Source organism: Rhamphochromis longiceps, linkage group LG6 (genome assembly GCF_057381845.1).
Source record: "Rhamphochromis longiceps isolate RC_006_pf linkage group LG6, R_longiceps_female_GT1.1, whole genome shotgun sequence".
NCBI classification, from domain to species: Eukaryota; Metazoa; Chordata; class Actinopteri; order Cichliformes; family Cichlidae; genus Rhamphochromis; species Rhamphochromis longiceps.
The window spans coordinates 27,188,174-27,260,262 of NC_140562.1; the positions used below are offsets into that span (position 1 = coordinate 27,188,174).

The 72,089-nt window shown below is 40.7% G+C and overlaps 1 protein-coding gene across 1 annotated transcript; it reads right to left on the minus strand.

Annotated features, from left to right (window-relative positions):
* Positions 1-10,336: 10,336 nt before the first annotated feature.
* Positions 10,337-50,764, minus strand: pcdh7a (protocadherin 7a). Its single transcript, XM_085410004.1, has 6 exons — positions 50,404-50,764; positions 48,302-50,247; positions 44,908-46,084; positions 39,096-39,875; positions 15,979-16,180; positions 10,337-14,445 (listed from the first exon to the last, which is right to left on the minus strand). Exons 2-6 carry the CDS (start codon positions 49,723-49,725, stop codon positions 13,907-13,909), a joined length of 4,122 nt encoding a protein of 1,373 aa, XP_085266130.1. The 5' UTR covers positions 49,726-50,247; positions 50,404-50,764; the 3' UTR covers positions 10,337-13,906.
* Between the last annotated feature and the right edge of the window lie 21,325 nt (positions 50,765-72,089).

Sequence of the window (72,089 nt, forward strand, 5' to 3'; positions counted from 1 at the left end):
ATAATTTATTATTACAATTTATAAATCACAGTAGAAAAAGTTGCTAAACTGAAAAGAAATGAGTACAGGAATGAGAACACTACATTTTTTATAGATCAAGACTGAATGAAAACCAATCTGATGCAGGACTAACATGGAGAGACAAACAACCATTTACATTCACATGGAAATTTAGATCCACCGATTAACCCAACCCCACTAACTGCATGTGTTTGGATTGTGCAAAGAAGTACCTGGAGAGAACCCACGCAGACACGGGGAGAACATGCAAACTCCACACAGAAAGACCCCGGCCAGTTGGCAGAGTCGAACTCAGGGCCCTCTTGCTGTGAACCAACAGTGCTAACCTTTTTAGCATATTGTGAAATTTGGCACATTACAAAAACGTTTGGTATAACAGGATGTAGTAGAAAGAATCTAAAAAAGTCTGATTTAGGTTTCTTTTTTCAAAATTTAGAGAAGCTGTATTTTAACATTGGATTTCTTCTGTATCTGTGTGCAATATGGAAAAGGTCAGCAGAGGGCGTTCTGGATGTTTTTTTGTCAGTACACATGGCTCTTGCTGCTTTACAGCCTATCCAGCTTACAGTCAATAGTGACAGCAGGCACACAGTGGGGTTCCATGTCTGACGAAAAAGCCTTTCATGTCTATGATGGCAGAATGTTGGGTTGTGCTGGAAAGCTGTGCTACTTCAGAGTAGTCTGAGTAAAAGTGTATTTCTAAAAGATGTCCTTTCACTTTATGATGGAGTAGATCAGTACCAATGAGGTTTTTTAGCAGTATTTTTATGCACATCTGAGGCATCATTTCCCAGAGTTAATTTAAGTGTATCCTTAACTGTCATCCCACTAACTGGGCTCTATGAAGCCCCAGGAGTTATATTTTTGTTATATCTCTTTTTTCAATCTTTCAGGTATTTTATGATTTTGTCAGTTAATGTGTTTCTAATGATGCCACATCATTGCTTTCTATTTCTGCTTTGATTAGTGTTTTTTTTTTTTTAAATACAGATGTTTTAAAAAGAACCCAATTCTGCCGTTGCAGTTTTAGCAAACTGATTTATTCAGTTATTGTTTGTCCTAAGTTAAAGTATCACATAATATCAAGGGAGGCAGGGGTACCTGTCATGTGTCAACTTAGATGCTATTACTGCATTCATCATCTTGATGGGGAACTTCCCAGACTGGAAGTCATCAGAACATTGGAGACATTGCCAGATCTACTTGAGACAGATAGATGCCCTGGTTATGCCACACATGAAAAGGACAGCTGATGCTGTTATATTGCAAGCCACAATCCCTCCTGGGAGTGAAGAAAATTCCATCTGCCGATGTGACTGTCCAATATTTGGCTGGACAATCTACTTGACAAAGGTGTCACCTTTATCTGACGGAAGAGTGGAGTGCCCAGAATGAGGTGCTGTCCCGAGTGGAGGAGTTTAAGTACCTCGGTGTTTGTTCACGGGTGAAAGCAGAGTGAAGCAGGAGATTGACAGACAGACTGGTACAGTCTTGGCAGTGATGTGGATGCTACACCAGTCTGCTGTGGTGAAAAGAGAGCTGAGAGAATCAGTCAATTTGACGGCTAATGTGACCATACCGTCCCATATGGTCAGGAGCTCTGTGTAGTGACTGAAAGAATAATGAGTTTCCTATGAAGGGGGTCTGTGTGCAGCCTTAGAGATATTCATTTGGATGCCGCTACTCCTTCACATAGAAAGGCACCAATTGAGGTAGTTTGGGTGACTGACTGGGATGCCCTGTCTGTGCCTTCAAGGTGAGGTGTTTTGGACATGTAAAGAAGGCCCCAGGGCAGACAGAGGACATGGTGGAGAGGTTATGTCTCTGGGCTGGCTGGTTTTTGTGTTATTTCAAGTATTTTATATCAGTTTCATCACAAAAATACAACACAAATAATGTTTACTTTATATCAAAATCAAAATATTGTTAAATAAGCTGTTAAATAACAATTTGCATTGTATTTGGAATAAAGTTACAAGTTGAATCAAAGAAAGCTATTGATTTTAATTTTTTACAAAATATGTAAATTAATTGTAAGTTTGAAAAAATAATAATAATGAAAATCATTTTTTTCTTAAGATTATATTAATTATGTAACTAATAATGCATTAAGTAGAAATAAGGTTTGTTTCTGCCACCAAGGAGGTTACATTTTTTGGTAGTGTCTGTAAACATGATATTTCAAGCATGGGGTCAACAATCCATTAAAATTTACCTCACATACGCCGAGGTCAGCTTATAAAAAAGCCTTATAACATAGAAACTATAATTTTTACAAGTGTGGTCTAACATATAGTATAAAGGTGATTGAGATTGAGAACCTTCACAGAGATATGGCATAGAGATTCAACATATCATGTAAAATTTGACCTCTAACCTCTCCTTCAAACTCGATTGATCTGAAGGACAAAGTGATAATAATGCTAAATATCTACTAAAAACTATGTTACTTAAGATATAGAGACTGATCTACAACGCTAAATATCTTGTTTCTTTGGACCTCTGATCTCATCTTATAAGGTTAAACTTTCACAAAGTGTCTTTTATCTTTAAAGCTGTGCTTAAAAGTCTACTGCCTTTGTTTGTATTGGCAACATTTAGAAAACAGTACTGGTATATGGGGATTTTGAATATCATGTTATAGTTTGTATCCAAATATCATGTCACATTTGACCTCTCATCATATTTCTCCATATTTCTCCATATTTCTCCATTTTACATTTACAAATTACCTGTTATCGATTAGCTACTCCCATATAATGGTTGTATAATCAAAGTAAACATCCTTCATATATAGTCATTGATTAATTGTTGTTTAATAAAGATGATTTATTATTATTACCTTCAAGTAAAAGGTGCATGTGATTAAACAGTATGATGATCCTATTTCTAACAAGATGGAGCACTGTTTAAAAAACAAACAAAAACAGAACTCTGACTCTGAATAACTTTACATTTAATTAAAAGTAGAACAAAGGTAACATATCAAATATGCAAACTATCAGTGTTTGTTGTTTGTAAAACAAATATCTAGTACTGTTTAAAAGTCTCAAGCTGCTGCTCATTTCTTTATGTTTTGCTGGGTAAATGGGAAATAGGTGCAAGGATTAAGTGAAATAGATAGACGGACATATAGTGTATATGGTAAAAACATAGCTTGTAAAATTTTAATGAGCCTGAAAGTTAATATTTGGTATGACTGCCTTTATTCTTCAACAAAGAATAAACTCTGTTAGGCAAGCTGCCTTGTAATTTTTTTTATATAGTCTTCAGGAATAGTTCTCCAGGCTATCTGAAGAAGATCCAAGGCTCTTCTTTGGATGTTGTTCTGTTCTCTGTCAAGACGAACCCACATAGCTTCAATAATGCTGAGGTCCGGGCTCTGGGGAAACCAATCCATGACTGATAGTGTTCTGCTGGCATACCTCACTCTTTTCTTCCTTCTTCCCTTCCTTAAGAACTGCTTCTTGACAGCCATCACTTCCAGTGAACAATTTCGGATGAGCTTTTGGTGAATAGAATACGGGTCAGATGCATGTCTCAGATCCTGTCTCAGGTCTTTCAGGAACTGTCCCCCGGTTTCTTAAGGACATAACTTTCAGATATGTTAGATGTTATTTAGGTCTGCACGCTTCCTCTTTTACCTTCAACTTGAATATTTTCCTAAAACTTTTTAAGCACACACTGCATTTCAAATGAAAGAAGGGATGGCTAAAGAACATATAAATGCTATATTTAAAACTTCACCACAGCATCACATTTCAAAAAGTTGTGACAGGCGGCATTTTTATCATTGTATTGCATCCCCTATTACCTCTTCTTTTAAAAGTGCCCACTTAGTATTGGGGAACATAGAGCAATTAGCTTTGAAAGAGCGATCTTTTCAAATGCCTGTTTAGGATTTCAGCTGCTCAACAGTTTGGGGGCCTCATTTGTTGTTTTTCATTTCATAATGTGCCAAATGTTTTCAAAGGGTGACATGTCTGGACTTCAGGCAGGGTGGATTTTCATCTGGACTCCTTTAATATTGTGCCATGCATGCTGGTGTTATTCATTCTGAATGTGGTTTAGCATTGTTTTGCCAGATCACAATAAGCGAGGCCTTTCCCTGGAAAGGACTTCATCTGGATGGCAGCGTGTGCTCCTTCACAACTTTTATATTATAGCTGGCAGGCTCTTAACAGTGACAAATACTCATGAAAGAGAGGCTATAGATGGGCCACAATTGAAAAGAAAAGCCCGCATAAAGTCCCTTAGTTTGTTGTTGGGTGACCACGCAATGCCAGAACAGCCTGAACGTGCCCTGGCAATAACATCCATCCACCCATTTTCTTAACAGCTTACCCATTTCAGGGTGGTGGAGACAGCTTTCATCAGGAGACAAGTGCAGTACACCCCAGACAGTTTCCCAGCCTATGTGAGGGCCCCTGGCAATAAAAATGTCTGAAACTCCATTGGAGGGATAGAGCACCGTTTTACCAGAAGATATTTCCTCATTTAGTGTTTTGATGATAGCGATGGAGAGTGCTGTCTAACAAGGCGGTCCAAAATCTCTAACAGGGGTTTGAGCGGAGAGTGACTGGTGACTGCGAAGGAGATAGCATATCACTGACAATATATTTTTTACACATTGGGGACCATGGATTGGAGCAGTGTGATCCTGGAAAAGAGCACTAACACTGAGATAGATATGTCAGGATAAAGGTTATCACTCAGAACAACTTTGCATTGACTGGCAGTGATCCACTGTGAGTCTGTTTTAAACATCACTTATCCCGATGCATGAGTGTAGTGAACTACACAGTAAGCAGCCATTATGTAGTTTTCTCCTGCTCCATTAACATGGAACAGCATGGACCGCAGACTGTCTCATATTAGTTTCACACAGCATTAGTCAGCGAACTTTCACAGATGTCACATGATATCTTAAAGTAAGCAATAAATGCTACGCAAAACATATCAACTAGCACGACAAAAAGCCATGTACATCCAAACGCTACATACGATTAATTATGCTGCATCTGTATAATATCTACACCCATCTGTGTTTCCTTGGAGGCTCATTTCCCTTTATTGTGGTCCTCAACAATAACAGCTACTTCTACTTCACTTAATTTCCACGTTTCATCTGGAGACTGATATCACTTGTTCTCAAGTGTTTTCTCAAAGGAAGCGCTGTTTAGTGAGTTTGCTTTATTGGGGTTGCTTTTGCACTCTCTGTGCATCAGTTGCATTCGTTATAGTGTCCCAGAGTTTATTTGTGTTTGCCTTCTAAAGTCCTAAAACACCATGTTGTGTTTTAGGGAGACCAGGTGTGAAAGTGATAATTATGAAAATGAATAAACAGTTTTTAAATGCTGCAGGGAGAGCAGTGCTGGGGCTTGCTTTAGAAACAGTGGAGCCACTTACCCTTTCTATGATCATAAAAAATGTAAAGGTCAGAAAGATGTTCATCATATGCAATCTGAAATGTCAAAGATTTTAATTTTATGTCGCATGTAACAGATAGGGGTATTTTGTAAAAGCAATAAAGCAGACTAGTAATAGCACATAGTTTGACATTTATTTGATCTTCGCACTAAAACTTTATTTGCTTGGAGATTTTTAATTTACATCATGCAGACTATATATATATATATTTGAAAAGAACATTTGCTAGCTTCTAGTACAGATGAACTGAATCCAGACAACATCACCTTCACAGAGACCAACAGAGACCTGCATGCTGCTGCTGCCATCTGCTCTGGGAGTAAACCAAAGGGATGTAATATTGAGCTTCTGAGGCTGAAATTATGCATGTCTTCCGATTTTCTGCTGCAGGCGATGAAATCACAGAAATGTAAAACAGTGGCTGTGTGTACGTGGAGTTTACACAAGTCTGAACAGGTGCCATAACAATGCAATGACTTCCCATCCCTTGAAAGAGTACAGACCGCTTCTTGGGCATAACAGAGGATTGACTGCATCCAGGCAAATTACTGAGCCAGCTGTGCTTTCGTCCTACTACTGATAGTCCCATAGGCCCCTGCAGTGCATATTTGAGCTGCATCCAGCATCCGTGCAATAAACAAAAAAGTCTGCTAGTTCTCTTTAGAACGTGACGATATTTTGAGTGACATCCAAAAACAAAAGATAATACGCGGTAATGAATGGTCCATTATTTGTAGCTCTAAAACAGACATGTTTGCAGAGATAGTATGGATCATAACTATAGTCCTAATTTCAACAACAAAATTATCAAGACCACAAAAATGATGATTGCCTTCTGAGGAGGAAGTAGAGGGATGCAGTTTGATTATTAATGGCATTACCACTTGACATTATTACACATCCCCATGTTAAATGTGTCATCATCAAATGCTTTTAACAGCAGTAAATCACATCTGCCTGAGAAAGACAAAAGTTTCTTTAAATAAGATGCTGTCCATGCTGAACTTTGGGGAAAATGGTCTAGACTCTCGAGGCATTCAGAATCTGAAATGGATGTAGATTGATTTAAACTTGAGCAACAATGTTTGGTGTCCTCTTTACTTGAGTAACAGACGAGACTGCATTTGCTATATGGATGAACTTTTTAAATAAAGCTTTAGGGCAGCAGTTTTTACAGTACTTTTTTATCCCCCAAATGAAAACAGTCAAAGCGAATTACTGGAAATAGAAATGAAGTGTATAACGTATCTATCTGTCACTCCTTTGGCACTGCTTATCCCACTTAGGCTTTCACAGGGTGGCTCTGGAGCCTATCTCACGGTGCAAGAGACCAGAGAGTGGGGGTGTTATTTACTAACATGCAAACTTAACCACATGTAGTAAAATTTCGACACTGGGCAGCTGTCACAACTTTGATTCTGAATTAGCTACACAAGTGAACCCCCCCCCCCCCCCCCCAGGGTTTTTATTACTTCGTACGGATTATGAGCTCAGACTTATCTGTGAGGAAATGGCACAAACAAAGTAAACACATTTGAGGAGACCCATGGGGTAAATTAAAAACACTGAAAAGTGGTCTCGCCTTGAGACCATTACACCAATCTAAGCAGTGCGGTCCTGCAAGTATGGAAATAACGTTACTCTGTGAGTGTCAAAGTGAGTTCTCTGAAAATCACATGATTGTTACATAAAAGCAGAGCAGAGGCTGTGAAAGGTTCTGTTAGATTTCATCAGTATGCAGTGAGGAAATCCGAAGTTCACTTTTAAACGTGTGTATAAATGAATCCTTAATTTAAAAGTCCTTTAAAAAGAATGGACAGAATATAAATGTGTTCATTCAGGATGTATAACTGCAAAACCTTAACAACATGTACCAATGAATTTAAATGCTGTTTTAGCTGTTTCTCTTTTATCTTTATGAAAAACTGTTCCACCTGTTCCGCTTTGCCACAAATACTGCATTGCGTATTTTTCATCCCTGCTGAAACCTATTCATCATAACAAGTCCTGGTATAGTGACCATTGTGACATCGCACATTTGGTACGGCATGGCTCTGCAATGTGATCGCTTCATTTTCTGCATATATTTTTATTTTTCGTTCAAGACCGTTCTTGCAGCCTTCCATCGGCATGGAAACCCCTTCATCTAAAACATGAAGAAGCCGTTAATGCATTTTACAGTAATGACTATTCTCACTTGTTTGGATTTACTTTGACAGCAGAAACCAAACTGACATTGATACTGTGCAAATTAGCCTTAAAACATACCATGCAGTCTTCATACATTACAGCAAGTGCAAAGCTAAGCACAGCAGAGGACTGTCAAATATATTACATATTTCATAGAAATATATAATTGGCATATTTATCCTGCTTCATAAACATTTAGGAACATTTGAATAACCCACTTTTCATCTGAAAAGTAACTTTTATCGTGCAGGTATAGGCAGATGCCATCATGCTAAAAGATGCGCTTTTATATAAAATGTGCTGTATATGTGTTATTTCCTGCTTCCTTGTTCCTACCAAGAATGCTGATGGCACAGCTTTGATGAGCTGAGGCTGGTGTGACCATGAAAAGATGAAAAGACATAAATGACAGCCTATCGAGGAAGACAGGGAGGATCAAATCTCACATCATCTGTCTGGCATATTGGCGAGAAATAGTGTTTACAGCTCTGCTGCAAGGCTCCCCTTAACATAGGAACATTGCACTGACAGAATTTATCGCATCCTTAATGCTTTATCTTCACTTCTACCAATCCTGAATGTTGTGTATGTGTGTGTGTGGATAAGTTGCAGAACTCTTTACATCTTCTACTCTTACACCTTCTGATAGGATCTGAAAATAAACCCCTCTCATTGGAAAGCACAAACGAATAAGACAGGCGAATTTCAACATATTACACGAATATGTCTTTTCACTTTGAAGCAATGAGCCCAAGGTTCTCTGTGCATGTAAAGCCAATTCAAAGGCAATTCAATCTAGCTTTCTGTCACTCAGAAGAAGAGTGAGCTTAAGCTCTTGAAAACACCTGACAACTCCAAAGACCACTTGATATACTGCTGGGCAGTGTGTGAGGAGGTTAACATGCTGGGATTTACTTCACCGGGCGCAATCGCAACACTTTCTTCTATCTTTATAAAATCAATAAAATGAACATCCATCAGATGTATCCCTTGAATTTAATGAAGAGTTTAACTTTAACACTTTTTCTGGATGACAGACAATTTCTTATTCAATTATCATTTACAAAACCTTTTATGGCTAGTGCTTATTATATGAGTAAAAGTTGATTGATATGATGGTTCTGATGTTTCAAAGAAGGTTTTTAATATTTTTAAATGATTTAATCAATGTGTGCTTTTATTACTTTATTACCAGCTACATAAGAATTTGTCCTCTGTGGAATGCAAATACATCTAGGTGGCTATTTCCTGAAAACTTAAAACTGAGGTCAGCACTTCATAATGTTTTTCCAGGTGAAAACAGCCTTTTATTGAATGGGTGACACACTTGCATAGTAATACAAGCGATTATTCTAATTGATGATAATAAGGACACACAATTATATGACTTTAGAGTCCATCAATTGACATTTTTTTCACTGAACCTTAAATCAAATGTGAGATTATTATAAGCCATCACCCGAGGAAAAAATAAAACAAGATGCATTTGAATTGAATTTTGTCAAACAGCAAAAGTAATTTAGTAATTAGTTGGAATTGTTTGAAAATCTAATTGTGAAACAGGAACGCATTAAATTCTGAGTGCTGTAACCAGCTCAAAGTTCAGGAGAAAACATGCTGTTCTGTGACAATGGAAAACAGAGTAGAGTGCAGGATTCAACTTTTAATTGCTGCGATGCCCCTGATAATGGGTACTCAAATATTAAAATGTGCTTGTTTTCTGAAATTATCAATTCCTTTCAAGAACAATAAAGTAATGTTTAAATAGTTATCGTAGCTATCATGTAAAATATATTGTGTATCACATAAATTTGAAGAACCTTCTTTTCTTAAAGGATCATTTCCAAGATTCAGGGACATCATATTTTGATATTTTATTACATCTAAATCTTTAGCAAATATTTTTGGTTCAGTGAAAAGAGTCATTTGAATTAAAATGACATGTTTTTTAATGTAAAGTTAATGCCTTTAATTGCTTAAAAATATTACTGTACTTCACTTCTGCATGTTTAAAGGGGTTATGACACAGAGAAAAAGCTCTACCAGGAAACTGACGTACCACGCATGACCATCTGGTGTCAGCGTTGCATACTCAAACCAAACACAGATTCTCATTTTTCTTTTCCTTTCTTTTTCGTTTTGACATTTTAAAGTCCTTCACGCTAATCTTTGTAGCAGTTAACACCTGTGAAGCATTTTCAGATAAGTCCAAATCCAAATTGCTTCTACATTTTAAACTTTTCTAGTAACAAGGTCCAGTGCAGAATATTTCAAAGTTGATAGATTGTTCCACCTTTTAGTGATAAACTTATTTTTTTGTGATAATCTAATTTTCAGATATCAGCCAGCTGCAAAAATGACATATAATTGCATGACAGTGGTGCTGTTGGTTCAACAGGAAGGCAGACAAAAGCTAAACTTCACTGGGCGTTCTTGACTTTGGAAGATGTAAATGGGAGAATGACCTCCACACTTCAGCCTGCTTAGAAAATTGTTCTGAAGTTTTTAACTGCAGCTTGCTGTTATGAAACTGAGATTTTGGACCAAGCTGACCTTGAATAAAGATGGCCTTGTCTCCAGTTTTGTACCACTTTCAAGTAAGGCTTCCATTTGCTGTAAGTAATGACTTTATTGATGAATAAATTTGCCAACATTTGGCTCAGTTCTTGATAAAAAAAAAATATTGCAAGTTATTTTGCTTGGTGTCATTACAAGTGTCACACCTGCTGTTGCTCTCATTGTTACTGTGCGAAATAATCTGAGAACAGAGTGGACAGTGCTAACAGCCAATGGGTATGTCTGAAGTTTTTAATGTCAAAGTCAAACTTTTACATGATTAATCTTCATACCAAACCATTCGTCAAGAGCTCTTCTTCTTCTTCCACATCATAGCAAATGCAATTAGTTCATTATGTAATTACAGGGGGGAATTGGCAAAGAAACAGAGCCAATTCCTAAAGGTAAAGAAAACAAAGAAGAGGAAAACAAAAATAACATTTTTTTTCCTTTTTTTATCAAGTGCAGATTTGAACCTTAAGCATGCCATCGTTTGTTATGGTTTCCGGTTGTCTGTTCTACAGTGTACTTTATTTGTACATGGCTAGGGTAACAGCACAAGGGGGATGACAGGTACATGGCGTCCACTGAAGTGTCTCTTCTCAAAAGTGTCTTGATTAGTAGGTGGCAGATCTCAGACATGATGCCTTTCTCTGTCTCTCTCCCCTCTTCATTTTCGCAGTAGACTGAAACATCTTCATGTTTAAACGTGCAGTATAAAAAAAAGAGACACACCCACACAGATTCATTTACATAAAGTTCCCTTAAATCCACTCTTAAGTGTTTGAAAGGTGCCATCATGGAACTGCCATAAAACAGCAGTTTGAAGAAATATTTGCCACTTTTAAAAGGCAGGGCTGTCTCAAGAGTCTCTTTGCAAAACTCACAAACTGGTTTCTCCACGGGTTCTTGATGCCCTTTAAGGGTCTGAAAACCATTTATCTCAACTCATTCTCCCAGAGAATGAGCATGTGTCCTTTTGTCTCTCAGAACATACCATGCAGGATATTATGATTGTTTTCAATCCCCATGAAGTCTCCAAGAAGCGAAAAATCCCAAATGTTAGGCTTTGAATTTTGTTACATCCTCAGCACAGTCCATCAAAAACAGAGCTCAGTAAACAGCCATATTGGGGTATATGGGAGTAATGAAGGCTTTGGGAGTAAATACATCAGTGGACCTGAAGCTAAAGAGTGTTTTTTACAGAGTTGGAAAGTTAAAGATATATACAGGTATACAAAGTGTATCCACACACACGGAGCTGTTCTTATCCTTGTAAAATCTAAGGAGGTGTCACAATGATTCCTGCTTCATTTCCAGTCCAGTTACCTTTCAGTGAGGTGACAGTCAAGCCGCGACTCTGTGAGTAAGCTGAACCTTACTACACATTTTTTTTTAAATGTCTTAGTTCACTCTTATGTTCCGAAAACAACCAGAAAAATTAAGAGACACACTAGCAATTTTCCAGCAGTGCTACATTCCTCTATCCAGACATTAATGAGATCAGAACAGATCAAGGGAGGAGAAGAGAGGAGAAAAGAAACTCATTAAGACCACAGGGACGACCTAACCCTATTATCCCTATCACACCACTGAGCCACACACTGATGATGGGAATTAAGATGTGTTGGCCTCAATCCACACCCACTCTTTAGCCCAATGCAGCAGAGTGTGTCGAAGTCGTGCAGTAGCTGATGGGAAGGACAAAATGTGAAGGAGTCTGTTATCTGTGCAGTTCAGCACAGCAGTATGGGCGTGTTCAGGTCAGCACTGCGCGGTGAAACGGGTCGCAGCACAAGTCTTACGTTCCCAATTCACTATGTTCTTTTTTTAATATATATATATATATATATATATATATATATATAGCCTCTGGCATCCTTTGTGCCAAAGTGAGCGAAAGGGCCCAAGGTTACTTCAAACTCTCTCCACGATAAAGAAGAAACGATCTCATCCACTGAAGCTAACTCCCTTGCTGCAATCATTATCTCCATTTCCCCGCGAGCACACACATTTAGTACAGATGTATCCAAATAGGCGTGGTATTCAAAAAAGCATGTGGTTTAAAAAAGAGAGGAAAAAAAAGTTAGCATAATCTTTCTTTCATGCAGTTTTTTTCTTTCCTTTTTTTCTTACAGAAGCTATAGAAGTTTGGTCTTTTCTATGAGTCCTACGTACAGCAGAATAGCTCCGGTTTTCACATTGTCTATCGTCACTTACAGTAGATGTCACTGAAATTCCCTTTAATGTAGTCTCACACATCAGTCAGAGATGAATAATTATTAAATACATTTCATGTTTAAATACTGGATGGAGGGGAGCAGGCAAAATGCTACAGCTAGTTCAATGATAATGTTAAAAAATTATGATAAAAAAGCACATACATACATAGTGCACATGAACTATGCACTGCGTTTATATGACTTATGTTTAAATATGCTGTGTGTATGTGTGTGTTGTGTTTGCCTGTTCTTAATTTTTTCTGTATGAAAGTTAATGCAGGTTATTACATACTTTATGTTACACAGCCACTGACTCGTGTCATAAACGGTGGCCTTATGCACGTCCACATTCTGTAAATGCACTGTATGTTTGTGTTTACATGCTATGCTCAGTGTATGAGCGCTTGCATGCGTATGAGTGCATATGTGTCCGCGTGTGCGTGAGAGAGCACTTATCATACATGAACACCGTTAGGATACCGTAGATGTGCAATGAACTAAGCACCCCAGTCTACTCAACGAAAGACAGCAGCGGAGAGATAACGCTGCTGTTTTATCAAATACTGACATACACTATATACATACAGACTGGGTGTAAAGGTAAAATAATAAACATATATTCTCACACACGCCCGAATACTGTGGCACTACTGACATACTATGAGGACACTGTATTCTGAAAAATTACATTTGATTGTAAGAAAAGTCTGTTTTCACATTGTTGCTGTTTGTTCTGAATCGTATGTGTTTTAAACAACTGACGTTTTTTTCTAGTGTGTAACATTACGGCGATCACACTCAGGTGGTACTTTATGCTCTATTTATGACAGAAAATCCTCAAGACATGAGCAGTTTGATTGGTTAATATCCCCCTCTTGTGTTATGATACAGTTGATTAGACATTAGAAAAATTGATTGGTTTGAATTAGATTCAAATAACTCAATCAAAGACCCGTCACTTCTTTTTTAATCTGTTTTGACTGGATGAAACCTCTGTGGTTTTTCAGCAGATGGCTCACCAGTTGAGTCCAAATCTGGTCTGCTGTAGACTCAGTTTTTATACGCACTCAGGAATTTATAGCATCAGAATTTACACCATCTCCGCTTCTTTCTTCTTCATACAGTTCCCTCTGTGGGATAGGGTCAGGCATGCATCAGATTCAGGTAAAAAGAAGAGAAGATTGTCCTCCTCCACATTGTCATAAGAGGAGCTTTGCCTGTAGGTAACTTTCACCAGTATTTAGAAAAATGCTTTAGAAAGTGTTCTTTCTGTTCAGGGTTCTCCTAGGAGTTTATCCAATTTTTTTCCTACATTTAAGGGCCTATAAATATTAGTCAGAATCAAAAAGTATTTTTGGAAAACATCTTTTCTGACAGTTTCACATCTTCCCAGGTTCCAAGTCCTTTCACGCTGATGACTTGCCAGTGAAGTTTTAATCCTCCCTCTTGTTACGGAAAAGGAAGTAGTGGTGAGGACTGCAAGGATGTCACAGGTAGACCTCACGGCGTGACAAGGTCAGGCAGGATGTGGTCTTGTAGTCCCCTCCTGTCCGCGTCAGTGGTATGACCTCAGGTGGGTTTTGGCCTTCTCCCCCTCCCTCCTCTTGTTGGCGTCTCCCAAAACCAGCACTGCTAAATGTGTCGTAGGATGCAGAAGTCATCTTGCGGTTAAGAAGGTTACGGTTGTGATCACCCATATTCCTGTTGTGGTTTCCCCTACCCAGGGTGCCAAGCGGATCCCCATTGGCTAAAGGTAATCTCTGACCTTCTCCACTGACGACCACTCCGGGTTCGGAGCTCCCCGCGCTTCCCGCACTCTCACTGTCACTCTCATGGTCGTTACCGCGAAGGTTATTGTTGTCATCTCCGGGGGCAAAGGTCGAGAGTCGTGGTGGGTCGCTGCCGTGGCGCTGACGCGGCCGTGCCGAAGAGCGGACAGGCATCCAACAAGTGTCAGAATGGCCAAACTCATCACACTCCCTGGTACACTTCCCTGTCAAAGCTACATCTGGCAGCTGTCTAGCATCTGGATACAGAAAAAAGAAACAAAAGAAGTTAAATGACATCTCTGCCTTAATTTAACAAGTAATATATCACAATGAAAACACTGGCGAAAAGAGAGTGAAAGGGGAATGTCACAATGAACTGACTCACGGTGCCACACACTAGACCACCAAATGATGAGGAGACAAGGAAATAAAAAGTACCAGAGAGAAAGGAGAGTTGAACAATGAGACAGGAAGACAGAAAATAGCTTTAAAAAGATGGTTTTAGACAAAGGTTGCAAAGGAGGGGGTTGAATTAAAGGAAAAATGCTGCTGGAGCAAAAAGAAAAACTGCTGACATCCAAAGAATGCATAAAAAAATCAGGTGCGGTTCAGCATTACATTAAAGGTAAAAGTTGAGGTCAAAGCAACAAAAAAAAAAAAGAAAAAGAAAAAAATACTGAAAAGAAAAGGAAATTCATCAGCAGGAATTTGAATGGCAAGACTAAATTTCTTTATGTGGAAGGAATTGATTGGATGTGTATTTGTAACATTCCTCCAGTGCTTTTTTCCAAAGGTTAGCAAGACTACCAGAGATTTAATGCTGATGTATTGTAGCCTTATGTATGCAAAACCAGTCGTTTGTCTTTTCATGTCTTGTCATGTCATGTAATGTGTTCATTTCCTGTTAAAGCTTCTAACTTTGGCTTCACTTGAATTTACCGCAAGAAATTAGATATCTCTGCTGTAATCTGCCAGCAAAGTTTTACTGAATATGTAGAGCGGCAGCAGTAACTTCATGCGAAACCAAACAAGAACATACTTGTGCAGTATAATTAAAGCCAACACAATGAATTCTCTGTTCAATTCGTCTCTCCATCTGACCGTGACAAAAACTTATTAAACTCAACAAAATTTCGCACACTGGCAAGAAGCAGCATTGAACTGGAAACTCACTGATAGCCACAGAACTAGTTATTCACCAAGGTCACAGTGACCCTGGCTTGTTGCCGATGTTGCTGCAGCCCTGGCATGACCATATACAGAGGAAAGACGAGTGAAAAGATCAAAAGAATAACTTTTTTTGTCGCTTTCCATCCTTGACAAAGACTTTGCACAAAAAGGTGAAAACACAATTTCATTGGTGAAGCAGATGCTTGGACAAGGCCAGGGATGGTTCTCTGGCATAACATACTAACACACATTAGCTTTTATTAAAAAAAACCTTCACATATTACTCAGAAACACTCTGTATATGTGGGACAAGTGCATGCACACACAGAGACAAACAGACACACACACAGAACAAATGCTTTTTTGTATAAAACAGATTTCCATCATGTGAAAGACTGAAAAGATTCCCGAGGCCTTGACAGCAAGCCGAGGTTTTAATGAAAGTGTTATTGTGTGTTTTTATGGCATAGAAAGAGGAGGTGAGGGGGTGCGAGAGAGAGATAGGGAAAGAGAAAATGAGAGACATAGATAGTGTCTATCAACATGTCCAAGCAAAGTAAAACATATACAAGTAAATGCATCGCTCGGCCTTTTTGAGCTCTAATGCGCCATGTGTGTACCATTCTCCACATGCTCCTCCTCCCCTACGCTGCCCTCAGGTGTGGTTCGCTCGTAGCCTTCCTCTGGAAGTGGCAGGGCTCCCAACCGAGGCCCTGATGAACTCTTGCTACTCGGAGTCTCCGAGTCTTCCAGGCCACTGTCATAGCAACCACCGTCCTGTGGTTGGCTCACTACCGAGAAGGTCACCCGGCGAAGGGTCCCCTGCAGAAAACAAACGCACAATATGAGATTAATCATCCAGTATTCCTAATCTGAGGTTCTAAATCTGAGGATTAGGCTGTTGGGCAGGGGTCTGCAAAGACATATTGGGATTATCGGAGGATGTTCGCCTTGATTATGGGCTTAGCTGCTACAATGCAGGGTAATAGTTATCAACCAATCATGGCACTCCCTCAAAGTTTTCAGTTGGCCTTTAATCCCAGTTTAGATTAAGGTTTCTGGACATGGTTGATGTTTACAAACCTCTGGACGGGCCAGAGAGAGTTTCTTTTCAATCTGGAATGGTGCCTAGTAGTAGCAGCTGGGTAATATAAAGTTCAAGCTCACAAACAACATTCAGCACTGTATTGAAATAAGAGAAGGATGTTAAATGATGAGTCTGGTGACATTTTACATCTTTCTCATTGACAGCAAGAAAAAACGGACATGCACAGATTTTATGCTTTTGACTAAAGCAAAAGCCGGGGTGAAGGCCTTCCGTTTTCCTGTCTGTCTCTCAGGTACAAATACTGGCAGGTCAGATTTTTCGGAAATGTGCTGGAATGGTGGAACATGTACAAAGGAAGAGGCCATTAAATTTCAGTCTGAGCGTGGTTAACTCTTTTGAAACTGCAAAAAAGGCCTCGGTGGTGCATGTGCTTTCCAGTTAAAAAGGCTTGTCTGTGTCTCCAAAGGCTCATACAGCCTCTCTGGCGCAAAGGGTGACATGTTCCTTCAAAATGAATGACAGGCAGCGTATTCAGCTCAAGCCAGTCTCTACTAGATCATCCTGCTGTGTATGTGGAATTCGCACTAGCTTACTTACTAAAATCCACTGCATTTATTTAACCCCTTTAAAGCCTGAGTTTTAATTTATGTCACATTTGCTACACCTGGCATTTTTTTTTACCTCTGTTTTTGTTATTTATTGCTTAAAATGTATTGTGAGATTTATTTAGGTTTTTCGGGGGAGTGGGGAGGGTTGACAGATGATGTAGAAGTCTAAAAAATGCATTTTAATATAATACACTGGGCATTAAAGGGTTAATAAAAAAAATAAGAATGTAAAACTACACATTTGTGATCCACAACAATTTACTCTTTGGGCTCCAGTTCCAGAGATATGAGATATCAAAAGATCTGACAAGCGTTTTCCTTCATTTTATCTTAGTTTAGAAGTAAGCCAACTCATCATAATGTAGAAATTTATTAATATCTGAATAGCAAAAAATAAATAAGAACTGCAACTTTCAAAAATAGGTTGCAAGCATCCTTGCGACACAAACCACTGAACCATCTCCCATCAATAACAAATAATCTAGTTTTACAGTGTAAGTGGTTTCAGGAGTGAATTACATCATTCATGCAAACTAAGCATCGCACCTGCTCCAGTTTTAACGCTCTAATCACCCCCAGTCTAGTTAGTGGAGCGGTTTTCACTTTGAGGCGAGACAGAGAGGATAAAAATTGTTATAAGTTCACGCTGAGAGGCTATCAGTGAAAGTTAAACGACGCTGTCTGGCCTGAAGGGATCACTCTGCACCAGGAAGCCCATTTCTATATAACCCCCCTTCCCCCACAAACCCCTTTCATACTCATTTATCTGGTCACAAAATTACATCCCTTTCAACCTAAATCTGCTTTGAAACATGCAGCGTATGGGGAGGAAGTGACTGAGCAGAGGACGGAAGCAGATTAGGGTGGACAAAACGTCAGCTCAGAAAGTCACCTCAGGATAATCGGGGAGGAAAACTGATGGAGGGCTGCAATAAAAGTCCGGACTGTACCAAATCTTCCTTTTCTTTCAAACAGGCACACAAGCACGCGCAGAAAGAAAAGAAACATTTGAGCGAGTTCACCTAATGAACGCACAAGACAAGATGAGAGGCGAACACAGCAAAATTAATTAAGGAGAAACGGGAAATTAATGGAGCACGTGTTTCTTCTGCCACTTCTTAACATCGTTGAGATAAAATGGGGATGAGAAAAAGTGACTCAGACAACAGGGATGGGAGGCATGTGCAAGGGTGAGGAAAGAGCCGAGACATTGGAATCTAATGGAAAACCAGTAGTTCTTGCAACCTCGGTGGCTTCATTTTAACTCTCCACAGACAGCATTGTATTTTTTAGAGCGTTCACTTAGTTGAAGCAGCTCAACCTCTTTTCCACTTATTCAAACAGGGGGCAACAGCTCAGAGAGGGAACAGTGGATAAATGAGTAGAAGCTGGGTGTAAAGAGTCAGCGAGAACATGAGTAAGAAATAGTTTGGCTGCCAAGAAAATGTGGGAACTTGTAATAATAAGTGTTTTCCGACATCACAGGTGTTGACAAAAAGAAATCCTCTATTCACTTAACAGGCTGTCAAAACTTTTCTACTTCTGATCATAAAATAATATTAACTCAACATTACGGCAGGATGTGTTTTCATGATCACAGATTTATTTCATGAAAATAATGATGAAAAATTATAATAATTTCTGATCACAAGGCCACAAGAGGGGCATGCCCGTGTTCAAGGGATATAAAACAGGAAAAAGAAAGAAAGATATTCTCATGTATGGCTTTGACAAAACAAACTTGCCCCCTAATAAATGACTGGGCAACTTTAAAAACACAGTCCGCTGTTCAGAAGCTCTTTCCTGAATCCGCTAATTTCTTTTCTTGCCCAGCTGAGAAAAACGCTCTCTATCTTACACAATAGAAGATATTTCAACCAGTATAATTGCACAGTTGACATTTCTCCCTTTTCAATCTGAAAAATGTCCAGAATAAAATAAAAATCACTTCTATTTTGATTGTATTCAATAACATCAAGGATGTGCCGTTACATCTACCTGAGTGAGGAAATACACAACTTAAGAAAAGAGGTAATAATCGTACTTTTGTGCAACTAGGTAATTTGTTTCAGGTGGGCAAAGCTGTCAGTAAACAGAGGTATATTGAGATGACAAGTAACAATAACACTGTCAATATGTTTTATATTAGCTACTATGCTAAGAAAGTTAGCGTGTGAGCAACCTTTGCTAATTGAGCAGTAAGTATAAAGTATAAAGCTGAGGCTGCTGTGTCGAAAGATCTGATTCAGCACACAAACTCTTCATGTTCTCTTCATGTGGTTATTGAGCAATTACTTAGTGTGCTCAATAAAGACGAAAAGCACAGCTGTTTGCGTGTTGCTAGTCTAGTCAGTCTGCGGTTGTCTATAATTGTCACATGAAGATCAGATAACATTTTATGGGCAATCAATGTAGAGATCATGGTCTTTCCAAAGGCTTAGCAAACTTTTTCTTAGAGCTGTACTTCTGAATATGAGATTCTTAGCTCTGTGGCTTAAATGTAACATGTCAGCTACATGAGAGGGGGTAGGATTACTGTGTAAGTGTAGAAATCCAGCTTGCAACACAGAGCACGCCTTGATTTACAGCAGCTTATTGCAAAACTGGTGCGGGTTGCTCCTCTGTGTGTGTTTTATTACAGATCTGATCTGTTCAGCCATGATTCCGTCTAATTCAATTTCCCTCTAACCTTGTTTCTGGCCAGACTTGCCCCCTTTCATTCCTTCATCCTTGTTATTTTTTATTTTCTACTTCTCTCCCGCTTCTCCCCCTTCTTCGCTTCGGCCAATTCTACAGTCACCCCCTCTCCACAGCTGTAGCATAGCTCTCCCTCTGTCCTCCGTGACTCCTGTTCACTTCCTCCATCTCCTCCTCAATCCTTTCTTCTCCTTGCCAGTCAGCGTTATGATGTGGCGATCGATGATGTGTCCTTGACCTCGTTATGAGTCCCTCTCTGCTTCCCCACAGCGGGCTTTATTGACCCATAACTTCTCTGCACTCCCCAAACCCCCTTTTCCAGCGTCTTCTCACATCCACTGCCTTAGCCTCATTGACAAACCTCGCTTCTTTTCTTTTGCCAAATCCCATATTTTGGCATCTTCTAGTCATTACATTCTATGACTCCACACTCTACACATTCTGCCTCAGCTCCTCTTGCTACTTCACATTGTCGTCTCACTTTTTCCTTTTCGCTCTCACTCACCCTCTGCTACCCAGTAACCATTTGAACATCTTTCTTTTGTGAATATGGATTTCTTAAAAAGCTTTTCACATCTCCGCCTTCTTTGCTTATACCTGCGAAGTGTCTCCTACTCTCTCCTTGCTTCTTTGCCAGCTTCTACCTTTGCACTGAAAAACCTCCTTGATGTTTTCCAACCTGACTGACAAAAGCACTTTTGTGTGTGCATGTGCACTTTCTCTAATTTGGAGGAGGAACTTCAAAAAAGTCTCATTATTATAATAGGTAACATAGTGCTATACTCAAATATCAACTGAATGTGAAAACACATTTATTAGTTTCAAAACACACGCATGGATGAACTGGCTAAGGTCCAGTGTGGCCTATGAATTCATGCCTGATGGAGTATTAATTGAGTCTGACGGAGGACATAAAAAAACCCCTTCCCCCTAATCTGACATGGGCCATTACAGTCCAATACTGACATGGGAGCTTCGCTCATCTGCGCAGCAAAGTGAGCGAGTGTGAGTGTCCGCGTTTGATCGATTATGTTTTCATATGTGTGTGTGGATGTAATGCAACTATATTGTACAAACATATGACCATCCTGGAAGTTGGTCTGAAGTTATTTCTGGCAGATCGAAAGAGTGAATCAAAAGGAAGCATGATGGGTCTGAACTAAGAATAAACTTAACCATCTGTATCTTGCAGCTCTGAAGAGAAAAAAAAAGAGTTCCTAATATAGCTTTCATTTCAGGGCAAAACCGTGTTGCAGACTGTGTGTGTGAGTGTGTGTATATGCATATGAGTGAGGCTTCTCACATTTATGTTTGTGTTTGATAGCCGTGTACGAGTGTGAGACTTTCAAAACCTGCAAGATGTGTTATGTCAGCCCGTGAGACTAGTCGCACCTGCGTGTGCGTCTGTGTTTGTAGAATGTGTGTGTGTGTGCGCGTGCACAGGTTGGCTCAGTCATCAAGGTAATTAGTGTGTAAACCTCCATGCTGTCGGTTCAAAGAGAATTAACGAGCTCTAGTTAATTAACAGTCTCCCTCTCTTCTTGTTACATGTGTCTGCATATTCAACACATGTGTGTATCTGCACATCTGATTCTTGGTCTCTCTCTCTGTGTGTGTGTGTCTGTGTGTGAGAGAGAGAGAGCATTTGGATGTGAGACCGTGTTTGTGTTTGTTTATGCCCTGGTACACTCTGGTCTGCATAATGAACTGACAGGATGCGGCTTATGCATAAACCAAAACTACAAATATGGTTGTAGGACTGGAGCCACAGTTCCCTTTCGCTCTCTGCTCGTTCTCCTTGATGTTTGACATCATCTTTGTATAGGTGAAGAGCCACTGCGGCTAATTTTTAGAAACCAAGTGTACTGGGTTGTAACAGTGCATAGACAGGGGGACAAATTCCCATCATGAACACAGATTTATTCAAATCATGTTGCATGGAGGCAGAGTGAGACACATTCAGTAAATACAGACCAAAAAATGTAAAATAATTCATTTGACGGATTGACTGATATGACTTTTTAAATGCTGATACATAATATAAAATCATTATCCATTAAAAGAGTTGATGATAGCTTTTAACTTCTGAACTGACAATTGATAAAAGTCAGTGTAATTAGGTTTCGGCTAAACATACTTAATGACCAAAATAATTGTTTTTTTTCTTTGTGGCTTCTTTCTTTTATTCAAGAAAACAAAACTATGAAAAGAAGTGTAAAATGTAACAGGCTGTGACAGAACAAATATTAAATTTATCGACTGAGAGCTGGAAATGCTAGTGTTGATGATGATTAATTTTTATCTTTATAATTCATAATGACGTTAGCCGGTCCTACTGCCCGGCATCAAAAGTGTTGTGATGGATTATACTTTCATCTGTCTTTGCCCAACATATTGCTGCATGTTTGTATTTATTGCTGTTTGCTAAAAATAAAAAACTGGATGTTAAAAGAAAAAGTGTTTTTCCCGTGTTGTTAATATAGTTCTTTTGAAACAGGCCAAAGTCGGTTTATTCACTGAGTCCAACGTCAATCAAGCAGACAACAAACATCCTGTTTGTAATCGCTCCCTCCAGACACCTGAAATTTTCCTTACGTTGACTGAGGGGTGCCGCGGTGTAATTTCCCTGGCAGCGATCCTTGAATCGTGATTTAATCCTGAGAACACGTTACGTTTGATGGCATACATCAATATTTGTAAAATAAGATATTTTTAGGCCAAAAATTGGATTGTGTGACTGATGTGGGATACTGAAAGTCTTAATTACAGACCAGATTTATGGAATTCTTTAAGAGGCTTAGCAGCTCTAGTGGGCAGGATGACCTCTTGAATGATTAGAATAACCCTGGCATTTAAGCATAATATGAGTAATGACTTAATAATCAATTAAAAAAAAATAAATTAGTGATTAAACGAGTACATTGCTCTAAAAAGCCTTTAATATACAAATGAATAAAGTAAATAGCGATCTATTCTTTGGTTCTGTACAAAGCTGTCAAAAAATAAATAAATCAGAGGGTTGTCAGTTCAGTCCCTGGTCCCTCCACCTTGGGCAGGACGGTCAACCCTTAGTTGCTCCTGATGGCCGGTGAGCTTCATACGCCAGCTCTACTGTGACTAGTGTTGCACGAGAAAGGATTAAAAATGCCTTAAAAGTGCAGATTATTCAACATAGCTATTTTTTATTAACAGATAATATCACTTTATCCCGATTCTTATAATCTGGAAGTTTATTTACTATCTAAAAAAATACCAGACCTGATAAAATGTCAGCCTAATGCTTATTACAGCTATAACTGTGTGGAATACGTAAGGTGATATTGCACTATACTACCAGAGCACACACTGAAAACTAATATGCTCCTGTTGACACCACATGGGTATAGTCCAGACTTCATATCCAGAATGCTGATCAGTCAAAATGACCTTTGTTTCTGCTCTGTTGTTTTGCTGCCGTTTAGAAATCATGTTGTGCTAATGCAGACAGCCAGCGTGCATGTGGTCATACTTTAAGAGTAGAGTGAATACTGGAATGAATAAGTGAACTCAATAACAGCGACCAGATTACAATGCAAATATTATTGAAAAATAATGAGCTTGCATTGACTGCTTTAAAGCAGGCATCCTTACACCTTGCATGATTAAACTGCCATGAAAAAGGCGTTTATGCAGAGACACTTCTTCACTGTGGATTCACACAAAGTGGCTCTACGGATGACATGTTGCATGACTTGCATTTAACTTCAAAGCTTGCTTTTCCTTGCCTTTCTTTACTATTGTTTTCTACCATTTAAATTGCCATTTAAATTCTCTGGCTCCAGATGTCTTGTTTCATAACTGTAAGGGATTTTTTTCTTTTTACAAGCACCTTAAGTGTGAAATTTGTTGGTGAAAAAAACAACAACACATGAATATCTTTGTTGTTGTTTTTTTTTTAATCTAATTGCACAAACAAAGTTCATTTCTACTCCAACACTTTTTGCTATTTCTTTTCTTCTGTCTTTTCTCATCATGTCAAAGAGTCCAATAAAATAAATGAAACTAAAGTTTAACTGGAAAATGAGTTAATTGGTAAAATTCGTGTGATCCTAATAAAATCTCCAAGAGTTTATGAGAAAACCTCCTGAAATCTTTTGCTGTCAACTGTTAAGTTATGCATCAAAGCCAGTGAGGAGGGGAAACAGTGAAGCACACTGACAGAAAGCATCTTTCAGTTACTGCGCAAACAGGACAGACGGGTTAACAATTTATTTGATGATGATATATTTAAACTGGTTATTTAAATATAGAAATGATCTGCAACTTTGTTCAAGCCCTTAGTGGTGTAACAGAGTGACGTTTCCAGTGCCATAATGCAGTTTCTTAAGGCTATGTTGAAAAGAGCAGACATCCTGCTTATGCAGTGTCACCGCTGGGTCAAGCAGACAGGTACAGACATGTGTCAAGAGACTACGTGGAAGGGAGTGACGGATGATGGATGGAACAACTGATCAAAGGTGGGATGAGGAAAAAAAATGTCTGTTAATCAGCATTTGTAGCGAGGTAAATATAAAATAATAAAAGGAAAAGACTCGGCATGACCACAGACTGTCTGAAGTAGAAGTGAAGAAGAGATGAAGAATGTTGTTCAGAGGGAGAGACGCGGACTGTTGTGGCATTTGCAGAATGCACAAAATGGTTTGGAGCAGGTTGAAACTCAGCTCAGGGAGGGATGAAGCAATATGAGTGGCATTTCTTCAGCTGTCTGGCCCAGTGATGTTGATGAGTCAAGGCGCCTTATTATCACAGCACACACTCACGCACTCGCACAGACATTCATAGCTTCCACGCTGATGCCGTAAATGCGCACTTCAGCCACGCTTGCTCACACTCACACTTGCAAGTGTGCACTTTAACACACACTGACAACACATCTATAACTATGCAGCATGTATGTTGCAGTGGGACCACCTCTGCAGTAACAGCAATCCTCCCTTATCCATGCTTCTGCTTTTTCCCTCCCTTCCCATGTTTCTCTGCTCTCCTTCACCCTTTGTTCCCTCACCCCCCACTTTCTCCCCTTTCATTTCCTCTTTCTTCTTTCATTCCCCTCATTCTGCAGTTCACCGATCTTCTCTCCCTCTTTCCCTCCCCTCTTCCTTTCTCTTCTTTCCTCTGTCTCAGTCTCTCGCTCTCCATTGCTCCCTCTAGAAGCAGGTGATGTAGAAGGGTGCTCAGCAGTATCTGACTATCAGGCCTGACTCTGTGAGAGGAATGATAATCACTGTGCTGCACTGCAGAGAGAAAAAGAAGAGAGGGAGAGAGAGAGAGAGAAAGGGAGAAGAGGGAGGGAGAGGGGGTATGAGGTAGAGAAAAAGGGGGGCAAGTGCGGCAGTAGAAATGAGGGGGCAAATTAAAGTGCGTGGGGGGGTGGAGACGCAGAGGGCAAGAGAGCGGGACAAAGAGAAAGGAGGCAAAGAAAAAGGAGAAATATGGGGAGAAGGGTATAGAAGAAAGAAAGACCGGATTACAGAAATTGAGCAGTGCTTTAGAAACATGTTACCTTCTTGGTGTCACGCTCCCTCATTCCCCTCACAGGAGCACCTTCTCTTGTTCCACTCCCCTAATCTTTTCCCCTCCTGCATACACACTTACACACAACCACACTCGCACTCCTCAAACAACACCACCCCTACCACCACAACAGCTTGTTGTACAACAGCCCCGCGGTATGAGGGAGAGCCTTAGCCTTGTGTCTGAGCGCCAGAGAACATTAACTGCAGCAGCGAGGTCATCTGATCGGCACTATGCGGACCCATTCGCTCCCTCTCTCCACACTCCTCTTCAGAATGCTGCAGTCTGCTGCAAGCCCTCCGGTGGCAAACACTGGAACTACGAGCCTCGCTGACTTCTGACACGCCTGTCCCGCTTAACAGTTTTTGCTTTGTGCGAGGCACGTTTGTGATTTGTTGAAGCTTTGTGAACTTCAATCACTTTCTCTTATTGGCTCCATTTAGAAATAAAACCGTGAGTCAGTTGTGCACCATTTTAGCCCTAACTAGTTATTTAAAGTGTGTGGATGTTTGCAGGTATTTTGCGGATGACTGTTTGTGCAGAGGCAGACAGGCAGAGAGACTGTTTCGCTGCATGTGGATCGACTGCTTCGCCATCCACCACAGCTTTATTACCATCAATCTGTCCACTCTGGCATTGTGCTTTCTCCCTTCTCCCTGTCTCCATCTGGGCTCTCCACCCTGCAGATACACATTGAAAATCATTGACTCTATTCACAGCATCGGCCCTTTGAAATGTTTATCCTTTTGTGCAGCCGTGGCTGTCTATAGGGGAAAAAACAAAACAGAAACAAAGGCTCATAGTGTGAGATGTGAAACGAGGCTTACCGGACAAATGCCCATGATTCAGATTAGCTCCTCTGTTGGTGTGTGTGTGCTGGTGGTGTTCATCACTTTCCAGTGCTAGTCCTTAAAACAGTCATCTCTTATAATATCCATGACAGCAGTCATTGTTAAGAAAGATGCAAACAGGATGGCCGCGTACAACTGGCCTTCTGTGTGCCTGCGTGAGTAAGAGAGACCATACATATGTATGCCTGCTATTTAGATGGTATTTACTGCCCATTCTGTCTTCGTGTGTGTGTGTGTGTGTGTGTGTGTGTGTGTGTGTGTGTGTGTGTGTGTGTGTGTGTGTGTGTGTGAGAATTTGTACCATTAGACTAATAGTATGCGTGTTAGGAACAGGCTTTTCCCACCCACTGCTATTGTCCATTAAGGTTGACCAGATGAAGAGTGAACAATAGCTTCTCTGTGGGGGCCAGTGTATGAAAGAGTAAAAGTGAGGATGAGGCTAAAGATACGTACTTTTTGTAAAAGGCTGGCAAACAAGATCACGCAAACAAGATCACACATCCACGCGCGGGCACACACAAACACAACCTCCCTGTTGAGAGTGATTAGGAGTGCTGCTGTGAACAATAGATAGAGTCAATAAAGGACCTCAGAGACGTCCGACTACAAGAGCAAGGTCTCTTTCCCCCTGCTCCCTCCACCACCTCTACCTCGGTTCACACTCCCATTTTTTTTCTCCTTCACACTCTTTTGCCTCGTTTACACTTTCAGCTCTTTTGGTGTGGCATCCTTTCTCTGTCAAACAAGACCGCTCTTCCTCCCCGACTTTCCAAACTATTTCATTTCTCATATCTTTCCCAGCTTTCTCCATAAACCTCTCATTTTCTTCTTGTTTCTCGTTGTTTCTCTACCTCCCCCTCACATATACTTTGTCTCCTTTGTGACTCTCCTGTCTTTTGTGAAATGGGCGGACGGGCTGAGCTGACAGAGGCTGACACGATGGAGCGCCATGGCAAACTGAAATCCATCCTGTCAGTTTAGAATCAGTGTCACTCATTTTACAAGGTTAAAGATAGCTTTGCCTAATGTGCTGTCAGATACAAACAAGCACGTACACCACATAGGCCTTGCCACACATAATCACAACCCACATATGCGTATGCTATAACTCTGGCACGCACAAGTACAAACACACACTCACACATGCCTGCTCTGCACTCCAGGCGACTGCCACATTAATTCACCTGCCTACATATAAAATGGCATATTTGTACATTAGTTGTGGATCTTATAGATTGTGTGTTTATACTTTGTGGGGACATAAATGTATTTACACCATCATATTGTGGGGACCAACTTCCCATTTGGGAACCATAAACAAGTCCCAATAATAACTAGGGCACAATTCGGAGGTGAAGACATGGTTTGCGAGCAGGTTTAGTTTAAGTTTAGGGAAGGGAAGCAGTTAAGCAAATAGCAGCTATGGTTAGTTTCAGGAGAAGCCTTCAGATAAAAAAATTAAGTCAATTTAATGTCCTCTAAAATGATTTAAACACAACTGTGTGGGTGTATGTGCATGTGCAAACCCCTTTACAGCCCTATCACCCCCGTGACAGACACAGTGCCACAGAAATGTCTTGGGGTGCCTCGCCCAATGTCTTGACAATAGTCTCAGTGTGTGTGAGTGACAGAGAGTGGCTCGGGGACACAGAGGGGGCGTTATACTGGGTAGACGACACGCACGAAGATGTACAGGCACACACACACGTGCACACACGCACATTAAAGAGAGAAGACAGTGAACTCTTTCTCTCCCTCTGCACTATTTCTCATTCCCTCTCTCCCTGACGCAGAGAGACTCAATCATTCTCGCACTCTGTCTCCTTTGACGCATAGGAGAAACAAAATAACTGCTCCCTCACTCTCTCCTCTTTTTTTCTTTGTGTGTGTGCGTGCGTGTACAAACGCAGACTGTATAATTAATACGGCTTTCATTTTCTTTCAGCTATGAAGTATGCTTTTGGTATGCAAACAGACTTCTTGCATGCGAGTGTGTGATAACGTGTGTGAGTCTGCGCGTGCATGTGCGCGCGTGTGTGTGTTCGATACACCAGAGACCAAGTGCAAAGTTGGGCCATTGAGCGGTCGGAGAAGGAAGAAGGAGAGTTAATTAGAAAGCAGGGGAGACTCCAAAGCGTCCCTATCGATAACCTCACACCACACTTCAAGCGTATATATGTACATTGGCTTTTGCAATCCCCTTTGAAAATTATAGTTCGGCATTAGGGTTAAGAAATGGCTCCCGTGAAGTCATATTCAGCAGAGCCTTTTACTCAGAAGTCTGCCTGATTATTATGCGACTCGTGGCATTAAAAAATGTTGAAAAGTGCAAATTATTCTGCAGCTAATGCAGTAAAAATAGTTTAGATGCTGTTTGTCTGCAGCATAAAACGACAGGTATAGATTGCACTTTTAAGGTGTCAGTAAGGAACCTCATTAGGGTTCATTTTGGGTGTATGAGGATTTGTGTATGGTATATTAAAATATAACCATCTATATAACATCTGTCACATTTTCTTTATGTTCTGATTCAGTGCTTCTGTTTTCAGGCTTCAGGGCTTAACTGTGGATTATTTTCACAACTCATTAATAATTTAGTCTCATTAGCCCAATAGGCTGACAGAAATTGCCATTTGTAACCAACCAAGAGTCCAGACTACATATTCAGTATGCTGGCATAGAAGATTCTGAAATCCAACCTGTTTTCATCCCTAAAAGTTACATAAATTTTTAAATACTGAAACTGTTGCAGTCTACGGCTCTTGTACGGTGTCCATCTGCAGAGGAAGCTATGTGTTTTTAGAAAGCATTGATCTTTCAAGCTTTCTTTTAAGCCACGAGACAACAATCCAATTACTCTTTAAAGCTTATTCAAGGAAGAAATGTATTTTTCAGCCCATTAGGGGGATTTAATCCCCTTAGTTTATCTGAAAACTAATTTTCACAAGACAGCAACGAGACCTCTAATGTACACAATATTTCAGCAACTTAAGCACTATATATATTGAAAACTTTGAGCTTAAGTGGAGCACTTTGTAGATGCAAATACATTCACTGATCTCTACATGGGTTCAGACATGATATGCGCATTTGGATTCCTCACAGTCCAGATCTCATATTCTACACAAATCCCCATACGGGAATAAGAAATGAATTATTTAACCATTCATAATGATCATGCCATGTAAGAGTAACACCACTTTGTAAAAGTCACACAGAGACACTTTCTTGCAGGAGCGACTTATTAATCAGATTTAAAAAAAACATTTTTTTTTGATATTCAGTTAGTTAACAATTCAATGTTTGATCATCCACAGCTACACTGTTACTGCTGCTGCTGTTGCCTTTTGGTTGAGATCTACTAAAGATCTACTGCAAACATGGTGAGCACGTTTAACATCTGTCTTTTAGAGAATTCAGAGAAAAAAAAGGGGGGAAAAGAAAAAGAGTAACAACAAAAAAACCCCTTCAGAGCATGTTAAGGTGAAATCGTTGATTCAACATATTTTTGACAGAAGACTCCCTGCAAAGGCTCTGCAGGATTTAAAAGGGCCGCTGTCAGCAAAGGCCGGCATTAGAAAACACTCTCACACATCAAATTCTAATCAAAGCCTGGTCTTTTTAACAGCGTGAAAGCTTTTATGTTAACACGACACCACGACCAAAGCTTTATTCACGCTTTTAAAAAGAGACTGACCCAAGCATGTGTGTGTGCCTGCACCTGACAATACACCATATCTGTGTCAACACACTCTACCCTTGCTTCTCATCTTACCGGTGATACCGTGTGTGACTCCCCTAACCATGAATAAATTGTCTGTGATCCGCGCTTACAAAGTGTACACCTGTGTGTGTCTTTGTATGGATGCAGGTAGGGATGTGTATATTTTCCAAGCTGTCTCAAGTTGTCGGCTCGGATGTGAGCATTCTTTTATCCAGCCAATTAGAGGTTGCCATTTCATCCCATGGAAACCTGTTTGGGGCCTAATTGGAAGACGTATTTGCATGACTTTGATTTCAGTTTCTTAGTGCGCTTGTTTTAAAGCTTCTGTGTGCATATGCGGATGTGAGTAATTTTCAGTAAAAGTGAGGGTTTTTTTTTTGCTTTTACCCCCTTTTTCCTCAAGTGCTGTTAGTTGCCATCTTCATATTAGTGCTGCATTTGTGAAACAAGAGGAGAACCTCTTAAATAATCTATGTCTGATTTGTACCTGTGCACTGTTGACCCATTAAGAACGAGCTTTATGGTAATGCCTTGCTATTACTGTGCTATATCAGGAGAAAGTCTTTGACTTTAAGTGTAGTTTGATTCATCATGTTCACTGTGTTTTGGCTCTAAGTGTCTGTATGTGAACATAAATCATGTTAGTTTATGCGTATGGAGGTAGTTCTTCCTTTCCAAAGTCCAAGGGAACAAGAGTGTGTGATTATACAGCCTGTGTGAAAATGTGTGTCTGTCAAGCAGGTCAACCTGTTTTAACATCTCTGTTTGAAGACACTGGCTATTTCTTAGGGCTTGGGTCAGCTAGATCTTTTGGTCTGTGTGTAAGTGTAAGTGTGTCTGCACATTTACGTGGGTGTCTCTCTTCTGGTTTATTTCTGACATGAACAGGCGAGTGGGACTCTACAAGGATCGAACACGCACACATAGCGTGTACGCTCACACATGCACTGGGAGAGGTTTGGGTCAGTGGTATAATATGGAGAAATGCTGCAGGCAGAGGCATGCCCACTCAGATTTATGTAACTTTTTCATTAGGGCAGGTAGAAAGCTCTCATCTCTTTCCCTCTCCCTGTCTCTCCCTCTCTCCCTGACACACACACACACACACACACACACACACACACACACACACACACACACACACACACACACACACACACACACACACACACACACACACACACACACACACACACCAAAATAGCCTGGAGAGTCTGAGCTGGCTTTCCTCTCAAAGTGAACCTCCTTCCCTCCTCTCTTCTTCTACTTCTAACCCTAGACCCATACACCTCATTTCTATCTTTTTCAGTCCATCTCCTCCTTCCCTGTACTCCCCCCATCAGCTTTCCACCCCTAGGCAATACCTAAGAATGCATTTTCATTTTGTAGCTTCACATCTCCCTCCACCACTCACTGAAGCATTGCCTGTTCTCCCACTCACCTTATTTCTCTTCATCCACCTACCCAAATCTCCTACAACCACCCCACACCGCCACCACTATACCCCCCCCCCCCCCCCCCCCAAAGTTAGTGGTACTAACCAGGAATTTCTTTTCTACTCTTTCATTTATTCTCCTCCTCTTCTACAGTCTTCATCTCGATCTTCCGATTTATCTATCTTCCACCAACAATTCTAAACAGATGGCTACACGTAGCCTGGAGCAAAAACATTGGCTTTGGACTACAGCGCTACCAGGGCCAGTCTTTTGCACTCACGCAAGATCTAATAAGCTGATATCCGGCGAGAAATGTGCTCTGATTCGCCAGTGGCAAAAATGCATAAACCATATTGCACAGTGCAGATATTCACACCTTAGGCTTGTTCCTTGGTAGCATGCTTAATTTTATCCAACCCCCCCAAAATGAAAAGCAAAGATTAAAGCTGATTTTAACTACGGTCTAAAAACAGACGAAAAAGAGGGAGCAGGAAATGGAGAGGGTTGTTAAGAGTCATTTGTAAAATTTGTAAAGTTTGGAACCATTAAAAACACGTTTTAAAAAAGATGGATCCAGATGGAGAGTGATGAAAAGAGATGAAACCACTTAGGGAGAACAAAGAGATCAATCAAGAGAAAGACAGACGGAGGAAGATGTAATTGTGCGTGTGTGAGTGTGTGGAGGGGGCGGGGGGTAAAGTCAGACATTGGGGATGGAAGATTGGAAAGAGACACTTTTTTTAATTGGACGACTTACACAGCGCTGAGTTCTAAAGCAAATATCTCAGGCGCCTGCTCTGTACAATAAAATAATAAGTGTTTATAAGCACATTCCAGTGAGTAGATTTTTGCCACCTTGGTTTTGTAAGTTTGTACATTGAAGCTTAGATCTGTTACCATCACTTTTGAGAGTATGTACTGTCTTTTTTTAAGACTCATAATTAGACATATATCTTTATATTCCAATACTTTAACTCTGCGAGCATTCACCTCCTTTGCTTTAAGCCTGATTGTGATTTAAGAATAAAAGCGCTTTTTCTTTATGTGTGTTTGCAGACCTGTCATTGGATAGGTGTTTGATGATTCGTAAGTTGTTTCCTCTGTAGATGTCATGAGTTCAAAACTCAGTTTCAGCATCTTTTAACGAAAGCATGCTGATATTGTGTCAGTCCATTCTACATAATAAAATCAGTCCGTCCACCGAGCTGTCACCTGGAACATCGACTGGCAACGCTAAACCAATTTTAATCAAGTTGACTCACCCTAGATTGATTCAGTTTGAGTTTATCCAATCTGACTTGATTCCACACAATCTGAATTATTCAATTTAGCTGCGCTGTGCGCAGTCCAGTTCAGGTCAATTCAAAATCCATTCAAGCCAATTTAATTCGGCTCAACTCAATACCACTTAATGCACTGAAGATTCTTTTGTGTAGGTGGATAAAACCAGTCATAGGGCTACTAAGCTGTCTCGAATCCCTGTCTAGTGTGAGAAAGAGTGCTTTTGTTTAGCAATATTGGGTAAAATTGCTCAACCCACAGACAACCATTAAGGTAATGCTGGAAGGCAGATGAGCTGAATGCCGAGCTGTACAATGCGGAGCAGAGTCTTCAAGACGCAAATAAAAGGAAGCATCGCAGTGAGGGGCTTGCTATGTAGGTCTTTGTGTGTGCTCAAATGTGTGTCTGTGTCAGGGAGTTAAGAGAGAGTGTTTGTGAGCCTCCGCAGATGTGTGTGATTCTTGGAGGCAGAGTGTGCCCGGGCTTGTGAATGTGATTCCGATCCAGAGGGAATGGAAGAAGAAACTGATGTAAGAGATGGAAAACTTTCCTATCCACTTGTGTGTCATCATATTCTTATCAGACTTCATTTGCTTGCAGTGAAAAAGTGTGTATGCATAAGGATCTGGGAGGGTGTGTAATTATGTGCTATTATGTACACACAAAAGTGTTTCGGTGGGCACGTCTGTGTGTGTTAAAATCATAATTTTGACAGTGCCTGCCACATGTATCCCTGCTTCAGCTTGCCTGCGTGAGTGCATGTATCTGCTGGAAAGACATTCCCACATTCTTGCCATTTCCACAGAGAAGTTGAAACAAAAGCTGAAGGGAGGAGTTGTTAACACGGTAACATTATCAGCTGAACACCCTGTCTGTATTATCTTGTGTGGTAAACAGCTGAGACAGACAAGGGACTTCTAATCACATTCCAGCTCTGGTTGACCTTGATGTGTAAGGAAACAGACAATTTGTCTCCTTTTGCCTCCTGCAACCTCCCTCCCTCTGATTCTCTCCTTCCTTTGTCTTTCTCTGGCTGCACTTAGGCTGCCACACATGGAAGTGCACATGCTGTCTTTGTGGCTTTAATTCAATGAATCCTAAAAATAATCTCAACCTTTAGCATCGCCTGTTGCCCTTTACTTTTTACATTCACATTCTTATCTTGAGTCAAAGCGTTTTAAAGAGTATGGGCGACCAAAACATCACTTTAAAAACCTCATCTTCATCCCACTGAGGACATTTGGACTGCACCTTGTCTACGCTGGCTACATTGTGAAAGCAGCATGCCAGCCCAGCAGCAGTAGCAGCTGCAGTTCTCAATCATTTTGTGTTCAGTTGGAGCGCCGCTGTGCAATCTGAAAAGTTTCGGCAGCAGTCACGGCCCAATACACTCTACATAGTCCCGGAGAAAATAGCAGAAAAACAGGTGTGAAATGGCAGCTTCGAAATGAGACCAAAACAGTTCTTGTGCAGATGCAGCCTGCAGTGCTTTCACATTTACCATTTTTCAGGAATTTGAAACCAAATCTGGTCCTCAAGCTAAGGCTTTTCCCCTGTATTACAGAGTTATATCTGTGGAAGTGAGTGCAATGCAGCTGAAGATTTGTTTGGTCAGATTCAGTCTATGAGCTTAGTTTCTTTCAGTTAAATTTATATCAATGTAGCTGTTCTAACAACAGAGGAGTTCAAACAGATGGATAGCTCAAAACCTGTGATTGTAGATATGTCTATACTATGTACAGTACTACACTGTAAACATGGAAATAAATAAATAAAAACATGAATAAAAAAGTAAAGGATTATTTTGTCCAGTGACCTTAAAAAACATGACAAAAACATTTATGAGTCATTTATAAATCTGATCGTTGCCTATATTTAAAATATAAATGTTGAATGAAATGATTTAACTAACAAACTATTATTCTTTCAATTTCAGCTGATGCTTCTAAATCTTAAATTGAAGGTGCGATGAAGATGCTTTTGTACTTCCATTCAACTGTGGCTCTTCATGCCAAGAGCCCACAAAGTACTGCTGAATGGCAGGTCGACAAAACTGTCAATAAAAGGGAAATTCGTGTTTCTCGATGTTTACAAATGTCAGTTTGTTTGTGAGTTTTAATAATGGACCTTCAGTGCACTTTCAGACGCAGACTATTTATGTTCGTACAATCTCGATCAAGCGGAAAATCAATGTTTACAGGGTAAGCAAGTGTTCTAAATCTACAGCCAAGCACCTAAGAAGGGATAGTGCGATGGTCAACCCTTTCTTAGTCTCCTTCCATCATTTAAACCTCTCTCACTCTGTCTCATTTCATTCAGTCTGGCTCATGTTTCCTCTCTCAAGTCCACTGCCTCTAACCCCAGCACCTCCCCTCCCCTCGTGCTTTGCTGCCAGGTCAGCAGATCAGTTTCAGTCTGGCTCAATGGGTGATCCCCACTTTGGTTACCTTGTCCTTCTCACCTCCCACTTACCTCCACCTCCTCATCTCCCATCTACTCGCCCCTTGAGCATATGGCTGGCTGAGTGGCCTGAACTCGTCGTGACTTTAATAAATACCTCAGTGTGCTGGTATCATCATGACAAGGGTCACGGGATGGTTACAGTGTGCGCATTCGTGTGTGTAACAAAGCAACAGGGAGGGGACAGTGTGTGGTTGTGTGTTTCTGTTTGTTTCTGGATGACAGTACCTTCACCTCTACGACCCAAATGCACGCTGCATGTTATCACAGGGGGCGTATGTGCGGATGCATTCATGTGGCATGCATGAATCTGAGTCTGTGACAGAGGCTCATCATATTTAATCCTGGAGGGATTTTGCTGAAATGAAAAGCTGCTTTTCAATTTTATAATCCAGTAGACCTAATCTCTCCACCCGCACCTGTCCATACAGTCCAATTAGATGGACAAGACTGGCCGGATGAGTCCTGTTCACCACAAACTCCCCTTCACCTGACCTTGCTGTGCCAATACAAGTGCCCCGTGTTGTGAGAGTCCAGCAGTGACCTTCACCAAGTGTTGCAGAAATGTGCAGTGCGCAAAAAACTGCACCGTCGACCCACCTGTTTCCACTGCAGTCTTGGCCTTGTTAACAGGACATTGATTGGACTTGGACTGAATGTGTGTGCATGGGTTTAAGATGATGTGTGACTGGTTCGATTCAGCCTTTGTGGCACCGAGCGCTCACCCGCCCCCGCACACCCGCTGGGTTCAGCAAGAGAGAAAGTGCACACTACAGTAAAAGAAGTCGCACTAGTGAAAATGCTGAGTCGATTTATTCTCGGAGGTCAGTGTGGCGCATGGAAGATGCAAGGGTACCAGCGACGGGGTGTTTAGATTTATAGCCTGGCATATGGCAAAGAAAGTTGGAGACTGATGGAAAGGAAGAGGGAGTGAGAGTTAAAAGGGGAGAAAAGTGAACAAGTGAAAAGTTCAAAGCGCTCTTTCAGATTAAGTTACACTCTGCAAAAAGGATGAAAACCAAAGATAACTGGAAAAATAACTGTTAAGTTTGATAAGCTTTAATTGTGGGTGACTGAGGACAACAGACAGGAGGAACCTTGTTGTGATGAATTGTGCATTTTTTTTGTGTGTGTGGTGGAGTTAAAGGGTGGAACAAGGCCACTTTGCCCATATTGACTGCAGTGCCATGTGACTGCTGTGATCATTAATGTGTCCTGATGCCAACGGGTATCCTGATGACCCACATCTCAGCAGTCCACTCTCAGTCTCTGGCTGCCACCCAAACCAGGCCTCTCTCTTTCTCTCGCTCTCTTGTCTTCTATCTTTACTCCCCGCTTTCCATGCCTCTCTTTTCTTGGAGAAACATACTCCTATCGTCTTTCTTAGAATTTGTCCACTGCAGGTGTAAAAGTGAAGTTGCAAGGAGCAGAGGTGGTGAGGGTAAACAAAACTAAATACCTGGGCTCAACCAACCTCCACAGCACTGGACAGCATGTAAGAGAGGTGAAGGGGAGAGTGCAGGCAGGGTGGAGTGGGTGGAGATAAGTGTCAGGGATGATTTGTGACTGAAAGATAGTAGCAAGAGTGAAAAGGGAAGGTGTTAGTGAGAGCTGCTATGATATATGGTTTGGAGACTGATGAAACGACAGGAGGCCAAACTGGAGGTGAAGAGTTGAAGATGTTATGGTGTGACCAGGATGGACAAGGTTAGAAATGAGTATATCAGGGGGATAGCACGGGTTGATCAATTTACAGACAAAGTCTGAGGCTGAGATGCTCTCGACATGTGCAGAGGAGGGATAGTAGGTATGTTGGGGAAAGGATGTTGAAAATGGAGCTCCTGAGCAGAAGGAAAAGAGGAAAAAGACAGACAACATTCATGGATATAGTGGAAATTAAGGGGGTCGGCGTGACAGAGGAGGATGTTAGAGACAGGGTGAGATGGAGGCAGTTGATCAACTGTGGTGAGCAAGAAGAAGTTTGGTATTGAACCTCTATAATTTTTCTATTACTGTTAGAGACACACACCCCCGACCCCCAACACAAACACACACGGACACACACACTTCTTGTAGAATTTAGTTAAATAGCTAATCATTTAGACCACATTTCTGTTTTTTTCACCATTTTGTCCCTCACCATTTCCATTCGTATACAGATATCTTTCCCACTCTCTCTCTCCCTACTCCTCAGTGGACAATTTACATAAAAACAACCAACACTATTAACTGAGCTGTCTTGTGATCTTGTTTCCTCTTTGATGCAATCTTGCACTTTATTCATGAGCATCCAAGTTGGTCTGATGATGTGCTGACTTCAAATGAACAGCTTTTAATATTTTCACTGACCCAGTAAAGTAGCTTTAAAATGCAGAAGTTCTGCCCCATCTCGTTTACTCCATCTTCTTCCCCCTCCTAACCTTCTGTAATTCTCACCCACTCCTGATCTAATTCTATTCCAATTTCTGTTGGCATCGCAAATCCTACATCTGGCACATGCACACCACCTATTACTCCCGGAGTCTATCTCTCACTTGCACTCATGTATAAAATGCATATGCCTTCATGGAATAAGCACTACTGCGAGCAAAGTGACAGGCACCCACAAACAAAAACCTGCTCATGTCGCTAAACTGTTTGAGTTAACAAATTTTGACATGTAAGCGAAACCAAGTCACGCATGAGCTCCCAAAATCTTAGCCAGCACACACACACACACACACTGTGTATGAAACCAATGGGTGTTGGAAATTTTGGGGGTCAGCTTGGGTGGGGAGGGGGCAAACCTCACTGCAGAATGGGAGTTAATTACCACATCCGATCAATAATTCATTACTCTGTCAGTTTGTGTGTCTGTGTGAGTCTCTCTCTGCTCTGGCATGTTTTGAGTGCACATAAGCATGAACACCAAACTCTCCCAGTAAGCATTTTCTTTCCCTGGGAATGGCAGATTAAGAGGATTGAATCCGTAATGGATTAACCTCTGCAGTTTGTGTGCGTATGCATATGTGTGAGTGTTCCTGTGTGTGTGTGTGTGCACGTGCACTGAGCGGGATCAGAGAGCCCATGTATGAACTGATTAGCCTAAGAAGCTGCTCTCCTTCCCTTTTAATGACCACATCAGCACTTTTCTCACCACGTGGAGGATAAATGTAGACTTGTCTGTCAAGGAAATGAGAAGCCCGCCTCTTTAAGAAGGGTTAGCTGTCATTCAAATATCACTCGTGGGCGCACTCCCTACAGAGTCCGGAGACCCTGCTGTGTCAGTGTGGCCGTGATGATAGATAGTGACTGTGTCTGTGTATTTGTAAATGTGTATACATGTGTAGGTGGAGGGGTGAGTGACCATCTCTATGGTGCATTTATTTATCAGCAGGAATTCAGCTTTTAACTGCAGCGCCTGGATTGAAAACCAAAGCCATTGCATCCATTAACTATATGACTGATATTGTTTATGGGATAAACATATATATAAATGGAAGAAAGATAACAGCTTGACAAGGGAAACAGAAACACAAAATGACCAATTACCCTGCTGGAAGCAACTATTCACCCACACCCCTCTCTGTTTTCACTCCGACTGATCTCCTCAGGGGTTCATACACACGGTGTCACATACACACACGTGTGCGCGCGCACATATACACACAATCATGCACATTCACGTACTCTTTGGCTACAGTGTGAGCTTGATGTATGTGCCCTGTAGTAGATCTTGCTAAACAGAAGGCCGATGTTTGACATGGAGCGCACGCGTCTGACAGCAGGCTACCGCCACACTGCTCATAGGCTTAGTATGCTGACACAGACACAAAAAAGTGCGTAAGCATACACACACACACACACACTGACAGCTATTTTGTGGAGATAAAATGGTGTTTAGACATCAGCGACAGGGTTTGCAGTACAGTATGTCAGCAGATGTGTGAATAAGAAGACATGAAGCCTGGGATGAAAAGGAGGAGATCAGGAGCCACACAGCGGACAAAGAGACAAAGAGACAGAAAGAGCTGAGTTTTTTAAGACAGAGTTGTAAAGAGGGACCAGTCAAAAGAATATTCAACATCCAGTGCGCCTACCTGTTTGCTGTACTTGTTTCCAGTCTGGCAGCCATACTCTGAGCACTGGTCAGATCCCAGGGACATGGCATCTGCATTGCCACTGCCTCCACTACTGCTGCTGCTGGAACCAGCACTTCCCACACACCCACCACTGCCTACAAAGGTGTTAGAGGGAGGCAGCTCCTGGACTGCCTGGTGCTTCTTTCCCTCTGCTGGAGGTGAGTGAGGCTGAAGATTCACTGCGGGGAGGGGCGAGCTGGATTTGTAGTGCCGGGCCAGATCTGGGCTTGACTGATGCCTCCTACCACCGCCCATCCGCGGGCTTCCAGGGTCACCATCCACAGCACAGTAACGAGCTGCCAGGCGCTCACTAGCACTGCTCAGATCCTCTTCATCATCATCATTGGCATGGCGACGCAGTCCGTTGACTGTGACTATACCACTGTAGAGGGCTCTGTCTGACTTTCCTCCTCCAGGTCCATTCCCACTGCTTCCACTGCGCTTGTCCCTACGAGGCTTGCGTCCACGATCTGATCCCCCACCACGGCCAACCTGTGGCTGCGCCCCCGTGGGACCAAAGAAATCTTCCTCTGGCTCCTTCTTGCCGGCCTCATAGCCATTCTTACCCTGAGCACCACACTGCCGAGCTGTGACTACCAGAAGAATAACCAAGATGACTGCTGCGGCTCCTGCCAGGACACCAATTGCTACACTGAGGCGCTGCTTGCCTAACGCACGCTCGCTGTCTGGGTCCCCTGCAATGTCTAGTGACAGCGGAGCCATCAGGCTTCGGGCCACCTGGGGAGAAAGGGAATAGGGGGAAAGATAAGATGCAAATGCAGAGTAAAGAAGGAAAAGGAATGCAGAGACAAACCATCAATAAAAAGTTTAGAGCAGCAACTGTAAAAAGATGACACAGTGGGGGTGAGCCACAGAGAAACATCAAACAGCATCGTCATCTTAATTACACTGTGTTTTAGTGTGAGAGCTTCCCATTATTCCCAGACACATAGGGTGTCACTAAATATATAATTGCTCTTGCTTCCCAGTTGCAGCATTTCAAATTGTGCCTCCAATTCTTCACTTGTGATCTCGCATCTTCTGCAGTAGTAGAGAAAAAATCTGGGATTATACTGTTTAAAGCTGATTAAAAGAATAAAATGAAACTTTAGACATAGAGCTCATGGGCAGTTAGGAATGGGAAAAGTAGGAGAAACAGTCAGTAAATGTGAAAATAAATTCAAGAGACATTATGAATACACCCTCTGAATGCAAACTCATCTACTGTCTCATCAATGAACAATGTCCCTATTGTAAATGAAAGCGTAGGCATGGATTTGTTAAGGATTTGGTATCACAATTTTTGCACTGCGAATTGGACAGTTAGACAAATAAGGAGGCCACTGTAAATATGTGAGCTCTGTGGAATTGTCTTTAGAGCCATTTTTCCCCCCACATTTTAAGGTCTCAAGTTTGTTCTGTTTAGCATAATGGTTTTGTTACAAGGTAAATCCACGCTAATCCATTTCAATATACAGCATATTGCACATATTTTGTCTCTGGGCTTAAGATAGATCTAACAATTATCTTCCTTTATGAACACATATACAGGATTGAAGCTCAGACATGCTCTGAGCTTGTACACTAATAAAAGGATCATTATAAGAAAGTGGGTTATGCTGAAACACAAACACAGCCATTAGTGGATATGGAGCCTTGCTCGACAGGAGACAATGAGGCTGTGGTGTTCTGGTCTGCACAGCCCTGCTGATAATATGGGGTAGACTCATGAATTTAAATACGACTAATCAATACAAACCAGCTTTGTAGGCAGAATCATTATTTAGATGCACTACAAGTTTAGACAGATATGAGCACAGTGATATCTATTCATGCACCTACACATGCCCGCAGAGAGTGTAAGCTGTTAGCGAGACAACTCATTCAGCAATCCCGACACCTTGTCACAGAGCTCATACGACAATTTCTTTGACCCATCTAGACAAAAAACTACTGACTCATGTAATTCCTGCTGCCTGCTGCTTAAGAATGTTAGATAATAAAGTATGCAAGGATGGATGGGAGAAAAAGAAGTTAAATATGAGCCCTCGTGGCTTCAGATGGCTCAATAAAAAAATATATATGGTATAACCTGCAGTGTTAGTAATACTGCAGAAAATTCTGCTCATACAGCTGCACTGTGTAACTTGCTCATTATACTACAAAAGGCATATGAGGCTTACTTATACAGAGGCATTCTTTTTGTTATCCATGAGCTGAGAATAAGCCTGGCAGTGTTGTAGTTCGTTGTTTTATCCCCATCTATCAGGGTTAAGTTTCATTGTTTTTCACTGAGTTGTGTTGGTTCTATTCCATTATTCTGCTTCCACTGCAGAGGGCCTCTCTGCCAGGCTCCGCTCTCCCATCAGCCCCACTGTTCTTTTGCCTGCAGTATTCCTTTCCATTCTCATTCTACTGGGCGTCTCTGGCATAGCGCATCCCCTGCACTGTCTGCTGTATTGTGTGTGCAGAACAAAGAGAACATTGCGATGGTGTGTCATATGTACAGATACCACTATGTGATGGTGCAGCCGCCGAGTCTCTGTGTGTTTGAGTGAGCACACAGGCACATGTGACGGCAAAAAACACGAAATGGTGCAAGGTGTATGCTTGTGAATCATCTCCTCTCTCTCTCTCTCTGTGTGTGTGTGTGTGTGTGTGTGTGTGTGTGTGTGTGTGTGTGTGTGTGTGTGTGTGTGTGTGTGCATGTGAGAAGATGAGACAGCCCATGTATTGTCATCCAAGTGTAGATATGCATGCTGTATGCAGGTATGGGTACAGCATACCTGCACAAGAACATTAGATGCCCCAAGTGTTGAGCGATATAAGCTGCCAACTCTACCCCTACATTTGAATTCAACCTTGTGACGCATCCCAAAATCCCAGAGGAATCTTCCATTCTGCTGCATGAGCTTTATTCTAGCTGGACCTAACATTAGCATCTATCTGTTCTACTCTCCAAGGATTCAGTTATCAGCATATCACTGCAGATACTGATGCATCCAGACAAGGAGTCCACACAACTAGCCGATACTTGAAAAGTACTCATTCCCGGTTGGGGGCTCAATAAATTCACACCACAGAATAGCAACACTTTTAAAAATCTTACATTTTTAAGATGAAAAAATATATATTCATATATATATAGATGAACTGAGATAATATACAATTGGTCAAAATGTGAAAGTGGACGTCATAGTAGATCACACTTTTGATGTACCTTAAGGGGTCCCAAATGACAGCAATGTCTAAAATCTCACAACTAAATTCTTTCTTCTTCTACCTCAAACTCTGCAGAATGATATTCCAGATAATTATCCAACATGTGGCTCTCCCAGTAATGTTGGATAGAAAAGACTGGGGTAATTTTCTGCCGCGGTGCTACTGCAGCAGCAGCAGCCGTTTTCGTTCCCTAATTGCATCTGGCATCCATCCACCACTCAGTTTGACTTCATTATGAGATGGAGGTATTCTCTCTTCAATGACTTCTACTCAATTACTCCTTCAAGTTCCTCCTTACAGTCACACTAAACTATGCATATTGTAATCACAGACAGCTTTTATATCAGCTTGGATATATTACACCCTATTGTTTGATTCAGTGGCATGGTCATTTAGGCATACTGCAGCTAATTCTTCCTGCCCTGGTATTGTTTCATCACTTACCTCGTGATCTTTTTAAATTCTCATCTCTTTGATTTCTTGTTTTTTTTTTTATATATATTTCTATTTTTAAGTGTTAAATTCATAAGGTGTTCTATTTACTCCCTTGTGATAAAATCATTCACCCTCTGTCTGCACTCATTTGTTTGACTTTGTTCGAAAAGATATCTGGATGCCAAATTGTCTCCACATGAGGTGAGTCAAAACTTTCAAGCTGAGGTAATACAGGATGTTTTTCCCTTGCTAAAACACAACATTTAGCTTTAAGTGTGGTTCAATACAAGGATTTAGATTACTCAGAGGGCATGTTTAGCACAGTTTTACTGTAGTTGCTATGCAACTGTCTAAAATAGCTATACTAACATAACAGAAAATGAGAAATTAGTTAAAGTTTACATTTCTCAGCTGGCAATCATATATATTCTCCAAGTGTCTCATTTTTAGTCATCTTCCCACCCAGGGAAGCAATACACTACAACAAGCATAGAACGAGGTAGAGTCTGCAAGAGGTGCATCTGCATTATAAAGTGTGCTCTTACAGATTCAGCTAACATTTTGCATAGGTTAGAGTTCAGTGGAACTTTTTATGCTGTCCATATTGACCAAAACATTTTTTTTGCTTGTTATATGTGTGCCTCTTACTACTCTTACTGTTCGCCTCACTACCTCACTACTATTTATACAATATTTATATTTATATAAATCATGATACATGCAAAGAGTGGACAGCTGAAGACCTTTTCCTCAGAGAAAATCTAAGAATCAGTTCCTGCCCAAGTTTCAAGTGGGAGTTGAAACCACAATTTCAGCACAAACACTCTAACCACAAAGCCACTGAACCAATTTAATTAATTAAGCGCCAGTACCAATTTCCACACCAGAGATAAAGTTTCAGTAATTATTACCTGCCAGCATTTATAACTTAATTGAACATTTTTAAAGTGTAATGGGAAGTTCATTTGATTAATACGGAGGCAGAGGAGAAAGAAAGATTTCCACCAGCATAGCATAAGCTAAATTTGAACTCATACTGTTGTAGTTATTTTTGGTATCTCGGTAATGTCTTTGAGTCTAGTCAATTACCTCTGCACCTCTGTGTGGCTCTTTCAAGCCAACTCTGATCTTGCTCTGAAGACTTCTGTTTCAGAAAGCCACACAGATTTATTCAGTAATAGCAGATGCATTATATATTAAAGATTCTCTTTATTCTCCCAGTAAACATTACTCCTTTACCATTTGAAGTGGTTTACTTTATCTAATCTCTGCCCGTGTCTCTTCTCTTCACAGTGTGCTTCAAAACACAATGCAAACTCTATACTGCATTAATATTCAAGTCTATAGTTAAGAGACACGGCTCTGGAATAACTTCTATTCAAATGTACGAACATACTTCAACCTATTCTGTATCAGAGGGCCAAAACTGGGACAGGGCGATCTCTCTCTTGCTGGCTCTCTAACATACTTACCTCTAATGCTCTCTCTCTCTCAAACACACTCTTTTCCTCTCCTCTTTCTCTCTCACTCTCCCTCTCTCTATCACACACACACACACACACACACACACACACACACACACACACACACACACACACACACACACACACACACACACACCTAATGCTTTCAGCTTTGAGTTCAATGTACCATAAAAGGAGAACCACTTCAGTAATAACAGTTATTTTAACCACACACACATTATAACAATGCATGCTGGACAAAGAACACACTCCAGTAGGCTCCAAACTACAAAGAAGCTGGCATTGCCAGTAGCCATCAATTGAGAAATGGGCTTCTTTATCTGGGGCAAATGTAGGCACATTTTCCCCCAAAAAACTGTCTGAAAATTACACTATGCAGGCTGCAGAATCTCTGCATTTATTCATTCTGCAGCCACAGCTCCTGCACTGTAATGTGTAGACATTGTGGCCCCGGGGCAATACCATCGCTGTCAATATTTGTTATCATTATCAACAGTGTGGAATTGTGGTTCACATTTACCAAAAAGGGACAGTAGGTTTCATTAAATCTTTTACTTTGAGTTATTTAACTTAATGTACTCTGTGGGAGAAATCAGTTAGCATAAGACTGTATTAATACATGAAGTTACCTGTGCATCCACTAGTGAAGCATTAGCCAAGCTCTCATTAATGAAGACATGAACCAGCGCAGTGGCACAGAGAGAGGGGATGCCACTGTCATTCACTCGGACCACCAAACGATGTAGACCTCTGTGGCGGCGCTCCAGAGGCTCTGCCAGGGTGATCACTCCATTGGTGTGGCCAATCTCAAACAGTCGGAAGGGATTTCCTCCTACTAGAGAGTAGTGAAGATCAGCATTTGGGCCTGTGTCTGAGTCTATGGCTGTTACAGTTTTGACAATGGTGCGGGCACTGCTAGCAGGCGGTAGGAGGGTGTAGGACTCGTTGGCTGGAGAAGTAATTGCGGGGGCGTTGTCATTTTCGTCCGTCACAAAGAGCGAGACGGTGGCAGTAGCAGTTTTGCGAGGCTCACCTCCATCCACTGCCCGGACACGGAAAGTGTAGGTGGAAAGCTTTTCACGATCAAATGATGCAGAAGAGAAGATGGTTCCAGTGTTGTTCTCAATGGAGAACAACTCTTCATTCTCTTTTTTACCATCTTCTCCCTCTGATTTTTCTCCTGTCATCTTCTCATCAACTCCATCCATCTCTACAAAAAGACTTAGTTCTGCATTCTGACCTTCGTCAGCATCAGTCACAGTGACCATGCCAACTGGACTGTTGGCTAGCAGATTCTCCTTTACATAAAATGTGAAGATTTCCTGAACAAACTTTGGAGCGTTGTCATTGCGATCGGTCACCTGAACAACAACGCTGGCAGAGCCTTGTAAAGACGGGGTGCCTTTGTCCTTTGCAAAAACCCGCAGTTCATATCGCTCTCGCTGCTCACGGTCCAAAACCCCAGTGGCACGAATGTCTCCATTGTCTGCATCTATGTAAAATGGTCCATTAGCAGCAGGGTCGAGTGAGTAGGCAATTTCAGCATTCTTGCCACTGTCTGCATCTGTAGCTACAACAGTGACTACCCTTTCGCCAGGCGAGTTGTTCTCTGCAAAGTGGACCTCCACAACACTCTGGGCAAAGGTTGGAGCATGGTCATTGATATCTACAACTCGCACCATCAATGAGCTGTTACTAGAGAGACTGGGGCTGCCAGAATCTACTGCCACAATTGTTACACTGTACTCTTTTGTGGCCTCGTAGTCCAGCAAGGCAGAAGTGTGTAAGAAGTACTTTTTCTTGTTCCTGTAAAAAAAGAAAAAAGAAAAAAAAGAAACATGAATGCAATAGACATTTTACAGGGAAATGATATACGTCTGATCTCCGGTGGAGACAAATAATGATATTTCTTATTAAACTGCACTGGCACTGAGACACCAGGTGTTGCAGAAAGTTAAGTGGCTATTGTCTTGGTATTTTTATGGGAAATGTTCTATTATCATATCATACAAAATGTCACTTCTTTTGATTTTAGAAAGCCCAAGGTCACATCTTCAAAAGTCTTGTGTTGTCTCTCCAACAGGAAAAAAAGCATAGAGATACGTAGATCACAGTGATTAGAAACAAAAAAAAGACAAGCACTCAATTAAAAAGAAAGGACTAGAGAATACCTTGTTCTTTTTTTTGCCTGAAAATTAACATCTGTCGAATAATTTCACTTTTCTTTCAATCAGCTCTAATATTTGCTACTTTAATAATCATTGGATTTAAAAACATCTTCCAAGGTGACTGCAATAATCTGTGAAGGGACACTAACACTGGAGAAACTGTGATTGTGACATTTTAATTAAAACCATGTATCGATGTGGTGAAGACCTCTTATCGTTACCACTTTGACAAATTTCTTTAGTCGACAATAGCCTTACATTCAATAAAACCACTAACCTCATTGTACAGGTGTCTGGTACTAACAATAATATCCTAAGAGGCTTTGTCTTTTTTTTCTCACTCCTGCCATTCAATGCCTTAAGGGAACATTCTTATAACTGACTGAAGTGCACTGACATCTGTAGTCATCACTGCTGGAATAATATTATTTAAAAGTGCAAAGCCCTTGACTATAATGAATATTTGTGCCTTAAGTTTACAGATTGTAAGATAGCTTCCCTACTTTGTAACGTTAGTGAATGAGTGACACTACTTGAACTAAGCTCAAGTGAAATTGGCATGGAAAAACACTTGAATTCTCTGTGAAAAACAGAGATCTAGATGGAAACGGTTTGCTGGATGTGTTGTTATCAGTGTTAGAATAAGCAGGTGTATATACATTTTCATATGCTGTATATTTCTGAATCATGATAACAGTTCACACGGTTCAAGGTTTGTATGGTATGTATGGTGAGGAGATACCAGTGAGTGAGCCAAGAAGTAGCTTCACATTAGTGTACAGTTTATGGAAAATGGGGGTTGACAAATTACAAAAGAAGAAGAAAAGCATCTTACTAAGCTAATAGGCTCCTTCTAGAACAACTTTTATTCACCATTCATCACTGATTCTACAAGTGTGCGAAACGCTAATGGGGGGGATTAAATATTGTTATTAAAAATATATATATTCCCACATTTGATGTTTTGATAACAATGGTAGAGAGTCAGGTCTTTGTATATGGTTCAAAATCTCCCATAGGTGTTGTGCTGGGTTGAGATGGGGTTACTACAAAGACCATATGATTAATATCATTTTTATACTCATAAACCATTTAGTGACCCCTTGTGCCCTATGGATTAAGGCCATCAGTACAGAAATATTTCATCAAGCAATAAAGGTGAGCACTCAGGACACCTTTGTATTGATTTTTGGAGACCCTTGCCTTTAAGGGAACAAACTGTTCCAGGAACTTGACCTCCATAGCATGACAGAGCCCACAGAATCTCTCCGTATAAGGATCAAGGGTTCAAGTTTCCCTCTGATTGTTCACACATCTGTGTTCTTTGATAACTGAATTAATCACTGTACATAAGTGTTAATAAATAGCTATAAATTACCTGTGTTTGATGGAATTTTAAAGTTGTATTGTTTGATGTATATGACCCTTTTTTTAATAAACAATGACCTCGCTGTTGTTTTTCAACTCTGTCATTTTGATTCAGGTGCTTAATGATACATAGACACATGTTATTTTACTAATATTCTGCCTGTTTGCTAATGTTTTGTCCCCCGCTCAAGTGAAGTTGTGTATCATATTGAACTTTTATTTGAAATGCCTCATTACTTCATAATTACCAAAGATAACTTACTGTGTTGTGCTCCTTAAAAAATTTCCACCGTGCTTTGGCAAGGAATTATTATTAGGATAGAGGTTCATTATCTGACAGTGTGTGCCCAAGTAACTTATTATCTAGTCTTTGATTCAGTGTTGTTCAGCAAATGCTTAATGATAAACACTTATCCTGGCATGTTTACTTTTAACTTTTCAGGATTTTGTGTAAGTTATCACTGTTAACTGTTTTGGTTCATCTTACCTGTCAAAGGCGTCATCTGCAGGTAAGGGTGGGAGCACTGTTTCCCCAGCTGGCTTGAGTGTGAATGGGACATCTCCTACTACTGTGCAAGTCACAGCTCCATTCTCTCCCTGGTCCCGGTCTGACACCTGGACCAGAGCTACTGGTGTGTCCACCAAGACATTCTCTGGCACTAAAGAGGCTCCGTCTCGTACAGGGATCCGGCCAATTTTTCGGATCTCTACAACAGGAACGTTGTCATTTTCATCCCGAACAGCCAAAACTACCGTGGTTCGATCAGTGCGGGGTGGCTGGCCGCGGTCCCTGGCCATTACTGTGAACCTCAGTTGTGCCACTTCTTCTCTATCAATCCTGTGGAGAACACTCAGCCATCCAGTTGCTTCATCCAGCCTTAGGAGTCGCCTGACAGACTCAGTTGCAGCTCCAAAGACGTACTCCACTTGCCCATTGACTCCAATATCACGGTCTGACGCTCTAACCTGGAGGACAGGTGTACCTGGAGGGGCATTTTCTGCCATTTCTGCTTCATATGTAGACCTCTCAAATTGTGGGCTGTTGTCATTCACGTCAGAGATAGAAACACGAAGCAGAGCTTGGGAGGAACGTGGTGGGTTCCCTCCATCTCGAACCCTCAGGACAAGCTCATATGAATCTTTTTGCTCACGGTCTAAGGTGCCTTTCACAATGAGCTGTGGCTGTTTTTCACCATCTGGTATATCTGCCACTTGCAGTTCAAACACACTGCTTCTAGCTCCTCCCCCATTATCTCCACTTCTACCCCTCCGGTCCCCAAGCCCATCTACTCTAGTAATGGGGTTTCCTCCTGCTGTGCGTCTTGATGAAGTTGACCCAGCCCCACCGTCCTGAATGAGCTCATAACGGTCAATGCCGTTTCGCCCAAAATCTCTGTCTGTGGCAGTGGGAAGCAGGTAAAGGGTTCCAATGGGCCGATTCTCTTCAACTGAGAGCTGCAGCACGGGTGAGGGGAAGGAAGGTGTATTGTCATTGATGTCTGTGATGACAACACGGCCTTCAAACAGGTCTACCCAGCTCTGCAGTGGCCCGATCACTGACACTTCAAAGTCCAAGAAACACTCATTTTCATCAAATATCATCTGGCACTGGGGGAGTTTCTCTCTGTCGATGCGCCGTGGGCCGGTTGTCAGCTCACCTGTCACATTGTCAATCTTGAAGTACTCTGAGCCGCTCTCCAGGGCAAAGGTGACATCCCCACTGCCTGTACCTGCTGTGAGGCCAAGGTCTGCGGCTACGTTGCCAATCTTGACGTCAGGTGGACCCTCCTCCGCCACCCGGTACCGGAGAGCTGAGTCGGCACCCGGTAGCTGAGTCAGCAGCTGCAGCACTAAGACCACGAGGCTGAGAACCTGCGCCGCGGAGGAGTGCACTGCACCAAGCCTCTGCATGGCTCTTTCTCTCGCTTCTCTCCTTCCCGCTCTGTCTGCCTCGTAGCTGCGGCTCGTCTCTTCTTTATTTATGTTCTGGTGTACCTCACGGCGTGGGTGTTTGGTTTATCCTTTCTTACCCTTTCTCTACCACTCTCTGTGGACTGCTGCCTGAGGTCCGGAGAAAAGCTTTCTGACTGTAGTTCACTTCAGTGGCACAGGCTCCTTTCTTCTGTTCTCCTCCTATACTCAGTGATTTTTATTTTCAAACTTCTATAGCAGCAGTGCTCTTATCTTGCTGGGCTGTTTAAGCCTCAGAGATATAAAAAAATCCATCCTGCTGCGAAAAATAAAACTAATTTATCAGAATTGGATTAATCCACTTCCTCACTTCTTTCTCTTCCCTCCGTAAACCGGAGAGCTATCCGGACAAGGGCGCTTATCAGTTCATAATGCTATTTGTAACTTCTTTTTATTCCAGTCACATTTGGGACAGAGGCTTTTCTCGCGTTTTTCACAGTTAGAAACTGCAATGCAGCACCACTAGAGGAAAGAAAGAGAGAGAGAGAGGGAGAGGGAGAAAGAGAAAACAGCCTCTCAGCTCTCCGGATGGTCAAAATTTACTCGAATCTCAGAAAAAGAATGAAAATCTGTTTGAAACAAGTCTCTGGGATCCTGCTAGACGGGATCTTTTCTTACCTTCAGATCCAGCTGCGTTTTCCTCTTTTTCCCGCAGTGGAGCAACGTGCCAAGCAGTCGGATTCCTTCACGCAAGTTATCTGGAGAGAGGAGTGTTTTGCAAGCCGACTTTCTGATCATGTATTTTCTCATAAAATAGAAAAACCAGAGCCACTCTTTGTGGACTAAAAGGGGGGTATCCCGAGTGCAGCATCAATTTAGCATAATCCTGTGCAGCCCGTGTTCGGGATGGATGTCTCGGTGATGGACCGAGTGTAGATGCGTCTTTTTCCAAGAGTCCCGCATTCTCTCTCACTCCTCCACACGCGCCTCCTCCTCTGGTTTTTTTTCCCTCTCACCTGCACTGCTCGGGACTGCTGCTGCTGCCTCCGGTCTCCAGCAATGCTGCAGTCTCTCTCTCTCTCTCTCTCTCTCTCTCTCTCTGCCTCTCTCTCTCTCTCTCTCTCTCTCTGTCTCTCTCTCTTCGCTACTGCAACATTTTCCCCCATTCGCGTAACTCGATCGCTGAGCTGTAACGGGAGAGGCAGCAGAGGCGGTGTTGGGTCGCTGTGTGTGTATGTCGGTTACTGGGGACAGACCTCACCCCCCTTCCTGTCATATAGGAAGATTAAATGGCTTGGTGTCTGGGCTGCTGACAGCTCCTGGTGGGGAAATATCTTTATTCACGTATTCATACAAAGGACAAGAGAGACGGATAGAAAAGAGAGTGATCTGGCTGTAATACAAGTCAGCCCAGCGCTCAGTCATATTTCTGCTGGTGCAGCTCTTTTGCAGAGGCAAGTGTAGAGGGCTTCATTCATTCTTTTCTGAAAGAGGCAGAAATTGACACAGCCTTTGCGCTCTCACGTAATGGGAAATTGTTGTAATATTTACAATCCTGTGACGGGTATAGTTGCACGGCATGCGTAAACTGTAACCTATAGTATACCTTCCACAAGGCAACACTGCAACCAATGCTCTATTGTAAATAAATGCAGAAATAAATTCCACGGATGAATTAAAAGTGGTAAGCATGCTATCTACCACTTTTTCTGATTTTCTTTTCTTTTCTTTTAACGTTCAGAGGTGTTTCGGTTGTTTCTTGGCTTTCACTGCCTCTTACATAGTCTACTCACACACGTGCGCACACTGGTGTGGAGTTGTTGTCTCTCAGCGGAGGGACCTGCTCGGTGAGAAGCGCAATGCAGCATCGGTCCGCTGCTTACTGAACACTACCGGGATTTCCACGTTGCTGCTCTACTACATCACCTTTGCATTTCTAATTTCCAAGCTAGTCAGGCCGTTTGTTATAGAGCCACTAGCACCGTTTGTCTCCCGGCCTGAAAGCAGGGAGTTCCCCATAACACATAACATTATTGACGGAGTGAGCCCTGTGCACCAGCCATTAGTGAACAGTTTATTGCTGACGGAGAGTAAACAAAGACTGACAAACTGCCTAGACGGGTGACATGTTGCCGTTTCTACCCTCTCTCCCACCCCCACTCCCCTTTCTCCCCCCCTCCCAGCTGCACCAGGAGCTGTGGGTGTGTAAAGCGCTTATGGGCCAATGTGCTTAACATTCAGAGGCACCGACACTCGCCCGCTTCAAGCGCACTCACGCCCTCTATTGTCTGCCCCACGTGCGCGTTTGTTTCCCTCGAAATGAATCCTGGAATTCGCCTCGTGTTTTGTGCGCGCGGGCATGAGCGCGCACATTCATTTCTGGGAAGAAACGAGAGAAAGAAAGAAACGGGCAATTAGAAAATGAAGTGCACGTGCGCGCCTGCTTGTGTGTATTGTTTGGCTCCTCCGGTCAGGTTAGTTCATTTTTGCTTCAGCTGATTTAAGAAATTTTGGTCTCATTTGACCTAATAAAAAATCATCTAATAAAAATATGCTGACCCGAACATGCTGTTATATCCAACCCATTAAGATATAATTGAGCACGAATCCTCTTTCATCAGCAAATGAACTGCACTTTCAATTTGCATATTGAATGAAAAGTGACCCGTGGTGTGCGTGCGTGTGTGTGTGTGTGGTCTAGTTAAACACAGAATGTCTTTTTTGTCTCTGCGCTGACAAGCTTTTTAGCCTAAAGGCTTAATCTGCTGTTTGTGCCACCGCAGCAGCAGTCAACAGTCTTTACATCATATTGTAATAACTACACAGAGAAATAAGGAAATAAGGGAAATAAGGGAAAAACCATTCCACAGCATTGATCATAAAAAGTTATTCATGTTAAGTATCATGAATCATGTTTGCTCGATGTCATCCAGGCAAATGATAATTGTTCCAGCACCATCCCTTTTAAGAGAATGCGACCTTATAATCAATTTCATTCAAATTTATGTATATGTGATGTTACATTGACATCATGGAGCTTTAACTACAGACATTCAGTCAATCAGAAACTTTCAAGGTGCATTATATCTAAAGCCATTATATGCCATTTCTTTGACATTTGTATTTTCCCCTCTCCGTCTATTCATTTTTTCTACTCAAACTGCATCATAAATGAGATTTGTTAATTGTTTATTGATTGCTGCCTCTGTTATGTTTTGGTAGAAGCACAAAGACGAACACCAGTTGCCAACTATCTGTGACACATTAGGTTGTTTGAGCATATATTTATACCCCAGTGTTCCCATCCAGAACTGCAGCAAAAAAAGGCTGAGTGACTACAAAACTCATCACGCTAACCTCAGTGGTCATAAAGCCCTTTAAAACCTGAATCATCTTCACAGACCACCTACTTGACATCCTGCAGTCCACCTCCTACACAGAACACAAGCTGCAAGCCCAAGAATACATTTATTGATTCTTCCTGGTGGTGGACTTCAGCTCAGCGTTTGCGATTTGATCCATTAACTGCTTCACACGAATCTCTCCTAAATCACAATGCCTGCTTCCACCTGTTAAAGGATCGGCAGCTTCCTGGTAGGGGAGCGCAAATGAAGCTGCAGAATATTCCATCACTCCTTAGATGTGTGTACTTTCTGTTGCTCTTCTCCAGTTAAACACATCAGAATCTTTTTAATCCTTTTCAAACTTCTTGGGTTTGTATGTAATGCAAGCGTTAGATGAGTTTGCATAATGTTAAGGTGAACAGCTCTGGCAACCTTAACAAAATGGAATGATTTGTTCAATAAAAAAACATGAAAAAAAGCATTACAGGTGAAGAATGTTAGAAGAGGAATACAGAAAATCAAGAAAAATATCAACAGTTGAAAAAAGAAAAAGTCATAATCAGTTCTAATAACTGCAACCACAACTTTAATTGCTTCCCTTAAGATTGTGCCTCACCACATCTTAGCATTCACCTTAGAAACAAGCAGGGAAGAAATCCTCTTCTTTGTTAACTCGGTTTTCAGAATTTCTCAACATACATAATATTTTCGTCATTCATGGTTCTTAATAATTCAAATCACTGTCACTTCGCCCACACCGATCCAATTACCCTACAAACATATATATCCTTATACAGTGAAACTGATATCTGTTTGTACATTTGACTGTGCCAATATCTAATTCTCCACAGCATGTGAAAAGCAGAGATACAGAGGAGGCAGGAGGCTGACTCTGTCCTTCACTGTGTACAATACCATAACACAGGACATTGAGGAGCTTGTGCACTCTTTTTTATGATGTGCTGGAGAGGGAGCATCAAGATTGGCAAAGCTAAATAGCTCAATAAGCCAGTCAAGAAAGCAAGCTGTGTTGTAGGATGAGCCCATATTGTCTAGAGGTAGTCAGTGAGAGTGGGATGAGTACAAGGACTGACTCAATCTTGCATGACCTTCATCCTCTTTATCATGGTGAAAGAGCCAATAAACCAAGCACCATCAGCACTGATGTGGGACTTTAGCCTCTGTCACCATTCTCTGACTTCTACCATGGATCAGCCCTCATGGCTTTGTGTGGACAGTATACTTTGCTGTTATGTTGTGTATGTATAATGTTTAATTTTTATACACCTGGTATTTAATGTGTAGAAGACATTTAATAAAGGAACAAAGAGCACAGGTGTCCTTCAATATGAAATTACAGCTCAGTTCACACACCCATGTGTGCATTAGACTATTTCTAGAATAAAAGGTTTCTGTTTGTTAATATGTTGTCATAGTTACAAATCTCTGGATGCAAGGAATATTACAGTTCAGTTCACATGCCCACGTGTGCATTGGATGATGTCTAGAATAAAATGTTTCTGTTTGTTAATATGTTATCACAGTTACAAATCTCTAGATACAAGGGATATGCTTTATTAAACTGGACTCTGGAATAACTTAATCACATTTGAAAACACTGGTACTGGTGGGCTATATTAGATGAAATGCCAATTAGTAGCTTTTGTTAGCAAGGTCTGGTAATCAACGGTTTGATGTCTTTTCAAAGCAGCTTGAAACAGCTGCAGTAACAGACCTCTAAAGAGGCCCAATCATTCACATTCTAACTATGAGAGTGTCAGTCAAAGAACTATTTTAATATTGAATAAGTCCAGGGTAAGGAGTCTGACAAAGAAGAACAGCAATTACAAGGTGAAATGATCTAACGGTGATGATCTAACTCCACATTTTGCAAATGTTCCTAAAACTTGCAGTTATAATTCCAACAAATGCATATTTGTCCTATTTTAACTCTTTGTAAAATAATTTCAGTGACAAGCATCTATCTGAATTTTATGCTGGTTTGTGTACTTGCTTCCCAGAGCTGTGAACTATAAATCATGTTCTACATGCTGGGAACTACTAATGTTCTAATAAACTAATAAAGCTCCTAGAAATAAAACCCCTGTTGCTGTCTGTTCGTCCTTTACTCTCTGTCTCAGTCAGTGTTATGTGAGAAACTTGTGATCAAACTAAAAACATGCAGTAATTTCATGTCTAATTTACAGTGATCTTGTGTGTCACCTGAAAAGTGACTCTTTCTCATTGAAAGGTTGAAAACCACTTAAGAATAGAATCCCAGTGATCTATACTGCATTATTTTTTTCTTTTACATCAGCATTTAAGAGCTAGCTTCTGCATAATGTCAGCTTTTGTACTGAATCATACCATATTTTGACCACTATCTGCACTATGATATCATGTTTTATTCAACATTATTTCTAATATATGAATCAATTGAATTTTCACTTCTGATTCAGCTTTGATGGTACTGACCTCTAGGTAGCTCAGCATCTCTGGGCTTCTCCTTATATGCAGCTGTATCTCTGTTATTATTCCTATGCCCCTGCTAGTGCTGTGTACACAGGCATACTTGGCTCCAAAGTTCAAATTCCCCTGGGTTGTTTGTATTATCCCCAGGGTACTTTCTTTATTTTCCATTTTTATAGTTGGTAGTCATAGATGTTTTTGAACAGCTGTTTACACCTAGTGCATATAATTTATTGCAGACATTAAATGCAGCATGTAGTCTGCTTTAAGTTCTGTGCTGAGTGTGAATAGGAAAACAGAGAGAGACGTGGCAGTGTGTTTGGGGTAGCTGGTCTTCTCCACTAGGATGATAACAAGCACTCAAACAATATTGGAAAGAAAGGTTTAGGAGTTGTGACTGTGAGAAGCATTTGCCACAATTTTAATTTTAATGTTTTAAGGCTTCCCAGCTAAGGTGCCAGTGCTAAATTAGCTTCTTCATAGAGTTGGACTTGCTAGATGCAGTGCTAAACCTGAGTCAGCAAATTCAATGAAATTGCTATGAACTCTCAACTGATTCTGAAGGAACCAACCTTAATCACCTGTAAAAGACAGTCAGAAGTTGGCATTACTAATAGGTGAGTGATCTGGTTTTCTTGTCTACTAGCAAATGTCATATTATATAAAAACATATTCAATAAAATATATATAAAAATCTACCTTTTTAGGTATGTCCCTCATAATTTGTGGTTCTGGAGGTAGATCAGGTACTCTACTGATTGGACAGTTAGTGGTTCAATCCCTGGCTCTTCCAGCCTGCATACCAAAGTATCCTTGGGCAAGATATTGAAGCTGCTACTGATGCATTCATCAGCATGTGAATGTGAGATGGAAAGCACTTAGATGTAGAAAATGTGCTTGTGTGAATGAGTGAACGAGGCATGTAGCACAAAACGCTTTGAGAGCTCAAGTAGAATAGAAAAGTGCAATATAAGTCCATTTACCAGAATCAGGATCACAGTGAGATGACACAAAGAAGAAGTGACACGATCGAGTCGTGTACTTACACCATGGGTAGATCAAAGGTCAGTCCTCCATATTGTTCTAATATTTTCTGATTCGATTTAGAGTGTGAGTCTAACCAATGCAATATTTCCTTTATTTTAACATCTACATTTATCCTTGACTTTTATAGTTCATTACATTCCACTTCTAGCATCTTCTTTTCTGAGAAAACACTAATGTTAGGACTGATTTCCAACCCGGGTTACTAAAAATAAAATACAAAAGTGATAAACATATTAAAACCATTAAATATTAAGCAACATTTCTGCATTTATTTTTTATGTTTACCAACAGAATAATATATGTATCCTGCCATGATGTTGTGCGACCCTTTTGCTCCAATTTTAACCGTGTTAGCGTATTATTTTTAACAAAATGATTATAAATGCTTTGTGTAGCTCACAAGGATTCAGTCTGTTGCGTTTGTTATAGCTTAAGTTATGACATAAATTGTGTATTTGAACAAAGATTTGAAAATAAATACCGAAATTACTGAAAAAGAAACAAAACAATCTGCGACTACTGAAATGTTGGGAAAGGTTGATTTCATAAAACTGAATGAGTGCATGAGGGCAATCTTTAAATGGCAAATAGCAGTAACAATAGTGGCAACAGGCATGCACACAACTACAATAGGTTGTCTGTCTCTCTGTCTTAGCCCTGTGACAGACAGGCGAACAGGGTGTACCTTGCCTTTTGCCAGTTGGCAGCTGGGATAGACTCATGATACAACTGGGATTTGAGACATTTAACAGTTTCAAATATTTAAAGTAGAATCCAGGTACTATAGAGCAGACAAAAAACCCAGCTCTTTGTTGAAATATGTACTGTCCATCTCTTGGGTTGCTATATTGCTCTTTTTAATGACATCTGGACTCTACACTACAAGCGTTTGACTGCATGTGACAGTGGAAATTACAGTGTGTAAATGAAAAACTAGTTGCACGTCGGTGAGTGACTGTTCTGCGGTGAGTGACTGTTCTGACACGCGGGATGGCAAAATTCGCTAAGCCGCTTAGTGTTATTTCTTTTTTTTTATGATTAGAAAAGATCAGTGTACATAACATTCAGGGAGCAAAGCCCTGCTGATTGTCACAAAATGACAAAATGGAACTGGTGGAAGGTTACACTAATTCTACAATAACCCAATGGCAGGTCAAAATCAAGCTTACATGTCAGTGGTTTTGTTCTGGAGTACCTATTCAGCAAAGGAAGCATCAATCTGTAACACTCATGTATCATAACTGTACGCGTAGGTGTGTGGCAGGCAGACCCAAAAACGTAGAACTGAACTAAAATTCATAGCTTTAATGCTGGAAAAGGCAACAAAAAACACGAGGAAAAGGGCCAACTAAAGAGTCACAAAACATAAAATAAACTGACTCACTGACAGGAAGGAAAACAGACAGACAGAACCACTACCTACAATGAAGCAAAACACGACAGAGCACAGACGGGAACGCAGTCGTGTCCAAATTCATTTTTCGCTACTCGGGTTAAACGTAATATATAAGTCACTTAGACAACCTAAAAATGTTATTGTTGGGCTTTTTTCAGTGTTTTGTTTGTTCGTGAGTAAATCGGTTTGGCTGAGATTAAAGTTATTAGATTAGATAAAATAAAACTTTATTAATCCCCCGGGTGGGTTCCTCCTTGGTTTTTACACAGCTGACTAAACGTCAAACAGAAAACTGATGAAAAAGAAGTATGAGACGGTCGAGAATTTACGCCAGTGTCCTGTTATATTTTAGATAGCAAGGAGCAGACGGCCGAGTTTATTAAACTCCACCGAGACAGCGGTGACGCTAATCAGAAGGCTAGACCGTCCAATTTCCCCAGCTGTTTACTTCCGGCCTACCCGACCTTCTGAGGACCCGGCCCGCATAGACCGCGGAGGTCCTCAGGAGGATGCAGCCCATGAATTTGGACACGACCAATATATACACAGGCTGTATCCCAATTCAGGGTCTGCAGCCTTAAAGGCCGCATTTCAAGGCCGATTACGTCACAGCGGCGCGCCGAAGGCTGTTCCAATTCAAAGGCTGCTCGAAATGCGGCCCTGAAATGCGTCCTTCATTTCCCTGAATTTTAAGGCTGTGGCAGTGTAGACTTCGTGGCCCAACATATCCCAGAATGCATAGCGTGGCGGTGGGTGTGGATAATTTTGCCGAAAAAAAACGGCGGATGAGGGGCGCCCGAAGAGTACACTTTAAGTAAGTACTGAATATTATGTCACTTATTTATGTGCAAATGTTTAATAACGAAGAACATTAAAACATTACTGTTGGCCACATGTCGGCAAAGTTATGTGACATAAGTGACGTTTGTACTAACTTGGTTTTAAAGCCTTTACTTTAAAATATACGCCGTTCAATAGCTGAGCTTAATCTTACAGAGAATGATCAAAGCTCATGTAGAAAGAAACCAACAAATGAACAAAAGATTTTCTCCTTCATTTCTGTCAAACAAAGCTGTATGACACGTTTCCAGTTGTTAGTATCATGGTTGCTAGGCAACCTGGGCAGCGCAACGGAGGCTAGACCGTCCCATTTCACAAGCCTCGCACTTCCGGCCTTTGAGTACGCGGCCCTTGAGGATCGTTGAGGCTGCGTACTTTAAGGCTGCAGACCCTGAATTGGGATACAGCCACAGAGAGGATAAGAAGGGAACAGGACACAGGTGGGAACACAGTTGACACTAATCCGATTGATGAGACAGATGAAGCAAACCTGAACATAATACACACAAGACAGGAACTATCAACGTAAAACAGGAACTAACACCGAGACCCATACTAAGACATGTGAACTTGACACTAAGATAAGATAAGATAAGATAACCTTTATTAGTCCCACACGTGGGAAATTTGTTTTGTCACAGCAGGAAGTGGACAGTGCAAAAGTTATGAGGCAAAAATTAGAATACAATAAGAATAAATACAGTACACAACTGTACAGAATAGAATAAAATAAAATACTATATACAGTAGAATAAAATAAAAATAAATATACAATAAGATAAAAATAGAATATAAATACAAATACTATATACAACTGACTGGAAATAACCCAACAAGGGGAAAACAACAGACTGGGGAGACAGAAGGGAACATAAAACACCAGGACAAGAGATAAGCAAACATGAAGACAAGGGTGACTAAACATGGAAGATGGAAAACAGGGGAGGCATGGAAACAAAGACCTAAAGACTAGATGACAAAACTAAGACCAGAATATACAACTACTACACAAACCCTGAAAATAAACTAAACGAATCAAAAAGCCAGAATCAAAAAGTCCAAATACATACAGGACCATGACACTCATGTACAAATAAATGTAGATACAAGCATGTCAACAATTGAACCTTTTCATATTATTAATTAAATACACAGACCTCTAGTAATCTGGTTAAGAAGCTTGTAAAAAATATGCCTGTCAGATCTAGAAGGGTACAGCTGTTAAACTAGTGTGTCAGATACATATTCACTCAGCCTTTTCTAAGCCTCAGCTTGTAATTGATATCGAAGATGCTCTGTAATAAATGAATAGGGCTGAGATCAGACCTGTCGGGAAGTTCTTTATTAAAGGCATTGCAGCTTTTCAGCAACATTTATTTATAATGCCTGAGATGTTATGAGCATCGCTGACATTTACACTCGGCAGTGCAGTCTGTTGTTTAACACCTTGTTTTGACCAAACAGTGTGTATCTTTATACCACTGCTAAGCAGGAGAGGCGAGGTAATTATTTTTATCATTTACATGATTGATGTCTGACAGTGCTCTTTGAAAAAACAAGGATGTTGTGTTTGTACCTTAATTAAAGGTGAAAGTTTAATTGCAGTTAGGTGTACTGTTAATTGAAGAATTTTTCTGTGAAGCTGCTGTTTTAATCTTTATGAAAGACGGTTTCTTGTTAACAATAGAAACCATTGGTTGTGGCTGCAAAAAATAAGGCTTTAACCACTGTAGTGCATTCCAGAGCAGTAAGATCTTGAAACATTAGACTGCTTTCAGATCATACAATAACCTCTGTTAGCGAACCGCAGCTTATTTACACATCCTATATTTACAAATGAAGATTAGTGATGGGTTATGAATTAGGTTATAATTGCTTTTGTGTATCCAGTACTTTAGCAGTACTTTTAAACCCTTATGCTCCTGCTAGGGCTTTAAGGTCATCGTCACAGCTACTGCTGGCTCAGCCCAGATCTCGACTTAAGACTAGAGGTGATCGATCGTTTGCTCTTGTCGCACCTGTGCTGTGGAACAATCTCCCGATTGGCATCCGGGCATCTGATTCTATTCATTCTTTTAAATCACAGCTTAAAACATATCTTTTTAAACTTGCCTTCTCCACCTTTTAATTGCTGGTTTGTTTGTTTGTTTGTTTGTTTGGTTGCTGTGACCTATAGACCTCTTGTATTAATTCCCTCCTATCTTTCTATTGGTGTCTTTTATTATGGTGGTACAGCTTTTATCTTGCTATTACCCATGTGCTGTAGTCATTCTTATTGGTAGCTTTTATCTATGAACATAACTCGTTATTTTTATTTATCCGTTATCAATGTTTGAACCTTTTATTGTTTTATGTAAAGCACTTTGGTATGCCCAAGGCTTTTAAATGTGCTCTATAAATAAAGATTGTTGTTGTTGTTGTTAGCAGAGTCTATGATATTTAGGTTTTGCACTATTTGCACATACAGTAGAAGCACTTAAAATGGATCATGTAGTGATTAGATACTGTCACAAAACCAATCAGCGGGCCCAAACCATTGTTTGCTTTGTTTTTGTGTAGATAAACTAGTTTCAGGAAACATGATAGATGCATTAAAACTATTTGTGTAAACACATCATAATGGACTGTATATGCCCAACTAGAAGCTTAGCAGCCATTATTTTACTGGTTAGAGCTTTGTGCTTCTCCACATATCGAAAAATGGGGTTACTTCAGATTTCCCCAATGCATTCTGCAAGATACTCCAAGTGCTTGTCAATAAACACTTATTGAACTGTCTATCACTCTGCAGTCATTTCATACTTGTGAAGTCATATCCTTGGGTGCATGTAAGTTCAATATTCACTCTCCTTTAAGTTTGCCTCCAACACTCATATCTGTCAGCTAACTGGTACCAGCAGTCTGCATGATGTTTGATGCTGTGTAGGCAGTGTATAGTGGGCTTTCAGTGCTTTTCTGTTGTAGACAGCTGTTTGCTGCAGCTTAAATAAAGCTATTAGAGAAAACTGGAACAGGCAAGTCGCAAACAGTGACCTGAAAACCGCTATGAAGCTCTGCAGAGCTGATGGGACTGCAGAGTCATGGTTTGAGACCTTGTTTATAGGAGGAGTCAAACATGTTGATTATATGAACATATTTATTTCACTTTAATTAAGAAAAAAAAAATCGGAGGTGCCAAACAAAAAGTTCTGTATGTCTAGTTTGTTTTTAACTGGGGACTTCTGTTGGACTTGGTCTTCTTATTCACATTTGCAGTCCTTGATTTTGTATTAGCCCTCTGCTATCCACTATAAACATCCACAAAATGTTTAAACAGTGATTTTAAAAAAATAATGCAAATGTCAAGTGAGAAAAATGTCTCTTCCTTCCAGTAAACCTGTCTATTATTATGGCAACTTCTGCATTAATTTATTTGCATATAAAAAGCCATGCCTTTAGAATAAAAAACTGGATCCATTACAGGTAGAAAAGAATGTCGGAAAATATTAGAATAAAAATCTTAATATTTAAGAAACAATAACAACTTTACTCAGCTTTCATTTGCAGTTCTACACAACTTTATCATATTTATTTGTTTTCAAAGGGCTGAATAATTTCTCGTTGCCTCTGTGTTTGCTGAGAAATAATTTTCTGCTTTTCAGTCCTTAATTCTTCAGAAAGTAATCCTTTAGAAATATCCTTCTTCACAATTTTACTTTGAGGCTCGTAGCTTCTGAGAAACATACCAAAAAAACCCCAACAAAACAAAAAAACATCAGGCATATTCATTGCTACAGAACTATATTATGATTCGAACTCACTGCAGCTTAGGTGTATTGGCATTCTGATGCCGCTTACTCAACCTGTGACACAGACTGTCACATTGCAGAGAATAAATCAGAGACGTGACCTTAAACTGAAAAGTCTAAGCCGTTCTCACCTCTGCACGCGCTCATACGCGCACACCCCCACCTACACACACAGAGTCATGCACAAAAAGAAAATGTACTTTTAAAGAGGGATACGACACTCATAATTGCACACATGCTCACATTCTTATTTGCTATCACTTTCTTTCACTTTGTTAACTTAAGCTGAACATGCAAACATTCACATGTACAAATGCATGCGCATATTAATGCACACTTAATGCTTTTTACTCCCCACCTGTCAGGTGTAGAAGAAAGGTATAAGTGCAGATAAATTGCTACTACGAGCATTAACACCCTTGTGTCTCATTGAAAAAAAAAGTATAAAACAAATCCTCGGTGATCTGCTTCAGTGGTCATTTGCATTGTTAATGCATTGCAATTTGCTATGTTGCAGTGGAAAGCAAAAAGAGGCATACATAATGCAGAGGGAAAAACATTCCTCAGCATTCCCATAAAAGGTAGGCTATGCTAATGTCTTGTGCACATTATCAGTTTTACAACTTGGATGTGGTTTTGAAAGTAAGAAAAGCTACAAAGAATCTCCATTAACAATTATTAAAAAATCAAATAAAGTTAAAATTTTAGATAAAGTTTAAAGCACAATAAAATCAATCAGCACACAAAAGTTTTCTATGTTTTTTTTAATTAAAAAAAACACATTTTAAATTGATTTCCACCCGTACATTGCCTCATAAGCGTACACTTTGAGTTTGCTGTTTCAAAATGTGTTTAACTTTAAAAAAAATGAATAAGCAAATTAAAATCAGTAGCTTCTCTTTTTGACTTACAGTGCGAGGAATAATTAAACTGACATTTTAATAAGCTGTAGGAGATTACACACGTCTCAACTCTTCTTTTTTAATCAGGTTACAGTAATATAAAGAGCTTGTGATGAGTATTAAGTTTCTAACTTTGCCTTGACTTTCTTAACGCCACATGACATGCACACACACATCATGTATACTATCTCACAAATTTGACAATTATAATTTAATTCAAGCCGTGGCAGCCTTAGTCTTAAACTCTCAATTCCTGTGTTGAATAGCTCTCCCGGCAGCACCCCTGGAACGTCATCAGCTTTGGAAATGCTGACAAGCCAAAAAAGCAGCTGAGTCATTCTTAATGAAGATCAGGAAGCTTTTCCTCCTTTCCCTCCATCGTCAGAATAACAAGCATGCTGGCACAGACAGCATAGGCTTACCCCACTGGAAATTTACTGCTACAGCACCAGCTGTCAAAAAGTTACAGAGCGAATAAAAGACAGAACCAGAACAAATTTTTACTCTCCACACTTCACCTTTATTTGTCATAACAGGTTTTTCTCCCCTGTGGATGTCATGGTTTGATTTGCAAAATCTCACATGAATGTTGTTGAGTCAGACCATTGAGCATGGCTGCAGAGTGACCGGTAAAGTGAGGCAAATAAAAGAAGTCGATATGTATCAGTGAACAATCATAAGGCACAAGGTCTTTTATAACAGATGTCATTTGCAGCAAAAACAACAACAACAAAAAGGAAGAAAACACCACAATCCTTTAAGGCATGAGAAATGTACTTAGCTTTATGATACACTGTCGTGAAACATCCTTGCAGTTTACCCTCTTATATTTTGACATTGTGTACACCAAAGTGTTTGTCATGGGTGCAGCCACGCATGGAGCTTAAACTGAGTGTGATTGTCAAGCGGCCTACATGAATCATGGACAATGTTTCCACGAAGAAGAAGAAGAAGCCGACGGAGTAACAGAGTTGTCTAAGAATGCAGATCATGGAGAAAAATCATGCTCTCTTTTATGGCAGCGGTTCATACACTTGCCCTTGAGATGGTTGAAAATGCTTTTGATTTGATTTCATTCTGACAAGTACTTGTAAAAAAAAAAGAAAAAAAAGTAACTGCACGGTTGTCAACCAGTAAGTCAAATTCAGTGTAGCTGTTGAGTAAGTAGACTTTGGTGTCAGATTCTATAAACCAGTGTGAGTGACTCCTTTTTTGTGCTTTTTCTTTCCCAGGCAGGAAAACGAATGGAATAACGTGTGACATTGCATTCAGAGGCACAATAACAAACATCAGATTTACACTGTAGGAAATTAAAGATGGAACATGACGGAGAGTCACGTGTTAGAAAAAGAAAAAAAGAAAGCTCGTCTGATAAAGAGGTAAAGAGAAGTGTCGGAGGTTGAAGGGAACAGATTAAGTAATGTAATGAATGTGCTGTAATCTGGGCAGTGTTGATCTCATTATTTGTTTATTTCTCCCCACACCTGCCTAGACACGCCATTCCACAATGTTTCCCCTCTTCATTAGTGAGGAGCTACTGCTGCGCGCTAATGCATGTACTCGGCTGATGTTCATGTCCTGGGTATTTGTGTCTGTTTGTGTGTGTGCGTGTGTGTAGCTCAGCGTCTGCATATGTGCGTGGACATGCTGGCATATTTTCATTTCCCCCCCCCTCTGATTAAACTCCTGCCGTGAAGCGATACCTCCTGTTGTCTCTGAAAACTCCTCCTGTTTTTGACCTTTCTGTCGAACCTGCGCGCACGCTCGCACATCACATGCGCGCATGTTCACACACGCCGGTGATGGATGGTGTTATTACCTGAAACTTTTAAGGGGCAGAGAGGTGCTTAAGAGAACAAACACATCTGACTATTGTGCTTTATCATAAGAAATTAACACTCAGATATGCACAGCAAAGTCAGATACATGCAGTGATACACACATCTTCGACGCATACAGTGTTTCGTGAAGATGTTAGCAAGTATGCTCTCACCAAAATTTGTTTTCAGCTTTATTTTTTGTTTTGTTTTGCACACACTCTTTCACCTGTGAAAATTATTCATTAATGATTTATTGAGACTCACACAAGCCACCCATGCTCGAGAAGCTGAATTAAGCTTTGCATTTCTAACACAGCATTAAGTACAGATAAACACATGCACACTCACACGCACACACATATATATATGCATTTTTAAAATATTTATTGTGCCACTTTCAATCTGCATTAGGGCATTTTAGCACTCTGGATGACCTTCCTTTGTATCTCGATGGAATAAATAAAACACCAGTGAAGGAAATAAGTAGTTTGTACAGGTTGAACATGCTCATGCTAAAAGTGATGATTCCATGTATATCCTTTTGCTGATAGTCCAAATGTCACAGGAGCACTGGCAATAAAGACATATTGCTTTCATCCATCTCTCTTTCTTTTTTCCCCCACTGTCTTCCCCTTGCGTCTTCCTTCTGTCTACCCATCTCCATTTTTGCCGATTGCTTTGCACCATTAATATTTCATGTGTAATGTGGCTCTTTTGGATAGTGTGAGCATGTGTATGTGCCCCTTTGAGCCCGTGGTGGTGCGCGTGCGTGTACGTACACACGTGTGTGTGTGTGTCTACGCCTGCATACGTGCGTGTTTGTGTGTTTGTACTGCAGTATCAAATTCTGCTCTCACAGCTGTCGGCCAGTCTCAGCCTGGTTGTGATCTGTCTGTCTACCTCTCAACCTTCAACCTCTCCTTCTGTTTCACTCTCTTTCTCGCCTTCTTCAGAGTTGTTTCTCTTTCATTTTACATACCTCTGTTGCTCTCTGGGTCTTTTCTTCTCCATTTCATTTCTATTTTTTTTCTCTTGCAGCATCTTGTTGCCTATCTTAACATCCTTTTCATCCCTCCCTCTGAGCTACTACAACCCCAATTTTTTTTTAATTTTTATCTTGCATTACGTTCAATCTGCCTGGCTCTGGTTATTTTCACCTTTCAGCTATTTTTTTTTCTAAAATACTTCCTTGATTTTCTTCTTTTTTTTGAATGGCGGTTTTTACTTGAGTTTGTGAAAACAAGTTGGAAGTAGTTGAGAAATGATGATGAATGAATGAAAAAGGCCTTGAACTGTTTTTAAGAAGCAGTTGCAGCAGCCAAGCAGAAACCTCATACTGAACAAGGATGATGGTGGTGTTAGAGGATATGGTGTGACCTCTTCAGCAAAAGAAAGGGGACAATTATTTATTTATTTATTTATTTGGTTATTTATTTTTCTGATGATCAGTGTTATATGCACAAAACTGCTACAACTCAGAAAAGTTCAGAGGTGGGAATGAATTTCTTTTGCTTGCCATAAAGTATTCTCAAATGTCTCTTTAGGCAGCCCTTCAAGTTTGTGTGTGTGTGTGTGTGTGTGTGTGTGTGTGTGTGTGTGTGTGTGTATTTAAGAGAGAGAGAGAGAGGGCTTGTTTGTGTGCACCAAAAGCCTCCTGCTGGTTATAGGCACACACACTCTGCACCGTAATGAACAGAATTACCACTGACACACACATTTTCCATTTATTACGCTCGTCTCTCATTATCGAATTTCCATGCATGCTCTCCCGTGGATGTGTGTGTGTGTTTATGCTGTTGCACTGTATGTATATGTGTGTGTCTGGGTGTATGCATTAACTGCTTCACCGAGGGCCCAGGCGTGTGATTGGCTGTGGATGAGAGCTAAGGTTGGCACGGCGACATTTCCGCAGAAGGCCGTAAAGCAGTGGGCCTGGAGCGCAGGCAGCATCTGCCCCTTCACTGCTGCCAAGACACACACACACACACACACACACACACACACACACACACACACACACACACACACACACACACACCCTTACATGCATAGATTTGCATCAGCACTCACACAGATTGAAATACATGTATTTACACACACTAGATAATTCATAATCAGTCATTTAGCCCCATTCCTCGGTCCAGTCTCTCCTCTCTCCTGGCTATCATCTGGCTTTCTCTCACCCTACTGACCTCTGTCCATCTCTCTTCTTCCAATTTACCACAGCTTTGCCCCTCATAAGCTCCCTCTCTCTGTCTCATATTAAATTCTTTAGCCCTCTACTCTATTTGTCTTTCTTTTAAGCTGTCCCTTTCTATCACGCAGTTTGAGGTAAACAGTTTCTGTAGACCCACTTCTCCAGCACGCTGCTCATTTTCTTCCTTCTTCACCTTTCCTGCCCTGTGACAGAGCCATACACTCATTATAGGTCTGCCCCTTTTCTCTCTCTCTCTCTCTTTCTCAAACACACACACACCCACGCGCGCACACACCCACGCGCGCACACACCCACGCGCGCACACACACACACACACACACACACACACACACACACACACACACACACACACACACACACACACACACAGGGACACATTTATCAAACATACACAGTACACAAATACAAGCAACAACACATAGACACAGTGCTATAGGGCTATTCATCTGTCTGGAGCAGTGGCTTATGAAAGGTCAGCCTTTGAGTTATGACAGAATCTCCTGGCCACAACAACCTAAGTGTGGGTGGCAGAGCATTAACTCTGTATGTGGGTGGCCATGTGTGTGTGTTAGATTAGGTTTGATAGCTATTGGTGGCAAGTGCATGCTATTTCTTGTGGACACTTGTGATTCTGTGTGTGTGTGTGTGATGGGTGGGGTGTACACTACCTGTGTTTTAATGTTTTTGTATTCATGTGTGTATGTCTGCATGAATGCATGGCTGTGTGTGTCATAAAGATTGTGACCTAGTCAAATAAAATATAGAGAAAACATTTTTCAGCAAAAGACTGAAAAATCAGTGTTACAAAAAATCCGACAAACCTTAAATATTTTGTGATTGTATCTATTCCTGCTTTTTATTCAACTTCTAATATTATAAACAAATGAATAAATTATTCATTAAAATGTGTTAAAATTATTTTCAGTTGTGTGGGCTTGTTTATCACAGCGTGTGGAGTGCAGCCTTATCAAGGCTCATTCTTTGGACCCTCTGGACATGTTAATCTACAAATGATAATCAATAGCTTGTGAATTCTTATATTTTAAAGAGGTTTATCCTCTTTCTCACTCATCTGTCTCTGCTACTTATAGCACAGAGATCAAGTAAATGCGCACAAGATGCATTCAAAAACAGGCCTGCCTCAAAAGCGGGTCAACCACTAATCAGAGGGTGAGTTGTTTGATCCCTGGCTATTCCAGTCTGCATGTTAATGTCCACTTAGACAATATACTGAATCCCAAATCTTCCTGAATGTATTCCCCAGTGTCTCAGTAACAGATAAAGAGCTTGGCCTTCAGTGTAAAAAGTGCTCTGAGTGCTCTATAAGGATCTTTGTCTATAGGCAGCATTCTTTGCACTCTTATAATCTATTTTGTCTACAAGTTCTCTACAAGTGAAGGTCAACATTGACAGCTGAAAATCCTCCTTGCAAAAAATACAGCCCATACACAGCTTCTCATTTTGGTGCTGATCTTGCAGTGCTCTGTTGAAAGTAGACTAAATGCTGCTGTGTTCCAAGAAGGGGTGGGCTTCACAATAAACTTGTGAAAGAAAAAGACCATTTTTCAAACCTAGCAAGGTTTTTATGTAAATTAAAAAAGAAACAGGCCAAGGATACTTCCAGCACAAAAAGAAAGAAAGAAATTTAAAAAAAAAAAGTTGTCTCGGACTGTGCTCATGAAACCCCAAATCCTTACTTGATTCAAATTAGGTTTATTAGTCTTTCAAGGATGTCTTCTCGTTCAAGTTTAATTACTCATTTGTTCATTAATCATAAAACCAAATGTATATGTAAGGACACAGTAGACAGAGTATTTCTTTCTCATTATTTCTTTTTTGTAAGAACAATTTAAAGTAACAGTACTCTTTTTATATTTTCTGAAGAACAGTAATATTGGTGGTTGAAACTTTCACCTGGGTTTTTATGTCTTGGGAACTTTATGAGCAAAACTTTGTCTGTCTTTAATTCCTATGCTTTTGCAAGAGCAAACACACCTAGATCTTATAATAAGAAAGTCAATCCTAGGGACAATCCTCTGAACACTAAACAATATTTCACTGGAAAGCACTGTTCCAGAGGAATATGGCTCATATCTTCAGTTTCAGTTCTGTCTTCCTTCGTCTACAAAAGCCATGGTAACAATGTTGCCATGACCACCTTAAAACTACTGGCAACAGATTACATATTGGAAAAGTAAAGTTAAGAAAAAAACACAAAAAAACAAACAAAAAAAAAGAACCTTGTTCAAGATTTTTTGAGGACAGAGCGTAATGATAGTGATTTAAAATTTCACTTTTAGACTGTTTATGGTAAAATCCTTAACATGGACATGCACTTGATTTCACCACAAAAACACACAACACATCCTGACAGACAGTCTCCTCATGAGTAGATATAAATTATAGATCATGTTCCCACTCTAAGCTTGTGCCTCTGCCAGACAGAGTTCTGGGCTAAAATGCTGAGATAGACTGTTTCAGTATCTCATCTCACTCAAAAGTGAGAGAGAGAAAAAAAACATCATAGATGTCATAGAGAGTGGTGCTTAAACATTTACCCTGGTACTGCAGTATTTCTGGGTAAGTATGCTATTTAAACTGAACTAGCACATGTAAATTTGGTAAAAATCTTTCATTGTTTGGTTGACAAAGAGATAGAGGTAGACATATCTCAAAGATACTGTAATGTGTATAAATTAAAGATGACAGACATACACAGTATAGTTGTTTTGATAGTACTTTCTTCTGTCATACATGTGTCATACCTTCATAAGCAAAAGTGTTAGATTCCTTTTCTTCTGGGATGAAAATAGCCATTTAATCAGATATCAGATGACAGGATTTTTTCTTTTGTTCCCAGTTAAGTTCAGCACAGCACATAAGAGCTTGAAGTAGAAATTTTGTTGTAGAATTTATTATGACTTCATAAAAAAATCTCTCTAAAAAAAAAAAACTAAAAAAAAAACTTAATTGTGGTTATTTTCTTTGGGCTTTTTGGGTACTCAGTGTTTGGTGGTCAGTTGTCATCATAAGAAGCTGTATATGTTGTTTTGGCCCTATAGGCCATTCAGATCTGAAAGGAGGGTGAAAAGCCGCCCCAGGAGGTAATAAAGAGGAAAGTCGACCACTCACCGGATGGTAGAGGAAATCCTCTGCTGTTTCGTACCTTCTGACAGTTTCCTGCTGATATACACGGCTGAGTGGTCAACCCCCCCTTACCTAATGGGACAAAACTGCCCCCAGCCCTATGTTTGAGGCGTCAGTCTGCAGAACAGGGAGGGAAAAGCTGGGACTGTAGACCAGAGGTTCCCCACAGAGGCCTTCTTTACCTACATGAACGCCATGTGGCACTGCTCTGTCCCCCGGACCAGAAAATCTCGTGGAGGCATGGTGCACCTCCCGCATTGCAAACAACAGACGGTCTAACCAGTGAGCCTAATAGCGTTCATCCTTGAGAATTAACTTACTAATAATGAACTTTAAAGTCTTATTCAGCAGCTCCACCAGCCTGTCAGTCTGAGGGTGGTAGATGTTGGTCCAAGCCGGTCAGAGCGGCACGCTCCGTTTTGCGCAACTACTTTTAAATACCGGTAGCACTGCAACCACGTAAGCTAGCGCAATATTTTTTTTTTGCATATGAAACCGGAGGAGTTGTACTTACATCTTATGCCATCAGCTTGTCCTGGGTCACGGTTTCCTTCCACATATAGCTTTGCAAAACCTGCATAAAAAAAGCTAGCAGCAACAAAAACACAATATTCCAGAAACACCTTTGCCGATCCGATCAACTGGTCATAACACTTCCTACATTGGAATAGACGTCAGCTGGAACTACCGCATGTCCGCCATTACCTGCTCGAAACCGGAAGTGACGTCATTTTCACGGAAATGTAGTTTTTTACCATCAGGGCCTCATGAGCCTATACTGGTGTTTTTAAAAAAATATGTTTAACTTTATGACTTTCTGTGTCGTTTCTGGGATGCTTAGAACTCAAATTGCACTGCCGGAAATAGTTTATTTTGATGCACATGCTGCTTTTTTGCAAATTTGCATTATAATATTTATTTTAGTTTTTCCTGCAGTATATAAAAATTGGTGTATTTCAAAAATAAAACTATGAAGACACTCAAAATTTATGGTGGCCCCTAGAGACAAAGCACTTGCAAACTCCAAAACACATGCAAACTCCAAAACACTTGCAAACTCCAAAACACTTGCAAACTCCAAAACACTTGCAAAATCCAAAACACATGCAAGCTCCAAAACACTTGCAAAATCCAAAACACTTGCAAACTCCAAAACACTTGCAAACTCCAAAACACAGTGGAAGTGCTCCAGGACGCTAGGGGCAGTGTTGAGCTTGATTTGCAAAATAAACGGCAAGTTTGTCTGTATGGGGCGGTCTAGTCTCCGTTGCGCTTCCCAGGTTGCCTAGCAACCATGATACTAACCGCTGGAAACGTGTCATACAACTTTGTTTGACAGAAATGAAGGAGAACATATTTTGTTCATTTGTTTGTTTGTTTCTACAAGAGCTTT

Bases quoted from the DNA above. Each gene is read 5' to 3' on its own strand.
- pcdh7a (XM_085410004.1), bottom strand. From the start codon at position 49,725: ATGCAGAGGCTTGGTGCAGTGCACTCCTCCGCGGCGCAGGTTCTCAGC. The intron at 46,085-48,301 runs GTAAGATGAACC...CTTTTTTTACAG, and splicing joins GCAGATGACGCCTTTGACAG to GAACAAGAAAAAGTACTTCT. The intron at 14,446-15,978 runs GTACACACATGG...TTCTGTATCCAG, and splicing joins GGAGGAGCATGTGGAGAATG to ATGCTAGACAGCTGCCAGAT.